At 29.2% G+C, this 65,275-nt stretch overlaps 2 protein-coding genes across 2 annotated transcripts in view; both read left to right on the top strand.

The window, feature by feature from the left end:
* Positions 1–5,043: 5,043 nt before the first annotated feature.
* Positions 5,044–36,793, top strand: LOC113369697. Its single transcript, XM_026610269.1, has 3 exons — positions 5,044–5,202; positions 11,073–11,241; positions 36,061–36,793. The coding sequence occupies exons 1-3, from the start codon at positions 5,044–5,046 to the stop codon at positions 36,681–36,683; spliced, it is 951 nt and encodes a 316-aa protein (XP_026466054.1). The 3' UTR covers positions 36,684–36,793.
* Positions 36,794–51,258: 14,465 nt separating this feature from the next.
* Positions 51,259–65,275, top strand: part of LOC113369699 (dmX-like protein 2) — a 21,732-nt gene continuing 7,715 nt past the window's right edge. Inside the window, 40 exon segments of the mRNA XM_026610271.1 lie at positions 51,259–51,473; positions 52,887–53,084; positions 53,471–53,643; positions 53,983–54,049; positions 54,102–54,155; positions 54,157–54,462; positions 54,465–54,744; positions 54,842–55,073; positions 55,426–55,728; positions 55,977–56,172; positions 56,300–56,426; positions 56,485–56,663; positions 56,800–56,914; positions 57,064–57,316; positions 57,763–57,907; positions 58,005–58,206; positions 58,287–58,508; positions 58,620–58,783; positions 58,947–59,208; positions 59,320–59,556; positions 59,559–59,602; positions 59,682–59,727; positions 59,776–59,805; positions 59,896–60,107; positions 60,185–60,439; positions 60,593–60,796; positions 60,876–61,030; positions 61,430–61,493; positions 61,890–61,976; positions 62,085–62,198; positions 62,271–62,421; positions 62,766–62,966; positions 63,091–63,491; positions 63,557–63,813; positions 63,891–64,161; positions 64,233–64,464; positions 64,580–64,666; positions 64,738–64,882; positions 64,950–65,134; positions 65,236–65,275. The exon segment at positions 65,236–65,275 is cut by the window's right edge and continues 257 nt beyond it. Of these exon segments, the coding sequence (XP_026466056.1) occupies positions 51,387–51,473; positions 52,887–53,084; positions 53,471–53,643; positions 53,983–54,049; positions 54,102–54,155; positions 54,157–54,462; positions 54,465–54,744; positions 54,842–55,073; positions 55,426–55,728; positions 55,977–56,172; positions 56,300–56,426; positions 56,485–56,663; positions 56,800–56,914; positions 57,064–57,316; positions 57,763–57,907; positions 58,005–58,206; positions 58,287–58,508; positions 58,620–58,783; positions 58,947–59,208; positions 59,320–59,556; positions 59,559–59,602; positions 59,682–59,727; positions 59,776–59,805; positions 59,896–60,107; positions 60,185–60,439; positions 60,593–60,796; positions 60,876–61,030; positions 61,430–61,493; positions 61,890–61,976; positions 62,085–62,198; positions 62,271–62,421; positions 62,766–62,966; positions 63,091–63,491; positions 63,557–63,813; positions 63,891–64,161; positions 64,233–64,464; positions 64,580–64,666; positions 64,738–64,882; positions 64,950–65,134; positions 65,236–65,275 (6,983 nt within the window). The 5' untranslated portion in view covers positions 51,259–51,386.

Here is a 65,275-nt window from a genome sequence, read left to right as displayed (position 1 = left end):
TATATAAAACTTCGTTGTCGACTCAGGCATAATTTATGTACGGAAAGTGTTCGCAATTTCTCACTTATTCCCGTTATCGCATCGCTTCTTTCATACTTTTTTCACCGTGTACTCAGTCCGCCCGGAACATGCCTCAATGTCATAATATAAGGATGGAGTCCGTGAGATCAATCCGAGAGTTCGGAGAAATATTTGTTAGAACATTAGTTTTTTCATATTTTATAATTAAGAAAATCAGAAACACAATAATTACACTTTTAATATTTAAGATCACGTATCTCTGATGTTATTAAATTGTAATGTTTAAAATTACTTTAAATTAAAAATACGAATATTTTGGGATTCTTAAATGAATAACATTATTAGCTAATTTTGAATTACAATTTTAACCAGTTAACTGTGGCGACCATAGCAAGCAGTGCTCAAAGTTTCGTGCCGTCCAAATCAAGCTCTTGATGAGTAAATTCGTTAATCACAAAATAAGTTAATTAAGCTCCGGAAGGATGAAAAGGATATATGATGAAAAATATGGGCCATTTCACAAAATTTATGAATGTTATTACTACATGATAACATAAGCATATACTACTCATAATAATCGTAATAATTCATTAAAATTTTATACATGTAAATGTAAAAAGTAAGAATAGTTTACGAAGATAAGCATATACTATTTTTAAACTCAACAGTAGAGTAGAGAATGTTATTTAGACAAAGTTGTATCACACTCCATGACAATTAGATAGAGCAGGGCTTGAAGTTCCTCGGATAAAAAGAATCAACAACGATATCTCAAAAACCAGTGAAGTTAAGAATTTTTTAACAATAATATTTGAAAGAAAAGGAATAAAAATGTAAAACCAGCCATGACATTTGATTCTTACGACATTGATATCGAAAAAATATACAACAATGCTTGAAATCCATAAAAAAAATTATTTTCGTCTGCTGTTAGATTTTTAGACTTCAAAATAATTTTCAAGTTTTCATAATTTAATTGTTTTATAAGGTGTATTGTTAATTCTAAATTAGATTCAATTGGTTTTTATATAATCTATATAAAAGCTTACACTTAGGTGGGGTAAAAAAGACCAACTAAACCCTCACCATAGCAATGGTGTAAAAAATTAAAAATAACAAACAAAAAAGTAAATTAAGTTAAAAAAAAACTAATTAGCAAGAGATAAATTGCATAAATACTTATTTCACCTCTGCTGATGAATATTTTTGACAAAATACCAGATCAAGATTATATACAGTATTATCTCTGTAAAAATGTACCGATAAACTTTATATTTTGCATTCGTTGAATGATAATGTTTAAAACTGGATCATTTTGTCCCTGGCCGTCCCATTTGACCCTGACTATGGGGTACAAAGAACCAAGTTCAAATTTTTGTAAAACTAAATTTGAAAACAAAAAGACACATTTCTTCATTGGTATGTTAGCTCGGAGTTTTGCTGAACATAGTCAGATAGCTTGCTTGATATGTGTTATTTGTTGTTATGTAAAGAATTTGGCTTCACATTATAATTGCACAAAGTCGAATTGGATCTTTGTGCCCCGTTTTATTGTATATATATATATATGTTAACTCTAATCGTCTCTGTCAAAACACAATGTTCTCTTAATTATTTATTTACTCTAATTACACTAAGTTCTATATTATACGTATTATGTTCTCCATTATATATATTATGTTCTCTTGTTTTGCTACACTACACATTGTCACTGTACTAGATTCACGCTGTCATTAGTACCAACATTTATACATCCCAACAGCGCCACCTATTCATATTCATAGTTAACATATATATTAGAGTAAATACTTTTCAAATCATCTTCATTCTTCTTTACCATCTATTCATTTCATATTCTGAACTCCTCTTTCTTCTTTTGCCACTTTAATTCAGTTTTATTTCTAATTCCACAATTTCTATACATGAAGCTGATAACTTTTACATACATATTCGTTATTACTATTTATAATTCAATTATAATTTCAAATTAACTACTTAATATTATTTCAATTTCTTTGCCGGGGATTTGAACTCAGAACTTCCAGCGTGGAAGTCGGGAACGCTACTCTGTGAGCTAAGCTTGCTGGATAAAATTATTTTACTAAATTTTATATATGTAATGCAATAGGAATTTTATAATTCAAATATCGCGCCCTTACTGTCAGTGTTGCTTTCTCCCTCTATAACTATGTATCCGACATTCTAAAATCTTGTTAATGTAAAAATATATAAAATAATCTCTCTTGCCTCTAGATCGCGAATCGAGCAACATTACAATAAATTTAGTGTATTTGAAGAAAGCATTTTTATTTTTACCACTCGCCATTAATTAAAAGTTAATTATAAAATTTCTTCAGCCTGCATTAGAAATTTTCCCTAAGACTTTTACCGGCTCCATTGCTACGTGCAAAGATTCCCCAACCCCAAAACTCCGTCAGCCGATGACCGGATTGCGATATGAGTTTATTTATCGTCGCTCGCGCCACTGCGAGACTCCGATAACTACGCTACAATAGCCCCGCGAAATGTTTCCGATGGTCGATGGTCTCCTCTTTTGCAACGATCACTCAGTCATTCGCCTCAACAATACTATCAGATCATTTTAGTTCCTACAACTCCGGAATCTCATCCCTAATGCCCTACAAGAAGATATTTGCTTTCCATAAATAGAAACATCTAAGGACAAAGTTCAGCGGAAACCTAAACAAACAATTTATAAAGTCGCATATCAAAGGGATTTAATTTGTAATCAGATACGGAAACAAAATATAAATAGATTATCGATTTGCATATATATGGAGCTCGAGTCGTGTCAATAAATAGTGAAATGGAATGACAATTTCTGTAGCTTTTCAATGAAAAATATAACAACGTGCATTAATTATATATATGTACATAGACACTAGACAGCAGGCACACGTGTCAAACGTCCTTGAATTTCCATGACCATCAATAATTTTCAAGATATTTTTAGTATAACCACTTGTCACTTTTATTAAAAATCATTGAAGTCAATCCAATTACGTTATTTCAACATGGCTGTTCTTTTAAAATTCTTTTTATAATACTTCATAAACCAGTTATGGATTTTTGCATCTAGTGTTTTAATGTTATTTTTTTGTTATGCTTTTAATCACAATCCGTCATAATAAGACAGTCAGTAATTGTTTTGACATTATTATATTGCCTTTAGAATGGATGACAACCCAGTAGTTGTCCAATCCAGTTGTGACTAATTAACTTTACTCGGAGTATTCTATGGAATTTTATTAATTATATATATACAGCCACACCCGCGAAAGTCAATTTTTACTTGAGGCTATATTTAAAATGTATGACCTCAAGTGGGAATTTGACATCAAAGCTGCTTGAAGTCGGGCTTGGCTTTGGCTGGGATCAAACCCAGGACTAGTTTGGTCTAGTCCCATAGACCTTATACTATATACATGTAGTATTAGGATTATGGCTAGCTCATGTCCGAATCGATTTTGCCACCGCTGGTCACAATAGCAATTAATTAATATAAATTACGACTATATTTTATTTTTCAATCATTTTTTTATTCAACAATATATTTACAACTGTCCTACATAGACATTAAGTAAATCTTTTGGCAATTATATATAAAAATTGACATCGATATATAAATAGTGAAAAATACACAGTTGCTTTTTCCTTTATAAGAAGTAATGTAATATGACACGAGTAATTAAAAATTCAATAATTACTCAAGTAATTATCAACAAAACAACAGCATTTTCGGAATATAATTTAGGATTTATATTGATTATTTTATTTGCAGTTTAGCAATTGAAATTTTATTTTAGACGGTACATTTTAAATATAACATTTTGTACAAATATAAAATATTCATATTTGAGAAACGTGATATTTATGAAACTTTCATGACAAAAAAGTAAGTCATAAAACTTTTTTCATCATTAACAACACCGAGTTTAATCAAAGTTGATGCATTTCAATGGATCTCCAACAGTATTAATTCTTTTTATTGATATGAAAATAAATAAGAAGCGTTATTTGTGCTTATTTTTTATGTATTAATTTTATTTAGCTTAAACATGACCTAAATATAGTGTATTTAGGTTATAAATTCATATTATATGTATAGCAATTTATGTGATAATAATTAATTACAATATTGCATGAAGATAAAAAAGACATGTTGCATTGTAAAGAACTATTTGAATCTAACTAGATTCTAGCTAGATGTGATGATACTTACATTTTTATTGTAATAAAATTAACATTCACTACAAAACGAGTGATATCAATATTTTCGTTTGGTTCGCCAAATGTATCCTTAAAAATAATAATTATTAGGAAGAAATTGTTATTTTTGCAGATAACTTCTACAAAAAGATCAGGATAATACCTTGTTTCAATACGCAAAAATACATTATAAAATATATATTGAGCCACCAAGATTATATAATTATCAATAAAATATTTTGAATATTATATCGAATGGAAAAACAAATATTGAGTTTTTTTTTCAACATACCCCTTTAGTATACAATGTCCCTTTACGGCCGAGAATTGTAAATTACATTGAATGTCCTTAACTGGACAGTTGTAAATAAAAGAAAGAATAAAAATACTGTTGATTAACTATTGAAAACTCAATATCATTCAACTTATTGTATTTCCCAGCTGTATCAAAACCATCTAAATATTTTATCTACATTAATAAAACATAACACATTCCTACATTTTTTTGCAAAATATGCCACTTTGATTAAGTCACAAACTCATGGCACACTCTAGCTATTAAAATAATATTAATGAAAATTATAATAAGTACTCAAATACAATATACGTACTCAAATACATTCTGCTAACAAAAGTACCATATAGTCACTTGAATTTTTATTGACCTTGTTATGGAATTATGAATTAAAGCACAAATCATAAAGCACTTGCTTTATAATGAATATAATAATTGCGTATGATTCAAATATATTGATTAAGATTAATTAATTGATTTATTGTTGCATTATTTTTATGTATTTTCATAATTGCTTTTCTATTTCAGAGCCCACAACGAATATAATCGGCGAGCCCGACCTGTACATAGACCGAGGCTCCACCATCAACCTGACCTGCGTGGTGCTGTTTTCTCCGGAGCCTCCGGCTTACATCTTTTGGAACCACAACGATGCGGTAAGCGACACGTCGACTTCTCATTCTCATTTAGCAGCAGCTTTGTGTTACGTCATATTTTCTCTCCAACTTTTAATTGGGCTCGCAAACGAAACAAGCGACCGAGTTTGCGTCTTTTAACTAAAGATATTTAAACGACATTTAGCACATGTGCTGACAGTTTGCTCAACTGATTATATTAATAGAAGACAGTAATTGAACTTTAGACAATTCATTATTTTTGGACGTCATTCATAATATTTGTGTGAAATTTATGTTACATTTGTGTGATTATCAAAACACTTCGCGACCACAAGGTTAAAATTTATTTAATGTGGTCAATTTTTTAATTTAGGATTATATGTTCCTGGTCATTTTTGTTGTAATTTGACGACAAGAATGTTTTTCATGTAGTTGTATTTATGTAGTTGTAGATATCATTACTTTATATATTTTGGCTGATGTTTAGCGTGCAAGCCATATCAGAACTTTTTTTTAATTTATGTTATAGAGCAAAAATATCTGTTGATTTGAATTAGGTTGAAAGAGATGGGTACAAATGTGTTATTTTACCAATTCTCACTATTATATCATAAACAAAATCAAGCCCGCCATTGCATAACATTTAACGTCATAGGCTAGCGTAAACTATAAACTATCCCATTTGATTTCAACCTCGGCCAGCTAAATATCAGGCAGCAAGATATCGAATTCTACTTTAACTTATAGATCTTAAGTGTAGTTGTGTATATGAAATATGAAGTCAGATACTGTTAAGCACAAATAGTTATGTCACAGCTAGAACAAAACAACTGTTGGGCTGCCTTCCAAGACAAGCCACCTAATATGTCAAAAAAAATCTGAATTAAAAAAAAAGTTTCTAGATCTGCTTGACATGGTGAATTCAATTTTGCTTTTATCACAACCTACGTCAATAATTCAGTTCATATTTATTGATTATTAAAAAGCAATAACCACGGCAATTGCCATTCACGGTAAAGCAGTCATAAGTCTAAAGTATTCTCAAGAGAAAAATTTATTTGAAATTTCATATTAAATTGAATGTCTTCAATAGAACTCTTTAGCAATTCTGTATTTGCATATGTATAAAAACTGAATCATAAATTACATTCATATTTGTCTTTGTTTTTGTAATAAATAAATAATAAAATGATAGATCTGGGAATTTTTACTCAAGTAATTTATAGACATTTGTACCAATAATTTATAACAATTTGTAACAATAATTTATAACAAGTTGTACTATATTTCTTACATTAGATATCATGAATTTATTTTTGTTGATAATAATTGGAAAATCTTAAAATATTTTGTGTATCTTGGGCGGTTCGCCAGCTCGTACAGGAGTTTCACTTCTTGTAGCGAAAAATTCAAGTGAGATTTATTTGGAAGACTAAAATCAATGTTTAAAAACTATATTATCTGCATTGCAATAATAACATTTGCTGACCACGTAAACAGATTTCCATACTACAATAAACAGCTATTATCAACAAGAGTCATTATTTTTTAGCTTTTCAAAAGAAGTAGGAAACTAATTAAATCTTTGTTTTCCGCTCCTGGGCGTGGTTGTACACGTTGCGTAAACACTGCAAAACGACCACATTTTAAAAATATATTGCAGCAGTTAAAGTGAGTTATAACTTCTATGTCCGCAATATTAAAAATAATGTAACTATCGTTTTAATTAAAACAAAATATTGTAGTAAGTTTTCTGCTTGCTGAAGCATAAAGTTACCTTAATTAGTTTCATTTTAGCACGTCAAGCAAAAAATGTGTGAAACCTTGGAAAATGAGTTTTATTTATGGAAAATAATAATATTTACACTGAACGACGATTAATAATAGCTTATTTGATAATATGATTTTATGAGTTACTAGTATAAGAATTTTTCATTAATTTCGAACAATGACAAATTATGCACTACGTACGATTATTCAAAATAATGACCCTATATTTATATGTTATTTTGGAAAAATAATTTTATGTTTTTATTTCGTTTTTTTCAATTACGCATGCGAGCCTTTTCTAAATAAAACGCCCAGTTTTATACTAAAATAGAGAGGTATTTATCTATAACTATAAAACTTTTATCGAATTCTAAATTAAAATGTAATAAGTAAATTATTTATAAGTATTATGAAGTACTCTTAATTAGTTCCGTGAAATATTATCATTGCAATGCAGATAATATAGTTTTTACATATTGATTTTATTTTTTTTTTTTGCTACAAGAAGTGACACTCCTGTACGAGCTAACAAGCCTTGGGCGGTTACACAAAATATTTTAAGATTAACGTAAATATATTTGAAATTTGAAAATTACATTTTTAAAATTGCAGTAACAAATTAGATTTCTCAATAATTTAGCTCACAGTGATCAATATTGAAGCAAAAAACGACATGCTTGATGTCGTCCATAGACGACACTTGTGCACACCGGTAGTCAAGCGGATGTCACCTATAGGTGACGCTCGTGGCGGAAGGGTCAATTTTCTTTTTTGGACAGACGATATTTTTGTAAAGTTCTTAAATTTATTGGGTTTTATACTTATGAATATAGATTTTATGAACTTTAGAGTAGCTACTCTAATTCTCTAACAAAGAGTTGGTTCATTTTTAACTTCATTTTAATATTGTGTTTGTCTGTGCTATATTTCACAAAATACTATTTTATGGTAGCCTGAAAAAAATCGCGTTTTTACGATGATATTAGATTACTCACTGGATTTGGTTATGGTGGATGAAAAGAAGAGTAGAATGAAATAAGCTTTACTTGTAATAGTTCGCTTATAATATGTATACATCATATTTGATTATAAGTAATAGCAGGATGAGCGTTTAAAGTAAAATACTTAAACCTATTACAATTTGTTCAAGTTTTATGAAAAATGATGCCCTAAATTAGCAAAATCACTTTCTTCCTCCGAGTCTGATTGTTCGCAACCTTTATTACGGTCGTAACACACGTATGCGTTGGAAATAAAGACCGAATGAGTAATTACAGACGCATTTATAAACGCAAACGCATAATAAGATGTTATTTCTCAAGTTGAGCCTGTCATAAGTATCACATAAACCGCACACCAACGCAACGCCCGATACTGGAAATGTTGATCATTAAACTTCTGTCATCATCATTAGTCTGCCACAATTTGAGTGTGATACATCCCTTTGTATACGTTTTCGTGAAATTGCACATATACCCACAACTGCACAGATTAGTCACACTTTATATAATTAAAATGCCTTGATTTCAAGATTCGGGCTTTTAAGAGAGCTTATTTGAAATTAGAACGTTTTTGTATATGGTACATTTAACCTGAGACCCGTAGTTGATTGCTGGATATAACTGTTTGGAATTTTGTTAAACTACCATAATGACAACTATGGTTTTTTAATCTTTGGCTGTTTCTGTATACAGTCAGAATGGTCAAAACAAAGTTTACTTTTTTTTTTAATTTTATATTCAATAGCAATCATAATACATGACAATTTTATGAGCTATTTGGCTTATGTCATTCACTCGCACACATACACACACACTTTCAAACACACATATAAATTAATATGATAAAAATTATATTGTTAGAGAATCACTTCAATAAGTGATTTTACTACTCTGTTTATATAAGGTTGTTGTAGTTCTAAGGTTCCTCAATATTATCTTTGGGCAGCTTCTTCTTCAGTCTTCTTGAAGTTGGTGTCTCAAGAAGCTGAGTGACTATATAATTTGTATGATGTTCTAGTTTTTGAAAATGTTTGACACTGTTGATTTGTATTACTTTGTTTGCGTATGTGTTGCTATTTCTTATTACGTCATCGTCCATTAATTATACATATCACAATGTTATTGAGAGATTTATTTCTATTAATTTCTATCTTTGTTGAAACATTTTTGTAAGTATAATTGCAAGCACTTGTTTGAATCAAAAGAATTCATGAATATTACATAATCAATTTAAACTGTTCGCTACTAAGATATAGGATAGAGCAGGGCTTAAAAATTCGGGGGTAAAACAAATTACTCAAAACGGATTTGCTAGTGAAACCTATCATTGAAAAACAAGTAAAGTTAGAAATTTTTTAACAACAATATTAGAAAGTAGAGGGCAAAAAAGAACAGCCATCCTAATTCTTACAACGTCGCCTTCAGAAGATATACGGCAATGTTTGAAAATCGATAAAAGAAAGTATTTTCTTTCGTTGTAAGATTTTTTTGTTTGTGAGCACTATTGTTAAGTTTAGGTGACTTTAATTCAAGTTACGTTATTTATTTTATAAGATTTATTGTTATTTTTTAGTTAGATTTAACAGTTTTTTTGCGTACCTTTTACAAAAGCTCGCAAGTGAGAAAAATCAATTGAAACTTTACCCTGGCAAATAAAAATAATAAATAAAAAAGTTAAGTTAAAAACATACTACTTAGTGATAATTTATATTAATAGTTCAATGAATCTTTCTGACAAAACAGATGGATATTTTTGAAACGAAACACCAGATCAAGGTTATATACAGTGTTATTTATAGTGAAACTTATATCTTGCATTGAGTGAATAATGTAGCTATTATTTTGCAAAATCTTTTTGAAATTAAAAAGAAGACATTGGACCTGTTTGTTCTGCCTATGGGGTAAAAAAGACAAGATGACAAATTTTTGAAAAACAGCAAAAAAAACATATTCTAACAATGATTTATTAGCTGAGAGTTTTATTGAACATAGTCAGATAGCTGTTTGTTTGACGTGTTGTTTGTTGTTATATAATTTGTTTGGTTTTTACAATATAATTGCTCAAAGTCAAATTGAACCTTTGTGCCTCACCCTACCCTACTACAAATTCAAAAATTAGTAAATTTCAACAATTATGGTTAGATGAGTATATTATACAAATAACCCCCGTACAACACGGTAGTTACGTTCCAGAAAACTAGCGTGTTATGCGAATCCGTGTTATAAAGGACAAAGAGGGGATAGTACAGAAAGAGGAGCTACGTTCCTAGAATTCAAAAAAACATGCTACATATCATGATTTTATAATAAATATTATTACATTTGTTCGTTTTGTATAAAGTAATATACATTACATGAATTACATGATTTATTGCCATAATTAACAATTAGTGATATTTAACATGATCCTTTATTGTGCAAGATATCCTCATTTTCTGAGCAGTTTTCTATACTATCTTCAAATCTGTGCATTATTTTTTGCAAAAAAATATATTTGCGATTACATGCTTTTATCAAAATGATATTTATATATTTAACACATGTAAAGTAATCTTCATTATATTGTTATGCTCATTTTATTGAAAGAGTTCCTTAAGAATTATTTAATATATTGTTCAGATAATCCTAGAATTTTTTCGATAGAACGTACGCGCTCTAACAATATATATCAAATTAGTTATCTTTTGCACTAGTTCCATCACATTTATTCAGCTGTTGTACGGCAATTTTACTTATTTTAGATTAAATTCTTAAACCGTCTTATGCGATCCTATGAGGTGGATGGTCTCAATTCTTAAACCGTTTTAGAGCGAATCCGTGTTATAGAAGTACCGTGTTATGCGGGGGTTACCTGTATATTGATATTGTACGAGCTTGCTTTATGATTTAGCCAAATTCAACACAGTATTATTCCTCAAACTAATAACAAATAAATGTTTGATAAATGTTTGAAAAACATTTATCGCGGCTTTAAAATATCATGTACAAATATTTTAACAACGAATATTCCGTTCGCGTTGCATGAGCATGAAATCGTTCACAAAAATAAAGTTGCAAGTTGCCAAAGCCGTACAATATGTCGATGCTTGTCTCCATCGATACTATTCTCGAAACGTGAATATGTTTTTTTATTTCCAGATAATCTCGTACGACTCGCCGCGCGGCGGCGTCTCGGTCATAACCGAGAAAGGGGAGACCACGACGTCGTTCCTACTCATACAACAAGCGAGGCCTGCGGACTCCGGACAATATCAATGCAATCCTTCGAACGCCCAAAGCCGCAGCGTCACCGTGCACGTACTAAACGGTAAGAGATCGCTAGCATAAAATCCGCTTTAGGGGTGGACAGTATTGGCAATGTATCGAAATGATCGTATTTGATTCATAAAAGCAATTGTTGGTAATTCAAATTTTATAGAGATCGATAACTGTCAATAATGTCCTAAGGTCATCCTCATATTTGCCATATGCATGTTAGTAACTACTTACATATTTAATTTAGTTTTCTAAACTCAGCAACACATCAACAAACCGATTCTGCCGCTAAATAGACCAATGTTATGGCAAGGTTACGTTATGTAGTATTTTGCATATAAAATGGTACTAAAAACCGTCAAAATGATATGTATTTGCTAGACATCAAGCGTTTTGCACATAAAATGTATCTTCACTTATATGTTATTATGCCACATCACAAAGATGCGCTTTTGATAAAATTCTTTTTATGCGTTTTCTAGGTTAGGTTTTCTATCTAAAAAGCCTTACTGCACAGCAACCATATAGCATTTTGACAGTTTTTAGTACGACTTTATATGGAAGAAGTACGTAATATTGCGTTGCCATAACATTGGTCTTTTTTACTGCAGAATCTACCCATAAATGCATGTTACTGTTCTAATATTTGCCAGACATAGATAGTTGATATCATTTAAATTTATTTACAATGTTTGAATTCGTGAAATTAATATAATTTATACTTTTAAAATCTATATCCGCCATGAACTTATTATTTAGTTTAATTAGTATCCGTTCACTTTGGCATAGTTATATAGTCTAAGAGACCAATTCCCCGATGAAGTAGAAAAAATGTGGTAATGCTATGTTAGGGGTCTATATTTGTATCAGTTGGTAGTAACAAACTGACAAAAAACTATGTAATTTGTCGTGTGATTATAACTTTACACATACATAATAACTAAAACGCAAAAATGCCAAATAGCATTAGTGCATCTTTCTGATGTCTCTTTGATACCAAATATGTGAAGTTAGGTTTTATGTGTAAAACGCCTGACGCACAGCAAATACATAGTTTTTTGACAGTTCTTCAACACAACCTTACACGAATATATACATGTAACTTAGTATTACCACAACATATATATTTTATCGAAAAATTGGCTCTTTGAGTTTTCAAAACTGTGCTCATTTCGACATAATTCCGAAAGAATCTAAGTGCATGTTATTTGCTATAATATATTGCACCAGACAACGATATGGTGCAATATGATTCTTACTAAGCAATAATTAACTTGACTTAATTTGAAATAATTTGAAATATTTAAATTCATAATATTCATATAATTCAAATTCAGAAAATCTATATCAAACATTTATGACCATATTTGAATCATAAAAGCAATAGTTGATATTTCAATTTTGATAGAAAGCTATACCTGTAAATAATGGTTTTATTTCGTCCTCATATTTGTCTTATGCATGTTTCTTACTACAAATTTAATATAGTTTTCAAAAATTTGTTAATTTTGACATAATTCCGAAAGAATCTAAGTGCATGTTGTCGCTTTAATATTTAACAGACATCGGTATATGCAAATTTAATCCTAAAGCAATAGTTGATATGGTTTAAATACTTTTGAAATATTTGAATTCATTAAATCCATATCCGCCATCAATGTAAGTACATAATACTTGCCATATGCATGAATTTGAATTATTTTCAATTGATAATCTAAGTGTATCTGAATCTACTATAGAGACAAAAAAATATTTGGAAGTTATTGATTTAATGTAATTTGATTGATAAACATTATTAAGTACTTAATACTATTGACCGCAGGCTTATTAATAACTTATTTAATAACCAATGATTTGACCACCAGGCTGTTAATCGGCTTTTAAATTACTATTGCTAGCATATTAATTGGGAACTAAGCTGGTATTAATTATAAGTAAAAGCTATCTGAACCATTAGTGTTAAAATCTATTAGTAATCCAAATGCGGTTTATGCAATCCCTTGGCAATTTGTTTATTTTGATCTGATAATCAGCTACTATTTACAGTAATTAGTAATTGAAATACTGTGAATATTAGGAAATATTGAGAGTTTCTGCGATAAGTTTTACATTTGGATTTTGATGAATACATCTGCTTTATATTTGAGTAATAGTGTAACTAGTAATTGTTTAGCATAACAATTCGGATACTGTTTGGGGCATATATGACTTATTTTATTATTTATTTATTTATTATTATTGATTATTATTAATAATTTATATATTAGAAATTTCTGCTGTTAATTTCATGATTTTTATATTATTTCTACTATATTTTACTGCGTTTCAAGGATGTTGAAAGTGTAATTAGATTGTAAAAGAGAATATTTTCAATAATTATATTTATAACTGATAACAATAATATCGCAAATACTCTACTTTCTTAATATGATTATATTTTTATCATCTGATAAACATAGTAAAATTTAGTAGAGAAAATATGAAAATCATGAAAACACTGTTTTACGTTATCTGTGAAATAACAATATTGCTAGGTAAATAAATAGTTCATGTTTTTCTATATTCGAATGTTTGGAGTTTTTAGCTATAACTCATTATAATGAGTACGTATTTGATCAATTGTAGTAAAAAGAATAAACTTAGATGACTTTATATGATGCTAATATGCAAGACTGCTATTCATTCATTTCTTCATGTTTCATTTTTATTTTTTAGCTATTTTCAGTTGAATTTAACCTTTTTTGTTTTATTATACATAAAAATGAAACATAAAGAAATGGAAAGAATAGCATTCTTGCAGACTTGTGCCATGTAAAGTAATTTAAGATCATACGTTTTATTATAAATTTAACTTAACGCTAATTTTAATAACTTAAAATGTAACTTTTGCTAATTTATCACTCAATAATGTTTATACTTATAATAAAAATGTTCTTATTATCTATGTTATTACAAAAATTTCTTAACGATTTTTTGTAAAATTTTTGATTTCATTACTTATTACAAATCCTATTGATTTTATATTACTTATACATATTTGAAATTACTGATACTAGTATAAAGCCTCTTAAAACTATTATGTTGCTCTATATTTATTACATTAAATTGTAATAATCCATTGAAAAATTATACAAGCACCAATTTAATTGGTTAATGATATTGAATATCATTTTTACAAATCTGTTAAAATTTCTGATTAATTTAATAAGTGACTCATAAATTCGAGCAACGTTAAATTTGCAACTTGTCGATTAAAGATTAATTTGTCACATAGTGCCCAAATAACATTTACTGAAATAAACATGAATTTCGATAAAACAATGTGAACAATCGATATATGTATATATAGCCATACACGTTCGATACATATTTTTATACATTTTATTTCGCTTCAAACGCGTTTGAAAAATTCTTCAATAAATTGTTCCGCAATGTGCATGAAATGTCAGTAATCCCCAATTGCATTCAGAATGATATAGTTTTCAGCATGTCGACATATTGTATGAATGGTATTGACATTTCGATAATATTGATAAATATCGCCCATCTCTATTTCTGCGATGCGGTATATCCGAATGTTTTCGCAACCCGATCGGACTTTAACACAACATAGCTCATCCGCTCAGGTCGTCGCTGCAGCAGCAACGATGTTTGGGATTTGTTCTCGAGTGAATGCTTGCGATGAAAGCGTTCGTGCATAGATTTTGGAGCCACTATTCCCGAATTTGTTACAAATCGAATTAATTCGAGAAACTAGCTGTAAGTGGAATTCTGTCTTAAGGCAATTAGGGCATATTGCCTTAAGGCAAATTGCTGGAACTTTCCGTACCAAATATTATCATTTTTTTAAAAACGATTAACATTTTTGAAAAAATTTTACATCAAAAAAATTAGATTTTTGAGAAAATGGGAATTTGACAAAAAATTACTTTCTTGAAAAAAAAAAAATTTTAAAAAAAATATTTTCTTTATTTTGACATATTTTGGAAATTCTGAACTTTTTTCAAGCAACCGTACTGTTTTAACTGCATAGAGACAAATGTCAAAGCGCGTAAGCCGTCTAACGAATAAACATTGGTACGGAACCCATAGGAATGCAAACAAAATTTATATTGATTGTTAAAATCTCTATAAAATATCTGATAATTTGATGTGCATATGTCTAATGATCATTTTTGACCGCCATTTTTTTTTACATTAGATCTCCGAAACCGCTAAACCTGCCTTTATGAAAATTTGATCAGTTTTTCATCTTGTCAATACAAGTAAAATGCCTTTGAATTATTAAAATCGGACGCTCCGTTCTCTTAAAAACTGAGTTACCGTTTTTGGCACTTTTGGCCCCGTATCTTCGGAACGGCTAGACCTGCCTTCGCCAAAAACTAATCAGCACGTCTCTTTATCAATATGAATCGAATGTTTTTTGAATTATTTAAATCGGTTGATCGGTATTCCCGAAATCGTCGACGAAAATTTGTATCCGCACACACACACGCCCACACACACACACACACATACATCCATTTTTATAAGGTATGCCAAAATGTTCAGAAACCTTTAAAACGTAAAGATATATAAAAATTTTCATTTTTGATTTTTTTGCGATTACTATAACTTGCCCCACGGGAAGTTAATAATAATTGAGTTACTTCATGGTTACTTCATTAGAAACTATATAGTCAGAGTTTAATAAAAGTTTAATAAAATTTAATAAAAATTTATCCACGTATTGTTTGATAGTATTAATCAATTTCCCTTATATTAACGTATTAAAGTTTAGTTTTAAGAATTTTTATACATTATTCAAAGTTTTCTTAATAAAATTCTTAATGCACTGTTAATAGTATATATATATATATATATATATATATATATATATATATATAATGTTTAAATCAATTTGTACTCAGAAAAGGTGTTCGTAAACAAAGTACATAGTAGTAAAAACTAAAAATATTTTGGTACATCTTTCTTTTCTAAAGAAATTTAGCTTAATTACAAAAAACTAGAATGAAAAACTACAGTAGCATATATGTTACTATTTTGTTAACTTATAATTTTTTTTAATAACAAATACATTCAGCTTGAGCAATACAAAACTTTATATCCTAAAATAAGCAATTGATGTTTCATTTAATAATAGGATCAATATAGTTGAGATAAGCTTGTAAAACTCGACATTTGATATGAAATTGTCACATTGATTATAATTGACCTCACATTATTTCGGTAGTAGACATTTGTGTGTCTATACTTAATCAAAATCATAGATAAATTTAAATAAGGATAGGGGGCGGCGGGGCTTAAAAGTCCTAGAGTAAAAAGGTTTAAAACCGTATCTCAAAAACAAGTTAACTATGATATCTTTCTACTATTTCAAACTAGCAGGACAAAGATGTGTAACTATGATTATATATTTTAATAATACTATTTTGAACAAAGATGTGTAACCAACCTTCGTCTTAAATCGGGAGACGTTGCTATCACGAGATAAACGATACTTCTAGTTGTATGCTTTTTTATTTGAGCACTGTTGTTTAATTTACGATATCTGAATATAATTTTAAGTACGTTAATTAATTGTATGTAATTATTTTTGTGTTTTTGATTTTATTACTTTAAATACCATTTTTGATCACATTTTAGTTAGACAATGATACCTGTAACGTTTTTGTTAGAATCCTTAGGCAGAGAAATAATTGTCTTTTATAACAGCTTCACGGTTTTAAGTAAGATGTATTTAATTAAATCACTTCCAAGTCATCAAGCTTCTAAGCAGATAAACACGTGTATGCAAATTAACGTTTTGAATTAGAATGAATAGAATAAAAATTATATGATGAATATTTCAGTTTTTTATTATTAAATAGTTATTGACACAATAGTTAAATAAAAAATAGGAAAGAAATAATGTAAATTTCATTTTAACTGAATGAACGATTAACATAATATCTTGCTTAATCACTTCACTTGTTTAGAAATAGGTAAAATAGAAATATAATAGTCAAATATAGATAGACAAATATAATATGATAATAGTAATCAAAGTATTTAAATAGAAGAATGACATAAATACAAACTTGAATAATTATGAATAATTATATAAAACAGATGATTCAAAAAATCTGTTTTAGCTGTAGAACAAAAAATACGAGAAATTTGTCTATACATGTGTATGCTATTTGGCTCTAACATGGATCTACAATTACAAGAATTTTGTTTTTGTTTAAAACATCAAACCTTATTTTTTGTATCTATGCTTTAAAGTAATGTTCATGATAACTTTTGTATAATTTACCTATTATTGCATCAAATAATTATCTAATATTAACGCATAACGTTTAAATCGTCTAAAAATGAATACATAATTTCTTTTGCTAGATACATTTTATTTTTATTTAGATATTTTTATCGGTTTTTACAACTACCTACTTCAGATAAATTTACTATTTAAATTGCCACTATTGTAATTAATGTTGGTTACGCGTATACCAATTCACTAAATACCGCAGTATAGTATTTTAAAATTGCATAGAGACATTTCGTTTTTATTTGCTCGATCATTACCGTGTCTAATGAAATATTCACCTGAATGACCATGGAATTAGAATCTCATTAACATGGCTTTGTGCGCAGTTGCACATTCTGCACGAGCAAATTGGCAATCAACGCCGCGAACACAACACCAGCTTACTGGTGGAGATGATAATAAAACATTGATTATGTGCCTTGGTATCGGTAAAATTGCCATAAAGCGTTAAGTGATGGATATTACTAATGCAGGCGAGCACTTAACTCCTGGAAAACCTTTGAAGTAGAAACCTGTCTTTCCGAGCTTTTTATATTGTTCATGCTAAGACGCCTACTGGGAAAATATGATATAAAATTGACACATTTTGAAATTGAAAATTTCAGTTGAACTGAAATGTAAAATATGCATTGTTTATGATGAATTCTAGCAAGGTTTTAGGCAAGTGATATTTTTAATTAGAGTATTTATTACTTTTCAATCTTTTGTCTGGTACCAATATGATCACACTATACTTTTGGGGTATTTAAGGATAAATGTATTGGTTGTCTATGGCTCTAAGAAAAGATCTTGGCTTAGCAGTCAGTGGTTCCATGTTCCTATTTCACTTTGGCGAGAGTGGTATCAAATAGTAGTGATATCAGAATTATAGATCTCAAATATAATGTCATGTGAAAATATTCTTTTATAAGTAAAATAATCTGGTCAGAAGGAGAATATCAACTATTAGGGGTTGCCCTCTAGCGACACTAATTAAAAGTTAAGGAATGTATATCACAACAACTTGTAGAACACTACGTTTATGTACAGGGTGTCCCAGAACTAAACGCAAATCAGAAATGAGGTGAAAGGATTGTAACAATTAAAATGAGTTGCACTCATCATTAACTTTTTAGTTTAACCTAGAGCTTCGGTAAAACTTTATTAATTTTTTAGTTATTGTGGTTAATTTTCATTAATTTTGTTCGTGTAAACTTTGGATCGGTAACATTAGATAAAATTGTTAGGACCGCAGAAATAATCATTACAAAATATTTACTCAATTGCTCGAAATCTTCAAGAATTAAGACTTTTTGTTAAACTGCGAATTTGAATCTTACAATTTCCGTGTGCTTTGAAAGGTTCTTTTTTAAAAAAAATATAATAAAGTGTGTTGGCAACTTTTATCAAACATTAGTGCATGTAATCAGGATTTCTGAAATGTACAATACTTAAGTTTTATAGTAAGAAATTCGAGTAATTTGTACATTTGTGTTTGTTTTGGAAGCATAAAAGTTTATATATTATTTCCAAAGCAATGTATAGCATTACATTAGCTCCTCTTCTGTATTTTTTTCCTTTTTATATATTTATACCTATTTTACAAAATTTCACTATGAAGTATCATAACATTTCTTAGGAGTATCCAGAACGTCCAAATCAAATGACCTATTATATATTTGTTAATATATTTGTTTTCAGTTCTGAACAAATAATTTTCTAATCAAAATATACAGTATGAAGCACTATAAAAAATATTTAATTTATAATGAATAAACCACACAAATTGATAATAAGTCCAAACTCGTCGATCAAGTTCCATACAATTCTATAGCTTTCATTACATTTCAATTAAATTAACATCAACTACTTTAAAATTACTAAATTTAATTAATGATTTTTATTAATAAATTAATAATTAATGATTTGCAGTTTATCATATATTTAATGAGTACATATAACACATAATGCAAATTATATTGCTTTAAGTTAATAGATATAAAATTTTTTTTTTAAGTTAATAGATTTCAGCGTGATAAAAAAACTCACTAGTGATCTCTTGACAAAACATTAGAGAGAGTGTAATGTACAGAGCATTACTATTTAATGATTTGTATAAATAAACTAACCTGAGCTTTCAAGAAAACCTTTCTATCAACAATATCAAAGAAAACCCACAACGTCGAATCGTAGAAATACACCTGTTTGACAAAAGCCATCATAAAACATGGCGCAAAACAATATCGTATATCTGAGAACCTTTGATGATAAATATAATGAGAGTAATCCAATATCGTCTGTATGGAGACTTTCGCTCATGAAGAGACAAATTCATTTTGTTCATGTCTAACTCGTATGGGATTTTAGGATGGGGATAAGATTTAGATAACAGATCCATTATTAAAATAATATGTTGAAGTAATGAATGGAAATTTATATAAAAAAAAGAAAAATGGCTTTATGTTAAGTACTAGAAATAAAATTCCTTTTAATAAAATCAGACAAAATTACATGTCTTGACTTTCGCGTAGCAATATAAAATATATATTGGTACATAATATGAATTTATTTTTAATATACGTATGGAATATTTTCATATTATGAATTTATATTGAAGTTAGATTACAACTATACTAACCCAAAAAACAACTATTTGAACTACTAATTTTATGCTTTTTTAAATGCTGGAACACATATATATATCAAGTAATTTCAAGTAAATACAGAGCTAAATTTTTGATAGAAAAATGTTAACATAATAAACTGCTCTCATTATAATTTATAGATATCATTTTAAAGTTTTGAGCCAAGAATGCTAATTGGATTTTTGTTTTGACATTATATTGTAAGATATCACTTGATTAATAATATCGATAAATATATCTTTTCCAATTATTAATAATACAGAAAAAAATATTAAATTTTTACCTAATAGTTATTATACTTCCAATTATAAATCTGCAAGTTAATTAATAATGGATATAAAATAGAAACTGGAATTCCATAATATAATTACTAAATCTGTAGCTTCTATCTACTATGTATTAAACTTATACATTTATTTCATGTATAATATTTAAAAAATTATATACGTTACAAAGAAAAGGTGATGCTAATAAAAAGAATTATATTTTCAAATAACAATGACCAACAGAATAAGTAACTTATTGAAAAATTTGATTTCTTTTTTTTTAATTTATCGTATGTCCTTTTTGCCCCATACGAGTAGAAAGGGGACAAATTTCATGTGCACATGTTTTATAAAAGATTTAATCTTATTCTGCGTCTTATTTAATCTTAATCTAGTATTACGTCAGAAATAAATATGAAATAAATCTTATATAATTTATCTCTTGTAAAATTTTTGTTAATTGTTATCTGTCAGTTTACTTTTTTATTTACTATTTTTTTATTGTTTATACATTTGCAAAGGATTAGTTGGTCTTTTTCACCCCACTCACATGTATGTTTTTATAAAAAATGTTAAATTTAACTTAAAAATAGCATTACATTTTATAAAACAATGAATAAATGTATTATTTCTACGTCAGTATTAAATGTGACTTGGTAAATAATTTTGCAAGCTACAATCTACAAAAGCGTTAAAGTAAGTTATGGGATTAAATTGAGTTATGTTAAAATTTGTTTTTAGCCGGTTTGAAAAATATAATTTGTCCTACATTTTGGTATAAAATACCATTGAAATTCTTGGTTGTACAAACAAGCCCTTTATTAAGGTTTTAAAGTATTTATTAATCTATATTATGTATGATATCTCCTGATAGCGTTATTGTGGGAATTAAGGCAAGAACTGATAACACATCCTTTGTCTTATACTTAAATATAGTATCATTAGAAAATTGTATATTCTACTTGTTATTGAGGTAGTGGTGGTGGACCTTTTTACCCCCGGCCCCGCTCTACTCTATCGCAGGAACAAAGTGAAGCAACTAAACAAATCATTTGTTCGTCTGATTATTATCGTGACCAATAAAACAACACATTGCAAGTATTATGTGTCCATAATATGCAAATATTTTTTATTTGATGTTATAACAATGAACGCAGTTGTTTTAGCCAAATTTCTGTCAATACAATGTCCAGCACTGCACGCACGCACGATCCTGATCCCCGTGGGGCTCGGAGTCGTTTTTCTTTGTTTATATTTTCCGCAGAACGGCGCTTTCATAAAGCGGTTAGGAAAACAAAATGGCAGCGCGGTGTATGTTTTAGTGTCCTTTAAAAGTTATCTCTGGCAGATGATGGCCGCGAGCATCTGCGTCTGCTATATTACTCCGACGAAAGTGCTCGGCAGAACCTCTACCGCTCGGCTTCGACCTGGAACAGACGGAGGAGCGGCGGTCTATTTGGAAAAGCCTAAAACCGACTCGTTACGATATGCTTCATATTTTATTTAGCGCGTAAATTTGTTAGCGATACCGATTAGCAAAAGCGTGACAAGAAACATGTCGTTATTACGGCCTGTGTTTGGCCAGCAAACACATTAGCCGAGGTTCCCCTGCCGTTATAAGTTTATCTTCATGCGGGGGAATAAAATAAACTACTTACATAAGACGGTGTTTCATTATGACACTTTTATTTAGTTTTTATTGCGTAAGCTATAATATGAGATGAGATAATGTAATATATTAAGATCTGAAATAAAAAGGAATGAAAACGTTAGATGATAGTTTATTTTATGGATAATGAAATTATTACGACATACGTCGCTGAATTATTAGTTTGTCATTTATGGATTGTAGATTAAGGATTCGACTGACTTTTGTTATGAAAACATGTTTTTGAACAGCGAATAGAACTTAAGGACAGCTTTTATAAGCCGTTGGTTTTTAAAGATGGCAACTCAAACAGTTGTCCCATCTCTATGTGACCAACTTGTTTATTACAATATCCGTAGTGATTATTAATGAACCGAGTGGGAGCTATTTTAACTCGGCAACATATTAACTATCTATATTTCCAAGTGAAATTTGATGTCACTACTGCCCGACATCAGTCTACTCGAAGTGGGATCAAATACATGACTTTTGATTCAGTTCTAGTCGTTATGAAAACGTTTGTTTGAAAGTAACAAATTTAATAAACTATATCTAGTCTAGGATGGTTGAGAAATTATTCTTATTACGCCGATGCATTATGCGAGCAGATAGTGCAACTTGTCTTTAAAAAAATATCAGAATCATACTAACAAGTTAACTTATTTGAAAAAAAATACTCGCACTCAAAAAGTCAACAATTAATTTATTTGTCCAAACATTTAAAAAAGCAGGAATTTTAATAGATATATTATATGCATGGTGTAAAATATGAAATAAACATACAAAATATTACTAACAAATTTGATACGAACGGATGTAATGGCTAATTTCACCAATTCACTGTTAAAAAATAACTGATCATATAGTTGACAATATACTTAAGGATTTAGACATTATGTATTCTGGAATACATTACATGCTATATACTACATATAGAAAATAATAAATAATAGGAAATAGGAAATAAGACATAGCGTCTTATAACTAAAATGTTTTTCCCTAGAACAATCTACCATTTTTAGAATGCAAAATAATGTGTATTTATATTATTGTTCAAGGTTTTTTATATTCAATGCTATTTTTATTGCAATGAACACTTCAATCACGCATCTTTTAGAAACAAAAACAAACTTAATTGATCGATTCTTTTCTATGATTGTTTTTAATAAATTTTCATACTTTATTAGAATATTTTAATGCAATAAAAATAAAACAAGTACGATGTGATAACGAGTTTTCATAGTTGTATTTATAACAAAAGATTTCAATTTAAAAATCTAGACAGCAGCTTTAGTTACAGATCAATATTATTACTTCAATAATGATATTAATTTGTTCTGCTACTTATTGCTCCTTTCAACTCCAAGAAATGTAATTTTCAATATTTGTTCAACGCGTGTGTATTTTCAATTTAATCATATATATTCTACTTTATATACTATATATACTATGTTTCAAATTCAAGACTGAAATATCACAACTAGAACTAATACTTTAGACAATTAAAGTAGATGGCTTTTATATATTTATTAGTAATAAATATAATAATATTAGTAATAAATAATAAATATAATAATATTAGTAATAAATTATTACTGTGCATATTCAATTAATCTCATGTTGTATTTATATCAAAAGATCAAGAGTTTTAATTTAAAAATCTGGACTGCAGCTACTCAAGTAATATTATTACTTGAGTAATAAGTAATAATAAATTAGGTAATTTGTTCTGCTACATAATTACTTATTTCAAACCAAGAAACTCCTTAGCAAGTTCAACTTATGTATTATATTTTCAATCCAATCATGCCAGTACCTTCTAAGTTTGAAAACCAAGACGAAAATATCCAAACCAACGTTATTTACAAAGTACATTGAACTCCAATTTTTCCCAATTAAAGAAGATGACGCGTGAAGGATTACTATCCATTGATAGCTTCTTCTATTATATACAGTGAATTAATTTTATTTGTATTTATAACAATGGATTTTAATTTAAAAATTCAGACTGCCGCTTTATTAATTACTAATAGATCGATTAATATTACTACTTGAGTAATGAGTGATAATTATTTAGTAATTTGTTCTGCTACATATTTACTTCTTTCCAACCAAGATTTTCCTTGACATGTTCGACATCAACATTCACTCATGTCAGTACCTTCTAAGTTTGAAAACCGAGACTGAAATATCAAAACCAACGTAATTTCAAATTGATATCATAAATAAACGTTCCTCTATATCTATCCTCCGGTTTTACGATTTATAGAACCTTTTCACTGTTGATATTATTTTATATTCCGAAGCCAAGATATCGCTTCGTTAAATTTTGATAAAGCAAAAAATCAATCTCGAAGTTCACATTAAAACATTGAACGAACGTATCTGAAACGTTTTTAATATTCGTTCATCTCATTTTATGATTCGCCTATCGACCTGTTTCTCCGACATGGCCCCGATGTTTTTCGTTCGACGGGAGAAGTCAAACACACAAATGAAATTTGATGCGAACGTTATTGATAGCCGACGGCTGCAAAATATACTGAACAATGCAAAAAAAATAATACCTATATGTCGCGACAGGATCATTCTATACCGAAAGTTAACCTGGATGATATGTTTAATTGAATCACATTCGTCTTCGTGATATATTGTAATGGAAAATAATATCGCGGTCTGGTGGAAGGGAGATAAATATCATTTGCGGTGATGTTGCCTTATATGTATTATTCTTACCCACATGCGAGTAAAATATTATTTATCCATAAATATATGCATATATATATATATATATATATATATATATATATATATATACTAGCTGGCCCGGCATACGTCACAAAAATATTTCTATATTTAGTATAAAAATGTGTGGTATTTCACAAAAATATTTCTATATTTAGTATAAAGTATGTGGTATATAAGTGAAAGAGGCAGCAACAAATTAAACGGATAGTTTACTCACTGCAAGGCATGTCTCATATAAAAATTGCCAATTGCCAATAGTGATTACAAATGCCAACTTAATCTGACATTGATTTTATTTATCTATATTATTACCGCGCTTTTTATTAATTCATTTAAATTATTTATTTTTAAATTATACTCTGGAATGTTTAGCAAATCGAGTGAGATTACATAAACTCTATTGAACGATTTACAGCTTTGCCATAGATTTGTAAGGTACCTAGTCCCCTCTCAAAAACTGTTTTATATTCAGATTATAATATTTTTGCTCTTGCTGCAACTTTCTGTACTCACTGGGAAATATTTGTACAATAAGATTTTCCTGCGTATCAGTTTATGCAAGAAATGATTGAAAATTTGACACATTTATTTATTTATTTATTTATTTATCGATATATAGTTTTATCGATGATAACTTTTCCGTCGCCAATATCTAAAAATTGTTCTTAAAATGTTTCAGTGAATAAAAGGGATAAATTTTAAGATTTTCAATAAGGTCCGAAAAATCTTGATCAAAACTCAATAAAAGACGTTCACAAAAAAGGCAAAAAAGAGCTATATAAAACATTATTGGACTGCTAAAATGACTATTATAAAATAGAGATTTGTTGTAGGACGTTTTTCAATTTGGGACCAAAAAAATTAAAATAAAGAAAATTGATCCCAAGATTAGAAAGAAGTGTTAGAACAACTCTTGATTCAAATAATTGTTTACTTAAGTCAAATTTAAGCTTCTGTTAAAATCAAACATTTTGCACGCGGGATGAAAATTATTTGATTACTAATATGACTATTACGAAATAGATGTTTGTGGAAAGAAGGTAAAAATTCGGGCCGTATGTGCTTTTCCAATACAAATTACAAAAAAATAGATCGTAAAAAAATAATCCTGTGGGCGTCTAATCCTCACGACTAAGGATTAATAGATATTATAATAGATGTTGTCCGATCCTCCGCTATACTGAAGGAGATCGTAAAATTTCATAAAGATCGGTCAAGCAGTTTTCGAGGAGTATTGTCACAAAATCCTCATCATCATCATTGAGACATTCTATGTGGTTTCGCAATATTTATCTCTTCTTTAATGAATGTGAACGTTATGATAAAACCAATTATTTTGAATGGGTGTTATGCTAGATTTTAAAATTTGTAAATGTAATATTTTCATTACTTGATATATGAGTATATACGAGTATATTTGCTCATATATTTTATTCACTTCCTTAATAACACCCTACAAATCTTCGAAATACACATTGTACAAAAGATATACATACACACACACACGCATATATATATATATATATATACACAAAAGTGCTACGTTTTTTAATCAAATTCTTATTGAAAAATCTTCCGAGCACAGAATTTCTCAGAAAGAGGATTATAGAGACATTGAAAGCTTTTGACGCTCCAGTATTTTCGCTATATAACAAATTCATTGAATTGGTTTTCAAAGGTTAAAATGTTTTTAAAACAGTTTCTTGATCTGATTGCATCAAACGTTCACTACGCATTAAAAGTATATGAACCCAGATGGTAATATTAGTGTATTTTAAAGAGGTTCATTCTAGTTTACCTATGATTTCATCTTCAGTATTTCGATATTATTCAAAACAGGGCTTCTATGAATTTTGTTTACAAATTATTCACACTTTAAAAGGGTAAGATTTTAACTATCACAATTAATTTATGGTTTCCTTATAGTTATACAGCTTTAGTAAATTCAATTTCGGAGGAGCATTGTCACAGCTTCAATTAATAAAGGTTAAAAAATAGTTATAGATGGCACAGATTTCATATAAATCAAATATAACATAATTATAATATTATTTATTAACATTTTAATTTAAAACTATATAGACAATATATAATAAAAATGTAAGCGCAAAATAATATAATTACAGTGAAACAACTATGTAACTTCTAAAAAATTGATAACTCTCATTGTACATAATGTTAATAAGGTTCATAACTTGTTTTTATCAAAGCGATACAGTAAAAAAGAATTTACTGCTACTAACTAATTAACAGGAGTATGGAGTGACATTGAAAACAAAATATTTAAATAATAGTATTGCTTTTATCTGAATTACAAACGGCTTTCGAAAAATAGATGACATTGAACTTAATATTTGTTTTTTATGATAGAGATACAGAAGAAAAATACTTTTGGCAAATATACGGATTAACAGGTGGACGGATAAGTGCACAGACTGGCACAGATCAACAATTCGACAAGCTGATAGACATGATTTGACGTTTAGTCGAATAGGTCAATAGTGGGTCTGCAGAGAATCTATAGATGATAGATGGATAGACAAAAAGTGAATGAATAAAAAGATGGATGGTCAAAAAACTTAAACGCATAATCGAGTAGATTTATTTGAATTCTGATGGAAATACAGAAAAACAACAAGCAAACAAAGTGTGTACCTATTTCGAAAAAAGTTTCTTCATCCTGAATGTAAAATTTTCCGTACTTCCTTAACAAATGAATGCCATCATACTCGCAATGTTGTAATTATTCTATAATAATCGAAATAACAAAACGATATTAATTATGCAAATTTTTTCGCTTTGGAAATGATGCACTTAATTTTTTGAAAATCCGTCGACCTACTGGACATAGTTTTAGGTAATGCGCTGGTTTGTTAAAGGTTAAGAATGAAGTAATAAAATTTATTCAAAATTTACTGCACTTCATACATGAAAATTAAATTTATTACAATATACTATTATTTTATATTTTCAGATTTAACGTAATCTAATATTCTATAAATGTTTTGTATTAGCACAAATAAGAAAGCTAAAACCAAGATATAGAAAATACTAAGTCTAATGTCTACAAGTCTAAGTCTAAGTCTAATTTTAAGTCTTGATATTATTTCAAAAAAATAGTATTTTACACAAATATTATATGGTAAAATGTGGTCCTTTAAAATGATATTTGATACTATGTTAAGTTAATGGTTGTATATATACATATATACGAGTATTCTTCCTTGTTTTATATGGCCTTGCGTTCAAGTATAAGCTTATATATTTTTGTTTTGCTAATGTAACATTAGTCAGAATTTTCAAAGTTATCTACATATATATAACTCCAGAGTCGGGTTTTCCTTCCTGACGATATAACTCCAGAACGCCGAACCGATTTCGACAATTTTGCATTCGCTGGAAAGGTCTCGGGCTCCGCAAGGTTTATAGTAAATTAGTGGTGCATGGCATCGTGCCTTAAAAATTCGAGTAATGGCATCAGTGAGAATTAACAGAATTATGCTTGGTTAAGTCAACAAGCAATTCTTGCCGCAAAGATGTGATGTACACGCACTGAATTTTACCATTCAATCAAAAATTGCTGGCGATTTGGTGACATACCAATGACGAATACAATTTCCAGTTCGCCTTGCGTTTGCAATGCAAGGCCAATCGCGTAGTGTTTGCGGGATAAATTTCAAATAGATCATTTAGAAAATCATTGTTTTTCACATGTGCAGTTATACGTTGCCTTCTCACATATTGGAAAACCATCCGCTTCGTTTGTGTTAACGTCAGACCAAAAAACAAAAAATGTGGTTTACCAAAGAGCACTTCAATGAAATGGATAATTTGCGGATTCACTTTTATTTACTTAGAGAAGTTCAACTAAAAAATAATTCATTTTTGTAATAGAAATAAATTTATTACTGTTGTGCAATAAAATCAAATTTTTCCTTTTCAAATATATAAAACAAACAATAAATTTCTTCTCACGATCTTTCTCACGAAACCATCTAGTGGCGAAACGGAGTTCGTCGGGTGTGCTAGTTTATTGATGAAAATAATACAGGAATAATGTTCTTGTTACACGATAAATAAAGAAAGATTCTGGACTACACGATAAATTGTTATAAAATCAATAACATATGCAGAACAACTAAATAATCATTGATTTTCATAGATGAAATCTGTTAAGCAATTGTGTGCAATACATACAGTAACATGGGCCTTGCATTTAAAAATAACTTGAGAAACTAGAGCTACAGAACTTTAGAGCTTATAAGATAAATGAAACAAATCAAATTTATCTCTTTGAAGTAAATAGCTTATCTATAAAATTATAATAACGGACTTATGGTATTGAAGTATGGGGTTTAGCAAATTAGCAATTGCTACACATGTCAGTACTTGAAAATTAAATTATGAATTCAAAAAAAACTATAAATTAATCAATACAATGCTTGCTAACAAATTTACAATTTAATTTATACATCTATGGACGAGTGTATTTAATTAAAATTACCCATAGAGATAATTCTAATGGTGGTTTATGAAAAAATTGAAAAAAAAAGATCGATTTGAAGTTGCTGTTATGCATATAATCACATTACTTAAGTTATTGGAATGAATTGGAACTGACAAAACACTACATAAGTGTAATAATAATAACTCTCTCACCGAAAAAATATAGCTCGTAAAAAGCGACATAACCGTGCCAAGGCTTCCGTTTACTGTCATATATATTACACGCTTCCAGTGGAAACTTATCTGCGTGTCGCTGGCAATACATCTTGGAGACAACACTCAACTGTGCTGAGTTAGTTGAGGTACTACGTCATCAGTACCTCTTCTGTTATCTAGGCTTTTGAGAAATGAATACTAATCAAGAGTTCTCTCTCAATGCTGCAGAATCCATGCACAGAAGTATATTTGCACTAGCCGCCGACAGCCACGCTGATCAGATTATGTCAGAGGGAAAAATTGCAGATCTCTTTTGTGAGATCCGGTTTGATTACTAACTTGTTATATAAGCAGCGTTTCAGAGGAGTAGTCGGAAAGAAAGGAAGTCGCTATGAACAGTTTATCAATATGCTGAAAAATTGTGGGACGGAAATTCGAATAAAATCCTGAGATGGATTCAAATGATATAACTATATGATACGATATATTTACCGGTAATTCAGGCTTTCAACTATTAATTTATACATTTTAATATTTATTTAATATAATTCATAAATGTATACAAATAAGATGACCAAATTTTTTCAAGTAAAAACCCGGACTGTAATTTTTAACTTCCATTAGGGTAAGTTATTGTAATCGTCCAAAAATCGAAATTGAAATTTTTTTCATTTCTTTACGTTTTGAAGGTTTCTGAACATATTGGCATACCTAAGAAAAAATGGATGTGTGTGTATGCATGTATGGATACAATTTTTCGTTCACGTTTTCGGGCGCACGGATGGTTAAAAAAAAAACATTCCATTTCTATAGATAGGGAGATGTGCTGATTAGTTTTAGGTAAAGGCAGGTCCAGCGGTTTTGAAGATACAGAGCTAAAGGTGCAAAAAATGGCAGTTTTTGAGAGAACTAAGCGTCCGATTTGAATGATTCAAAGAACTTTTTGCTTATTTTAATAAAATAATTTTTGTTACAATTTTTTTTTCAAATTTTTTTTTTCAAAAATTTTTTTTTGTGTATAACGAAAATAATTCAGATTTTAATTGTAATTCTGACTTAAATTCAAATATACTTTAAACAAATATTTTAAACTTTGCAATTCAGTTTATATAATTCTTATATAAATATTAGACAATGTTACAGTATTGATTTATAATAATCTATTTGAAAACATTTATTATTCCTCGAACATTTCGTTCCGGTACTAGAAGTTCCAGAAATTTGCCTTGAGGCACGATGCTTTACACGTCACTAGTTAGTTATACTGATAGTCCGAGACTGAGGAGGGAGGAGTGTATGGTGAAAAATTTATTATTATTTTAAAATAACAATAACAAATTTTTTTTTAAATGATTTTTTTTAATCAGAACAACTGACTAAGGACTTCAGCTTTTCAAACTTTTTATAAAATTTTGTTTAATTTTCTTCATAATTATTTAAAAATAATAAGCAGTTATTTCAAGCAGTCAAGCAAATTATTCTTCTTATTTTTTGTTAAATTTCGTAAAATTGAAAATAAAATTCAAAATTATTAATGTGAGAAGCTATTTGATCCAGTCTTGGAAATGTTTTCATTCATAACGTATTGTTTCATATAAGCACACTATTTGTACGTATCATTTTCAGATACTTAATAGTAGTTATAATTATATTATCAAGTAAGAACAAAGATTTAATTTTTATTCTATACTTTTCGAAAACTCGGAACAATCCAGGACAAAAGATCTAAATCCAGGACAAATTTTGCTTTTAGAAAAACTCGGAACACATGGTAGAAATCCGGGATTGTCCCGGCCAAACCGGGACTTATGGTCACCTTAATAAAAAGCATTAAAGAAATTAAACGGATGCATATTAAATTATGAATCAGTTTTTTGCACAACGTTTACTTGATTTTCTGATAACCAAGTGTTGATACAATTTTACGTAAATTATATGAATCTCCTCACTAATGATACTAATAATTACGGGAATGAGAAACTATCTTGGGATAAGAACGTTTTGTTATTTAATTCTTTTAGCTAATTAAAGATGATGAAGTACAAAATAATGCTTTTTTTTTCCTGATATCTTTCAGACCTTGAGGTCATGCCAAAACGGGTATTGTTCCGAAAAAAATTAGAAAAAAATAATTATGTCACATTGTTTGGAAATTGAGCTTTTAAGTGCAACCCAGAGCTTTGAAGAAACTATGACTATTTTTTGATTATTGTGGTTAACTTTTATTAATTTTGTTCATTTATACTATGAAACCGTAACCGTGAATAACATTTCTAAGACCACAGTAAAACAATATCACAATTGCTCCAAGTTTTCAAGATTTAATTTTTGTTGAACTATGAATTCAAAATTTTTAAAATCGATTGACCTAAAAAAATGTACTAAAGTGTGTCGGCATGTTTCATAAAAAATTGGCTCAATTATTTGGAATTGTCAAATGATAGAATACTTGATAATTTTATTATTGAAAAATTTCGAGTAAAGATAACAACAAAAATGTCATGATTTTTGTTAGTACATTTTACTCACATTTAGTTCAAATACTTGTTGCAATCTACAACTGCAACGTGCCTTAAGAAAAATACTACCTACACCTAATTTCAAGTGCTTGTCGTACCCGCAACTTTCAAATGCAACTTGCCTAAATGAAAATACTACCTATAACTATTTTTCTCTGTGACGCTTATATGAGTTTATTTGACTACACATAACAAAATATTTTAAATTATTATATTATTTATTCATTCCTTTATTCAAGCATTTCAAATAAACAATAGATTTGTGAAGTAGATATTAAAAAACTATGAAGACAAAAAACAAATTTCTATATGTATATCGAGTGCCTAACTTTCTAAGCCCATAACTTCACACTTTGGTCAAGTCAAAGGTTACGCTATAGGTCACGAAATGTCAATAATACATTATTGAAAAATATTTGACACTTACAAATGGCCCACGTGAACTTTATCTCCACAAAATAGTTAATTTTATATTGAAACATTTATTAACGTACGTCCATTGTGCTTTTGCGTTATGAGTTCATTGTGTCAGAATTAATCGCGTCTTTAACAAAATATATTTTATGAGAGCAAGCGGTTGGTCTTCCATAAACAATGAAAAACCCACACGCGAAAAATAAATACAAAGATAATAACAATGTTCGGGAAAGAAAATTATCTACCTCATACAGCGAGCTTTGGCTGGTCGATACTGCGACGTTGGAAAAGAGACTGGTGGGCGGGATAAGTACACAATTAAATAATGCAAGAGCTCCTGTTAAATAGAGCACACGGTGTTGCAGCTATTTACTTCGATGTTCTTTTCGTGCAAGTAAATTCGATACAAATGTGCTGCATTTGAAAATAAGACACATGGAGATTGAACGACGATGGTGCAGGGAAATACGGAAAATATATATATATATATATATATATATATATATATATATATATGTACAAACATGACACAGTGGCCTTAAATTGTGATAAAAATTGGCTAGTATGTATTATTAACTTTTCGCGAATGTACAACTTGAAAAAATCCATAATCACAATTCTGTCAGGTGTTGAGCGTCATTGTCACAGAGTTGCAGCATTAATCAGTTCAAACGTGTTTCGCGCCTTGAAAAGTTTATTTTGACGGTGGTTTGCTCATGTTTTTTGCAGACCTATGCATTCACATTTCTTATACAATTAAAAAAATGATTTAATACTATTTCGCAAGCATCACAGGAAAAAGACTGTGAAAGGTAATTGAATTTTAAATTCTATTCCAAGTAAGCGAGAAATAATTGCTAAAACCGGTAAAAAGAAGAGAATTGCATAAATATTAGCAATATATTAACCCTTTCTACTCGCGAATTCCAAAATTTATATGTATTTTGCGGCACCCGAGTCGAAAGTATTAATATATATTTAGAAAGCATTGTTATATCCAGAGATCTTTATTAATTTCGCAATTTACAAATCATTCTAAATCCTTGCTTTACAATTAGCAGACAGGTCAAAATAGGTATATTGTCCACGTTTTCCCAAAAAATCCTCAACCGACTAGAGAAATTTAAAAACCGTTAGAAAAGATATTAAGAGTAATTGGTGATGATTTGTTTTTGGTAAAGATCGGCTGGACCTTTTCTTTGTTGTTGAAATTGTTCATGATTTTTGTATGATTTTGATGAGGTACATACTCGCATTTTGATGAGGTACATAATCCCGATTTACAAATCTTTAGCTTTCTCAACATTTGAAATCATTCTGAATCCTTGTTTTACAATTAGCAAATAGGTGAAGATATATATTTCGTTCATGTTTTTGCAAAAAATCCTGAACCGACTAGAGAAATTTAAAAACAGTTCGAAATATATTGATAGTAATTCATGATGATTAGATTTTGGTAAAGATCAACTGGACTTTTTCTTTGTTGTTGAAATTTTTTATGATTTTGATGAAACTTTGTATGATTTTGATGAGGTAAATACTTGCATTTTGATGAGGTACATAATACCGATTTACAAATTTTATGCCATTTTGACGTTTCCAATCATTCTGAATCCTTGCTTCATAATTAGCATATAGGTGAAAATATGTGTTTTGTCCACGTTTTGCAAAAAAATCCTGAACCGACTACAGAAATTTAATAACCGTTCGTAAGATATTGACAGTAATTCGTGATGATTAGATTTTGGTAAAGATCAACTGGGCTTTAGATTTAAAATTTTATTGATTATTGTATATAACTCATTGAATATATTTTTTTATATATTTTCAGGATACTTTCATAGATGAATAATTGAAATGAATATAATGACATAATTGCATTACGTACTGCAACTACAATTAAGTATCCAATTATTATTATCTGATACCTAATAATAGTTCGATTTGTAGTATTTTATATGAATTTAATTCATTTTTATTGCAACATCGTTTTTCTTAAATTTCATTATCTAAATTTTCCAAGTTTATAACGATAATAAAACCAACAATTGGAATCTAGATCAGATATATAATCAAAAAAGAGTTAGTTGTATACTCAAACTCTATCTATATAGGCGAAATAAATATTTCGTTTCTGTTTTTTTGTTTGCGAAAGAGGGAGTTGTGATCGACGTGGAACATCAAGATAAGATATTTTGTTGTTCTGTCGAGAATCTAGTAAACTCACTCAACTCAATCGTTTTTTGGGCGGGCCTCGCCGACTTCATCCTTCTGGCCGTCAGGCGTCGTTGGCCGATGCCTATCTTTTCGATTTATCGTCGCTTCCTGATTTAGCGGCGGAAAAATACGCGCAAAAAACTGTTTTCCGGATCAATTCAAATGAGTCCCGTGCTAGACTTTTCTAACTAAATGGTTAAAAATACATTTCGAGTGGTTTTAACAGTTTTACGAACTACCTGATTGGTAAATAGTGGCTTCAGAATTAGTGATGTTCAGAATTTCGGAATATATAAATACTTATGAATAGTATTGTAATGAATGTAGGCTGTGCGCTGTATATAGGATGTCTCAGCAACCAAAGCCTAAGTAATATTGATCGTAACTACTAACTACTATGAAAAAAAAAATTAATTTATTTACTGAATATACACTGTTAATTTTGAACTTTTAAGTCCAATTTGGAGCTTTGGTGAAACTGTGACTCTTTTTGAAGTTATTGTGGTTAATTGTTACTAATTTTGTTCAAATAAACTTTGTATCTGTAACCGTAAATACCATTTTTATCTGTACAGCCAAAAGTAATCACACAAATGCTCTGAGTTTTCAAGAATAAAGACTTTTTTTGAACCATTAATTTAACATTTATACAAGATACTAAAATCGTCAAACACTTGATAGATTTATTTTAAGAAATATCGTATAAACAAATAAAAAAACCTAAATGACGTCTAACGTATTTTGCTTATATTCAAATTTGAAAATTTTAAATTTTTAGTTCAACAAAAACACTTATGTCTTGTAAACGTGGAGCGACTGTCTATATTTTTACTGTGGTCTTAGAAATGTTATTTATGGTTATGGATCCAAAGTATAATTGTACAAAATTGGTAATAAATATCCACAATAACCAAAAAATTATCACAGTTTTACTAAAGCTCTTAGGTTGGACTTAAAAGGTCATAATTTTCAAACTACATGGAATAAGTTTTCGTTTCTAATATTTTTCATGATATGATGAGTTTTGGAACACCCTGTATATTGCAAGGTAGCAATTATTGTCTATTGCTTTATTTTGCATGGTATATTTGATAAATATGCACGCTATGTGTATCATCTATCATTAGATAAAATATCACCTTTCACATTTTTATGTTTAAATATAATTCGTTGTGAATTGGGGATTGCAATGTATATTCAAATATTTTATTTATTCAAAAAAAGTTGTTTATATCAGCATTTTGAATGAAAATAAAATAATAAAACTTATTAAAAACGCTATAGTTCAAATAATAATGTTATACATCAAATTATTCATTGCACAAATTTGTGAAGCTTCTCTTTGCAACAATTCCCAAGTTTAGAATATGTCTGGAATAGTTGCACAGGGCACATAATCTATTCGAAACCCCAATTCGAAACATTTGCTGTGATTGACACTATGCTGTAACTTTGACCAGGCGCATCGGGTTCGGTTTCCAGGGGAGTATCCGGCGGCCATGCAGCGAGGGGGTCAGCCTCACCGCGAGCTCTCCCCGCGTCTACGTTTGCTGCTACTCTGCACGCTCTGCCTGCTGTCGTGTTGGGCATAGCCGCGTTAATGGACAACGGCCCATTTGCGCGTCTGCTGCACGCCGGCAGCGAGCAGGCAGCAACGCCGATTTTGACGCTCACGCGCTGGTTGAGGTCAGCAGTCGTAGCCGTCATATGCCTAGAGGTCTGCGCCGTGCTCCGGAATCTCCGAGGACTCATCGTCAGCAAGTTCCTCTGCCCGATATTACTAAGCGTCTTCGTCGTCTTTGCATGCTCCTCTTTTGTAGGTAAAATTTATATAATCGCGATATCATGCTGGGTGGCGCAGTATATTATACTGGCTTTATGGAGGTTAATAACACAAGTAAGTACAAAATCAAACTTTGCGCTCTGTCCTCTGGAACTTCCAGAACCGCGGCACGAACATTCGTTCAAATTATTTTCATTTATCACATCTAACAATCTATTGATTGCTTTGATAAGGAGAATTGTTTCAACGAGTTACTCAATATTTTCGAGAAAACCGTTAAGGCAAGCAGAAATGAGGTGATAATGCATTCGCATAAATTGTACGTAATACTGTATTTCCGATTGTAGTCCATTAGGTAACAAACGAAACGAGAATGTAAGGATGGTATTCAATTGGTGATATTTAATAGAGAGATAAGATAATTTAAATTATTTAACTAGAATGTAAATTTGCATATGCTACTTAAAATTAAGACATCAATTCACATATACAGATATATAAATATATATCTGTATTTGAAGAATTATGTTTGTAAATATGTACTTGTATGTGTGTTGATCTATTATCGGCTTTATAATTTGAATTTTCTACTTTCTTGAATCACGGTATGGTATAAATCTACATTTAGAATAATTTTTTACTTTGTACCAACCAAAATAATTTGCAAAATTACTGAAAGTATGAAAATGGCATTTACATAGAAACGCAATTTCTCTAGTTACTAAATATTGAATTCTAAGGACTCGGTGTTACGAAATATGTTGATAGCGTGTACATACTAGATTTAATATACTAATGTAAAAATATTTATTATATTGACTGTACAGATATTTTCATATAGGTATATAATTATATTTATCATTCCGTTTAAATTTATATCGGCATTTATATGCATTATATTTTCTAGTGGCAAATAAAATATTTTATATGATAATGTTAAGTATCAATTTAATATATTTATCAGAGTTTTATATATGCATTTATTTATCGAGGAAAATTATGATGCATTAGCTAAATGATTACTAATTGAAAAATGTAACTGTTAGTGTAATTATGTTACATAAATATGAAGGATGTTTATTTTTTAAACGTGAATTGAAGCATTTAAAATATATGTAAAATATTATTTTAATAAATTTAAGAAATATATGAATATAATCGTTACACATGATATATATGTTATGTAATAAGCATATATTAATTGTGAACCTATATATATAATACTTTTTGAAGTTAAAATATTGTTGCCATATTTATGTTATGATTGCAATTAAAGCAATCATTTTCAGAGATTACTACCTACTTTGGTGCTAAGTAGTCGTAGCTTGTTAAGTTTGTTTTAACTTTCATTACTTTTTAATGTAATTTTAGTTAGTTTATGCATTTCTTACGATTTAAGATAATAAAATAATCATAAATTTCAAAATAAATTACTCCCAAGAGTAAAATATTTTAGAGTGACATTATCATTATTTCTTTATCTTCATGGAAATATTCTACAAATTAATTTACACCACTGACTATTTTATCAATTCTACGTTGTGACTACTATAATAGATATCAAATTAAATATACATTTTGTCAAAAAATATGAAAACAGAAATATTAAGAGAAGTTTACTGACTATTGATTATATATTGTACAATAATTAAAAGAGATTGTGAAAAGAGTGCGATTTAAAATTATAGCATATAATGTGCAAATTGTAAATATAAATAATTAAACCTAAATGTATAAATATTTAGATGTAATATAAATTCAGCTCAATGAATTTAGGATATAGGACAAAAATATGAAACTATGCATACATAAAATATAAATTATATAAACATTAATGCGATGCAAGTGAATATATTCATGAACTAAAAAAGTTATGATTTTATCATTTGTTTTATAGTTGAGACAGAAATTTTAATATTTTGATCGTTTTGAAGAAACCATGGAGAATACAACTGATTATTATTTATTTATTTTTTCAATCATTTCAATTCCTTTTCAGAAACTAAGAATAACAAATTAAAAAGAAATTTCAGTCTACATTTATACACTTACTTAATTATTTAAAAATGCAAGAATTCACTTTTTAACACAATAACTAATCATTTTTCAAACATCAATCCTGTGTTTGAAAATACATGTGAAAAAACATTCTCACTCTACTAAGTACCTTTTAATAATAAAATTCTCAATGTAAGTTCTTAACCGATTTTTGTTTGATGTTTATCATCTGTATAAAAAATCCATTTAAGCAGACTTAAACTAATAACATTACAGATAATAAACATACATAAAAATAGCGAAAATTGCTTGAGAGAATAAATTTGAAATGTTAATATTAATATGTACTCACAGAAGACATATTTTCACGAGATCAAAATATATATATTTAAAATATATGTAATTATAATTTATAATACCAAATATTTAAATTAAAATTTCTAATGTTCATGAAAATAAATTTAGGAAATGAGCTAACAACAAAAAATAATGTTTTTGTATATAATCCTTAAAATTATTTAAAAAATGTGAGGTAAATAAATTGAAGTGACTATAGAATTCACTTATACACCTCCGTTTATGTATTGCAAGCATCTCTCATAAAAACAACTAACGCATTATCATGGTAATGCAAAATATAATGCTGAAAACTATACAAGTCTCATAAAACAAACTCCTCTATAATACCTTTCCAGGTCGTAAAATAAAATTTCATTACATTTGTTCATGAGTATATTTACGATGGGAATCATTGAGTAAAGTTAAAGTTTCAAAACTCGTATACAGTTAAGTCACACACAACATAACGCAGAACCGTATCATCGTTTTCACTTAAGCTTCACGCCGTTTCGTAAAAACTCTTGTTCAGAAGTTTAAACATGGCGCTTTTTCAGATTGTTCCGCACTTTTCTATGCATAAATAAACATTTCGTTATTTAAATGTAAAAACAACGTTTATACATCAAGGGATAATAGTCTCTAATCCACTGCCATCTTTAACCAACAAAATAGTTAATTCGCGTTATTTGCAAAAACATTCAAGATATCGACATTTATATTTATAATTTGTGCAGTTAAGTTCAGAAATATGCAAATATTTATTTTCTGTACAACTTTTTATGTTAGTTATGTACGTTATAAAAAAAAACCTCATGATTTCAGTTGCAGTTCTTATTTTATTTACAGGTAAATTCCTTATTTAAGGTGTTATTCATGATTCTCTGCTTATTTTGAATGATTTCATTAACAAAAACAAACACATTTTGAAATATTAACCCATGGTCTTTGAATTAAATTACATGAATTTTATGATTTTTGAATATATTCTATGCAAAATTATATTCATAACTTCTGCTTCACTCCTATACTTGATCAAAATATTGATGAATTGATGAAAAATAATTCTGTATTTTATTAGAGTTTATGACTTCTGTTATTTTTAGTAACACTGAGTTAAATTTCTGTTAATCTTAGAACTAAATTACACATTTATTCTGTTATTTTATTGAATCTTTGATTCTTTGATTTTATTAAATATAATTTCTAATCTTCTAAAAATAGTTGCATGTTTGGAAAACAGTTTATAATTTACTTACATTAAGAAAATTAAAAATTTCATATTCAACAACCTCAATTTTTATACTTTATACCTCATTATCCATTTTGAGTAAACTACATGTATGAGGAATGAACATTAAAATTCTAACTCAACACTTCAAATTAAATTACTTCACTGAAAACTTTATTTTCAGTAAAATCTCTTATATTTTAAGTTAATTCCTTGTTTACGATATTTTACTACATTTTCCTAATTGTTTTTAGATCTTTAGTTTTTTCGCTATTTTTGAAACTTCTTCACATAATTGTAAGGTTGGACATTTTTTATGCTGAAAATATTTTGCTGATTTAAAACTAATAAAAAAACTTTCAAAACTTTAAAAATTTTAAAATTTTCATAAATGACAATATTTATTTTGAATTATGTATCTATATATGATTTCATTATATTCATTTACATAATATTAAATCACGTTTATGAATCATTTATTATGTACAGAACAATTTTCAAAACTATTTATAACGAAATGCTGAAACACTAGATTTTACGAAACAGCGCTAAAACAATATTATTCTGCCAAACACAAAATATCACGTAATAAATAATAATAAAACATTGTTATTTAATATATAAATATTTCTATATATTAAATAACAAATATCATATAACTTTTGCTAAATTGTCTATCCACATTCATGTGAAAAATTTGACCAAACCAGCTTTTCGCTTTTGGAATGATTTTTCTTTAATGTCAATACAGAAAGTACTTTTACCGTATTTCAAAATTTAACCATGTAATCTATAATGCGAAAAGGCGATTTCGATGACCGAATATCAAGATCATGTTTCTTAATATTAAATAAAGGATAAGAATATTAGGATGAACTATCTGTAATTATTCATATGTAAATGTACAATAAAAATGAGAAACAAACAAACAAATAAAAAATATTACAATCAAATATTTAGCGTTTGTAATCAATTTTATTTTGTTAGTATTTCTTATACTTGGTGGTTAATTAAGTTATTTGATTAATTAATACAATATAATCGTGTTCTTTTGTAGAAATACCACTCCAGGCAAACAAATAGCAAACGTTTTGGCTTCCATAACATCATGTTCCGATAAATTGACATGACAACTTAGTGTATACTAGTGGAATACCCAAAGCACATGTCTTGCTGAAGAACATATAGTGACAAAATAATTTGAAACAAAATGGTTTCTTATTCCAGGGGGATATCACAGTTATGGAAAAAGTTTTGAAGGATTTTTGTTAGGTAATTCTAGATATTAGTGGAACTCTGGACTGGCTTTCGCAAGATCAAGATCAAGAGAACATTACACATGTATTTGAATTTATCTAATTTAGACATATGTGGAAATATATATAAAATTGCTGAATCGCGTATATATATATATATATATATATATATATATAATATATATATATATATATATATATATATATATTATATACAAATAAGTCGGGTTTTCCTTCCTGACGATTTAACTACAGAACGCACGAACCGATTTCGACGATTTTGCATTCGTTGGAAAGGTCTCGGGCACCATGAGGTTTACAGCAAAGAAAATTGAAGAAAAAGAATCCAGAAAAGCGGAAATATCGTTTTTTACATGCAGCGTCATCTCCGATACTTAGCATGTACTACAAACTAATATTTTTTGTTTGACTGCTACTCATTTGTTTGACAGCTACTCATTGTTCTTGCTCAGTTAATTTCATGTGACAAACCGACACTGTGTTCACTATGAAATTGTGCAAAAAAGGTAAAAATAATAAGTTATTCGTTTCTTAACATTTCAATTGGAAACCATCAAATCAATCATGTGTATTGTACAATTTTTTTCTTCATTTTTTAATCACCAAACGAGATGTTACAAAAAATGAAACCATCTGATGGTGAAACGGAGTTCGCCCCGTTTGCTAGTATACATGGTCTGTTCAAAAAGTACCCGGAATTACTAATAATTAAATTTCGCGGGTCTGGAGTGTCTGATTGTCAAATTTTTTTTTATTGTGTTGGTATACATGCCCCTAAAGTATGATGAAATTTTCAGCTATATTCACTGTTTACTTTGTCTGTGGTAGTCGCTAAGGTTCGACGTGTATTTCTGAGCTCGGCGATTTTTACAATGGAAGAATTGAAAAAGTCAAAGAATTTGTATTAAATTTTGCGTAAAAAATGAAATAAAGTGTTGCAAAGTGCAAAAATTCACCAGATATGGCTCCGTGTGACTTTTTCCTATTCCCAAAGTTGAAGAGACCCATGAAAGGACGGCGGTTTTCCTCGATTGAAGAAAATCGCCGAGAGTGCTCAAGGACATATCAAAAAGTGAATATCAAGGGTGCTTCGAAAATTGGAAAAAACGCTGGCATAAGTGTATTATATCTGGGGGGGACTACTTTGAAGGGGACCACATTAAATAAGACGAATAATCAACATGTGTGTGTATGTGTGTGTGTTATGTATGTATTTACATATAACAAAAGTGTCCTGCTCAAGCGATAATGGTATATGATAGTTTTCTTTTTTCTTTTTCTTTACAATCAAATTTTTTATGTAAGTTTTTTACAGGGTCTAAATTTTATGTATTTTCAATTATTTTTCTACAATTTTATCAGTTTTTTTATATTATCTACTAAGAAAATTCACATGCAACCTCCATCGTTAGTAATAACCTCTCATTTCTTCTAATTGTCAGTGCCATGCAGCAGTTACTCTCTCCTAAATATATATCTAATTTTTCTTTTTTTTTTCTTTTTCTTAGAAGATTTTCCATCTATTCTAATTAACTTCCAATTGCTAATTTTCTCAATTTAAGAGCAGTCTCCTCAATATCAATCTATTATAGACTCATATACAATGCTGTTAATGAGGCGAATATTAGAATGACAGGAACATGTGCTGGATGAATACAATATTCTATAAAACAACAAAATACAAAAAAACGTAAGATTTCAATTTCCTATATTTCTATTTTTATCTACAACTCTTTTTTTGATCCATTTATTCTAATTGAATATACACTTGAATAACAACTTGAAATGCATATTTTCATCTCCATTCATTCTCAATCCATTTTGGAATCATATTTCATACAGTTGCATTTCTTTCACTAACCATACTTTGTAGATGCATTTTATATCATTTATGATTCCTTTGCAAGAACTTTCTGAACTATCTAATCTAATCTAATTTAATCTAATTTCTGAACTATCGAACTAATCTTTTTCAGTTCCTCATGTAGTATAGCTTTCTGACCTATACAAAGGTAATTGAGGCGAATATTAGAACAATAGCACATGCAGGATGAATACAATATTATATCGAAAGACAAAATAAGAAGTCCTCAAGAAAAAGCATCTAAGGAGCATATCAAAGACGGGAAGTCGTACATTTTCTAGAGCAAACTTGCACAACAAACAGAGGAAAGTTCCTTGGCGTGAAACAAAGTAATAAATCTTATTCAAACTGTCTAAAAAGGTAAAGCCAAAATAATAATAATAATTGTGCAAGCAAAGTTGAGGTGTGACACATTTTTTTGCATATTTTAATGTATAGGTGAATTTTTATTATTTTTTCAACTACAATACTCTAATTCAACAGTGCACAAAACTGGCATGAAAACAATCGCTTGTTTATTAAAATTTGAATTTTGTAAATTATAATTTATATTTAATTAAAATATTTGCAAACCATAAATATTTTAATTAATTTGTTTAATTTTATTATATAATTGCAATTCATTCGATTAATAGGGTAATATAAATAGGGTAATTCGCAAATATGTATAGAATTTAATTATAATATGTTTATATTAAATTATTTTGCGATTACTTATGAATTAAACTTTCAAATTGTAGCGGCTATGTATTATATTTTACACAGTATAGTCTATTTCAGATGACAATTTTTTACTGTGATTAAAAATTTTTGTGCAAAACCTCCATATAAATCTGTTCGGTATATAATGATAACGATAACGATGATGTAATAGTAAAAATAATTAGTTCAATAGTTTTTGGTTTGTTTTATTTTTGGATTGTTCAGATAATTACAGAAAATTTGTCTCATGAGCCATGGTAACTTTATTAGACTTTTTTGCGACAAGTGGACTTTTACTAAATTGCAATATGTCAGACATACATGTTTGACATGACTCTCTTAGAACATATTATCGTCAGACACGTATGACTGACATGGCTATTAACGTGTTAAATATCGTTCGTAATCAAAAATCTTAACGTTAAAAATGTTTTTCAACCTTAGAAAAAATGGATGTGTGTATGCGGATACAACGTTTCGTCGTCGATTTCGAGAACACCGATCAATCGATTTGAATAATTCAAAAAACATTCGATTCGTATTGATAAGGAGACGTGCTGATTAGTTTTGACAAAACGGTATTTCAGTTTTAAAGAGAAGGAGAATACGATTTTGAAAATTAGAAAAACGGTTTACTTGTATTGACAAGATAAAAAACTGATTAAATTGTTGGGATGGCAGGTCTAGCGGTTATGGACTCTCAATAAAAATAAGTTAAAAAAATGTCATTTGGTGTACACATTTTGTGTAATTTCTCTTGAGTTTTTAATTGCGGTACGGAAAGATCCAGCAACTTGCCTTAAGGCTCAAACTGGTTGACTAATAGCTTTATTAATCAACATTTGTGCATATACTAAGAGCGTAGTTAATTATTCCAAACTTTAATGAATTTTATGAAAGCACTTTAAATGAAATTTGATTTATATATATATATATATATATATATATTGAATATTTTATTGAAATTATTACTTTTATTGTTTTATATATATATATATATATATATATATATATATATATATATAATATGTGATCATGTCTGCCAAAGATGTAAAATATAGCAAAACTAGTACGGCACATAGCATTGTGCCTTAAGGCAAATTGCTGGAACTTCCCGTACCAAAAATGATTATTTTTTTAAAACGATTAACATTTTTGATAAAAAATAACTTCGAAAAAAGTAGATTTTTGTGAAACTAGGAATTTGACAAAAAATTACTTTTTGAAACAAAAATTTTTTTTTGAAAGAAAAATGTTTTCTTTATTTTGACATATTTTGGAAATTCGCCAAAAACTAAAGAGCACGTTTCCTTATCAATACGAATCGAATGTTTTTTAAATTATTCAAATCGGTTGATCGGTGTTCCTGAAATCATCGACAAAAAATTTGTATTCGCACACACACACACACATGCATCAATTTTTTTTAAGGTATGCCAAAATATTTAGAAACCTTTGAAGCGTAAAGATATATAAAAATTTTCATTTTCGATTTTTTTCGGTTACTATAACTTACCCTACGGAAAGTTAAAAATCCAATTAGAGCTAACAGTATCAATAATCATAACTATCAAAATACGTTGCGCAATTGAGTGAATAATTCATGTGTTAATTTCGTACCGATTTCATTTCTCCGAACGGTCAATAAAGATAAAAATAAACTGTTAGGAAATCTAAAACTCGTTTTCTCTTATGACTGTTCCGTGGATGCTTATAATCCAGGATCAACATAGGGATCATCTCTCTATATTGATGTATCATGTTTGCTATAGCCCACAGTGAGCCAGCGCGAGATACTTTCTACTTTAGACTCGGACCCGACTACTCGTCGAATCTGATTGAAAGTAAATAACACAGGAAAACACTCCTGGGAATAAATCTATCGATGTTACACACTGGGTAGGTATACGCAGGTATTGAATTTTTATGTACTCAAACACATTTCATACCCATACCATGATTTTAACTCTCTTTTACTAGTGGAAGAGCTTGAAAATCTTTTAGTGTTTTACAACAAGCTTGAAAAAAAAAAAAACTGTTGGTGGAAGTTTTGCTTTTAGAGTGATTGGATTAGTTGATGTTGATTTTTTGAACTATTGCAATACCAATATATATCACGTCTATTAAATTAGGTGAGAAATTTAATTTATTTGTCACTACTATTTTCTATGTTGGTATTTAATAATATACTCTTTTAACTTCCCGTAGGGTAAGTTATAGGTAATTGTGCAAAAATGGAAAATATATTTTTTTTGCATATCTTTACGTTTTAGAGGTTTCTGAACATTCTGGCATACCTTTCAGAAAAAGTGGATGTATGTGTGTGTATCTACGTGTGTATATAATTTTGCGGCGACCTTTTTAGGAGCTCAACCGATTTGAATTATTTAAAAAGCATTCGATTCCTATTGATAAGGAGATGTGCTGATTAGTTTTTGTCAAAAGTTGGTCCAGCCGTTTCGGAGATACGGGGCGGAGAGTGTCGAAAATGGCAATTAAGTTTGAGAGAGAACGGAGCGTCTGATTTGAATGACTCAAAAATCATTCTACTTGTATTGATGTAATGAAGAATTGAATTAATTTTAGCAAAGGCAGGTCGAGCGGCTTTGGAGATCCAAAAGAAAAAAATGTTTAAAAACGCATTTGGCGGTTAAAATTCAGATATCTTCTTCGACATTATGGATCAACCGACATGAATTGGTATCAAAAACTCTTAAGAAATTTCAAAACTAAAAAAAAATTAGAAAATTAAAGTTTTCAAAAAAAATAAGAATTTTTAAAAATGGCATTTTTTCAATATTAAAATTTTCCAAAGGTTTTCAAAATATTCAAAAATGTTCAAAAAATATTCGAAATTCTCAAAAAAAATCTATTTTTTCTCTTTTCTGACCTTAAAAAATTAAATTACGGTACAGAAAGTTCTAGCAATTTGCTTTAAGGCACGCGATGCATTTTAAAATTTCACTCTAATATGACTTTTGCTGTTAAAATTACTATATATTCTATGCATTCAAATTTATTATATTTCATATTTGTTGAACTTAACGTATGTTCAGTATAAATTAGGCTGACCTTTATGCAAATGATTTGAAATAACATCTTACCTTAATATGTTTTATGGTAATGCTCTTAATAGAATAATTTGTACTACCTAATATAAATGTATGCTATTGTAACATTTGTGACATTTGTAAAAAAATCGAGTCGTAATCAAAGAATGATATGAGAAGGGTTATTTTTCTCATTAATTTGGAATACAGTATAGTAGAAACTATAAAATGGCTAAAATAATTTATTTTCTACCTTTTTTTCATAATTTACCGGCGATCAGTTAAAATATATACTGAAAGTTAATGAAGATTTCTGAAATATCTATATTTGAGAACACGCAAAGCTTTCCCTGTACAAGTAATTTTTTTATCTGTACTTAATTTTTTTTATTTTTGGTTTTAATAACTACTTATTTGTATTTCATATTAAGGATTTGTCAAGTTTTTCTGGATATACTCCTTGGGCTATGTAATAGTAAAATAAATAAAATAAAATCGCGCACTTCTACTATGGATATATATGCACTATAACTATTTCTATACACTACTCCGTAGGCTATGATTTATAGGCATACAGATATAAATCGAAATCTGAATTTGATTTGTGAAATGAATGGACGTACTCGCCTACTTTATTAATATGGCGTGGTTCCAGAAAACTGATTTATATTCTTATTATACTTGACATTATGCCGGGCCGGATTTTCGTAGAAATGCAGCGTGTTAAATGTTTATACTATATAGAAACAGTATTTTTAAGAAAATGGATTATTTAAATTATTTAGTAACGTTTGAAACTATCAAAGCCTCTAGAGTTTTTATTTATTGAAAAATGTTTTATTAATTAATCAAAAATCTCATTCAATTTAATCTATTATTCACTTCCTGAGAATGTATAAGTATGTGCAACACAAAATTTTAACTTTCGTGAGCATTTCTAATCATAAATCTTAATTTTTTTTGTCATTAATAAATAATTTATTAATGAAAACGTTATTTATGAAGATATAGATATAGTTAGCTTTATTTATTCAATGAATATTCATTCTTTCCCTTTACATAAGTATTGGTACCAATTATGGTAACGATAAAACTCTCAGGAAATTTTGATGTCAAATTGAGGACACTCCACTAAAAATTCTTTTAAAATTATATGAATTATCATGAATAAGTTTTTTGTTGGAGTTATTTTATATATATTTTTTAAAAATAATTTTTTATTTCAGATTACTCTTCTAATAGTTTTCACTTCAAATCCTGCTTCTGGACCTGGATGATAGACCATGCTGATCTAAGTAGTTTATCATGTTGCTCAGAAGACGCAGACTAAACCTCAATGTTGCAATTCCAGTGCTTATATATTTTTTTAAATAAATAATGAGATAAAACCCAAATTGTTATTTCAAACAGCTAATAAAAATAAATAATGAGATAAACTTTTTAACCATTAATGAATTTGAATTTGTGTTGTATTTAAATTTCCTTGGCATCCACCTGCGCACAAACATAAACTGAGATAATTATATTCATTCCACACTATAGTATAGTACCTAAATTACCAACACTTATTTCATATTAAGATTATATAAATCAAGAGCCAGTTTCAATTTTTGTTTCAATTTAATGTTCCAATTTTTATTCAATTTATAATTAATATATTTAATAAATATTTATCAAAAAAAAAGATGAGATTTTTTACACTGTTAATATATATAATTCTACCTGTATGTTTAATTTTTATGTTATCACATTATCTTAAGGTATATAAACAGTTTCTTATTCACAAATAACAATATTTACTATTAAAATATGGCGTATTAAATGTCTGTGGTATTGTGCATAATTATTGTAACAAAATCGATATTTGTTTATTACATGCAGACAGTTATATATATTTTTTTTTTAAATTTACATTTACGAGAATGTTCAATTCAATGGTTGAATAGATTCTGTTACAAGTGAATATATTGGTAGTGTAATGTATTTCAGTATATCTAATAGGACATTACATTCTGTAATGGTGAAGGTTTATTGTGCAGGTATACATTACAATAATTTTGATATAACAATTATTTCAGATGTATAATACATCGACTATGGAACAATGAGTTATATAACTAAACTTCATTTAATTGATTTTTTTATAGATTCCATAAACATTCCTGAAAAAAATGTCATGATTCTTGATTGCCTTGAAAGAAATAACATCTAAGAGATATAAACAATCTTTTGGCTTGTGATTTGACTAACATTTAAACTTTTATCATTGTGAATTGTAAATTGCATTAGCTCGACTGGTTATCTGCTGGGCCATTCTTCAAAGTTATTTCAAGTTCTAATTGTTTCTGGTGTTGTTATACTGCTCTTCAGAATAATACTGTAATTATTTTGAGTTGTAAATTATTTATGTATCAGACAGGGACGATGAAATATGATTTCATTATTGATCTCCAAGCAGTTGTTGAACACAGAATTGCAAATTAATGTAATATATTTAAGATAAACATCCCAGTAAACACTATGTGTTGCCGTAATGTAACTGAGTAACAAATTTATATTATAAATGTTGACTAAATGTAATGATTCGTTCTTATATAATTCCATGAGGCCAATATATGTATTTTGTTATTAAAAAACTTCATATTAAATGAATAATTTGTGTATGAATACTTCAAGCAGAAACTATCAAAGCTCATGAAAAAATACGTATAAATTTGTGTAAAAAAAAATCTACACTCTGGCACAAATATGTAAAATATTCAATGAAAATATAGAACATTATTTGCAAATATGAGTTCTCTTACAACATGTTCAATTTCATTTATTTATTTAATAATAATATTAAATTTATATATATTTTTGTTATAATACTTGTTTAATAATATGTGGTAATTGTGCCAGTTTTGTATTCAAACTTTTCAATATAATCTTATTATTTTATATTGTCAATATAATCATCTCCGTATTTTTTTTATTAGCAAAGATATATAAAGAAACCTAAACATTTTTTGACTTCTTAAATATTTCTGAACTACATTAATTCAGATATTTCTGTGTGTAATTTGATTGAATTCATATTGTAATTGAATTTAAAGCTAAGTGTAAGTGGCATTTTGTTTCAGGGATAGTTGCATGAACTTGTCGATATAGGAAAATAATCAACAGGACAATCAATATGAATTGAGATTTAACAATTTATAATTTTGTGTCAATAGAATTTTCAGTTCGAATACTTTTGAGGAAAGTATTCAGTTCAGAAGTGAAAATATAACATATATAATATTTAATAGCATTCTAATCATTTTTAAATACCATACCATACTTTATATACCATTTATATATGGTCTGTCTGTGAGTAATAAAAATAATCAAACGAGGAAAATTATCCTCTGACTGTTTTATGTAGTGATTTATAGTATATTGAATGTTTTATATTATTAGTCTATATTATTCGTATTGATAAGGAGACGTGCTGATTAGTTTTGGCAAAGGCAGGTCTAGTCGTTCCGAAGATATGGGGCAAAAAGTCCGATTTGAATAATTCAAAAAACGTTTTACTTGTATTAACAAGATAAACAACTGATCAAATTTTCATGAAGGCAGGCCTAGCAGTTTCGGAGATCTAGTAATAAAAGTAAAAAAAAATACCATCTGGCGGTCAAAAATGATCATTACACATATGCACATCAAATTATCAGATATTTTATTGAGATTTTAACAATAAATATAAATTTTGTTTTAAATTCCTATGGGTTCCGTACGAATGCTTATCCGTTAGACGGCGGCGTGGCGCTTACGCGCTTCGATATTTCGTCTCTATGCAGTTAAAGCAGTACGATTGCTTTGAATAGAAGTTTAGAATTTCCAAAATATTTCTAAATGCACTTTTCTTCGAAAAGTCTTTTTTTCAAAAAAAAGTAAATTTTTGTCAAAAATTTATAGTTTCTCAAAAATCTAGTTTTTCAGAGTAATTTTTTTTCGAAAATGTTAATCTTTTGAAAAAAAATAATGTCTGGTACGGGAAGTTCCAGCAATTTGCCTTAAGGCACGTTGCAATGCGCCCCACTAGTTTTCATTTCAAATTTTGCGCCATTAATTTGAATGCCGAAAACAGCGCCTTCACGTCTGAGCGGAGGACCCTTTAAGTATCCCTTCTGAACGTAAAAATCGGGAGAGAGAAACGGCTTTTATTTATATGAATAAATCATATTCTAGGGTACAAATTACTGTGACGCAGATTAAGTTAAAAATTAAGTATTTAAATTTCAAAATAACCTCTAAAATAATTGACACCGCACTTGTGTCAGCTGAAGTTGTGTTGTGTTATCTACAGATGGCAACACTGTTCGTACGTCAATATGACGTTTACGTCAGATCTATTGGTCAAATACTAATGTTGAATTAGAAGTGAATCGATATGGAGTCGTAACACGAATATTTTAAATTTATGAATATGTGAAATGTGCATTGTACGAAATAGTGTATGTAAATATTATGTGTAGGATAGTAAAGATATTTTCCGTGTGGTAATTTGTAGCAGTCACGATGAACTGTCATCAAATATTAAGTGGTGCCTGTAATGCAGGAGATCGATGTTTTGCTGTTGGTTCTGTCGAAGGAATCCCATTCACGGTATTGCACAATTAATAATAACACTCATAAATGTTTTATAAATATTTTCAAATGTTGTAAGTTTTTGCTACGTTGCCATCGTTTCCTATGCCTATCCATATAGAGCAAAAAAATTAATCAGCTGACTACACAACACATTCATAGATTAATATTGTCTTAAACAAACACAGATATATTTACATATTGTATTGTAGTTAATTAATATCGCGGCGATATAGTTTTCCTATTGTCTGAACAAACTATTTAGAATATTGTTTCTTGAAACTTCTTTTTTAAAGTATTAATATGCTTAATTATATTGTTGATATAAATATATTATGTTTATAATAGTTCTTCAAGACTATAGTCTTGCTTCTTGAAAGTTGTTTTTTAAACTAATTGAAAATAAATTAACGATTAACATTGGAAAATTTTAAACAAAAAAAATGCAAGGAAATTACTAAAATAAACATTAGAATAAATAATACAGACATAGAAGAAGTGGAATACATAAAATACTTGGGCCTTATAATATACAAAACATATAAATGAAATTAAAAACAAGATATCGGTAATAACGGGAGCTTTGAAACAGATCCACAAATAGGATACTAATTTTGAAAGCGCATATAATACCCATAATTTTATATGGGATAACTACTTGGAGACAAACAACTAAAGCTAACTTAAATGACATACATATAATAGTAAGTAAAGCCATAAAAATATCATATAATTTTCCACATTTTACACCCACTAAATACTTACAGACAGACTCATTCACTAAACAACATAATTAAAATAGAGAAATGCAAATTAATACACAAAATGAAATATAACAGAATTAAAACACAAGCACAACAATAGACATAATTCAAGATATACACGAACACTCCACTAGACAACACGAACATTTTCACATCGAACATAATAGAAAGAAGAAATTAAGAGTAAATGTCATATGGAGCGCAAGTAAAATAATATGAATATAATGAACTGCGAATCGATATTAAAAATACCAGTGATGACAAAAATTTCAAAAGAAAAATAAAGTAATATTATAAAGAAATTGAAGATTGAATGGATATTTAATATATAATAAATATTATATTATTGTAGAATGAAATAGACAAATGATATGTATATATAAAATATGAAAATTGATTTATAATCTCTCATACCAGACACCCCTGTCTAACTGAGATATGAAAATAATATATAAATAAATAAAAAAAATATAATAAATAAAAAAAAGAAAAAAATAAGAAGAAAAGAATCTCGCTTTCTTTAAGTTTTTTCAAGCATTTATTATGAATCATTGTTAAAATAAATATAGTCTATTCACAACATTTTCTTAAGTGCAATAGCTATGTCATAAAATTTATAAAAATTGTATACATTACAATTTTAAAATATTCTATTATATTATTCTAGGCATATGCAGCAGGTTGTAACATTGTTATTTTGGCCAGCACTTTTGAACGTGTCCAAATTATTCCTGGAGCTGTTCACAATTATATTCGAATATCATCTCTCGACTGTAGCACAGACACTGGCAAAATAGCAGCAGCCTATGAAGATCAAGTGTGCATTTTTGAGCCAACGCCATTAATACACAATGATAGTTCACACGTATGTAATTTTTATTCAAAACATTAATAAATAGAATGAAAGCTTTTTCAAAATTATTTAGTTTTACATTAATTTTGATGTACGTTTTTGAATAACTATTTTTTATGTAAGCAAAAAATTGAGTTAGGCTAAGATTCAGAACTGGTCAGAAAAAGTTTCATTTTTTTCTAAATACTTTTTTTGTATTTATTATATGTATTCAATTATTTAATCATTGTATGTGTTTGTGCTGGCATTGCATAATTTGTTTCCCAGTGTAGCATTTGTATACCATTCATATGACATTATTTGGTAAATCTTAAAGTATTAAGTATAAATATGCATTAATATTTTCACTGATGTCACAATCCTCAATTTTTACTCTATATTAATGTTTCTCAATTCAGGGATTAGAGTATCGTTGGGTCCAGACAGGACGCTTACAGGCAGATTCCCATATCGCTGCTTTATCATGGAATTTAGAAGGAACTCGTCTCTTAACTGGAGGAGCAGTACTTCAAATGTGGCACCAAAAATTGGTACCACTAGATCACGATCTTGCAGAACCTTCTCAAGGTAATTGAGCGATATAAAGTAATGTTATTGCTCAAGTTTACTATCAATAAAGTCTAATTTGTCTATATGTTTAATGTAATTTTTAATCAAATACTTACTTTAGGCGTTATTTACTCATGATGTGTACATATTAAATAGCATAAGTTAGATAATTATATTTGTGCTAATATTTCAAAGACTTTTTATAATAATGTATACTATCATCTAATAGTTTAGATAAATTTATTAAAATTATAAAAATATTTGTTTCTGAAGCCCATATTGTAATTAATCATTAATATTATTAAAATTAACATACTATTTAATTGAACTAAATTTTTATATTTATATTTTAGGTGTGGACATTCCAAATTGGAGGTGACAGAGATAGTAAAGTTTTACCTGAACCAGAGGAAGGAAAAGATGATCAGGTAAATTTCATATTGAAATATTTGTAATATAATACTAATCTTATTGTAGTAGAATATTATAATAATTACTTATTATGAAGGGTGGTGGGACTGCGTTTGGAAATGCAAAAACTGCTACTCCTGTGTATCATATGGAGTTTAGCCCTGATGGTACACTATTTGCAACATCTGGTAAAAATGATAGACTTGTCAAGATTTGGTATGAAAATAAACATTTATTGTTTCCGTCAAAGAGCATGGACAATAATCCAATATGCAAGTCATAATCAGGAACAAATTATGGCTTTGTCTATATAGCTCATCCAAGAGCATTAACACATCTCTCTTGGCGTAAAACAAGCAAATATATGCCCAAAGGTTCAGTATCAAATATGCTGGTAACTTCTTGTCTGGATAATATCTGTCGAATTTGGTGGTGGAAACTGTTTTACCTGATGATGGTTTAGTTAATATGAATCAGTTTGATCCATTGGCTTCACAGAATCCTAAATTTAGAACTCACAGACATAAGCATCGGTTTATGCAGAGATTGAAACATATGAAAACGTGTTTTCATATAAGAAGGCATGCCAAACATCATGGTAATTTACCCAATGGCGGGTTAGGTGGGCAATCTCCTATACCAACTTTGCCCTCGACAATAGTGTGCATGATTTCCATTTCATATGGATATCATGGAACTGGCGTTACACCAGGTATAATATAAATAACTTTGAAAACTTTATCAGTGTGATGATGCAAAGATTTTAAAGTATTGTTCAAATAAATAATTCAATACAATTTTTCTTGCAGGATTACATTTTCATCTTGCTGCATCTATTAATGCAGAAACTGATATTCCTTTAGTTCCTTCGATGAAATCTTCTCATCCTTCACAACAAGATCCCTCATTCATACTTCATTGGTTAAATAATAAAGAAATGCATTTTAGTTTGCAAGCTGAAGCAATTTTACAGGAACTCACTAGAAAAGTTGTCGAAAAGGAAGAAGCAGCAGCTAATATCACACATGTACAAAATCCAAGGTATTTATACTGACAACTTAGCTTGTTATATACCATTTAAATATATTTTATGTCCTCAAATATAATGAAACATGCCGTTTTCTATTGTTAACATATTATTTTTCTTGATTTAGCTGTCTATCATTAATAACATATATATTCAAATAGAGTTTTTTTTGTGTATAAGCTCTTATAATTCAGTAGAAATAGAGCTTTTAGTCTTTAGAATCTTATAAGTTTTCAGAATATTTTCTTAATTTCTATCGATATGTACATGAAAGTAATAACCAGTTTATACAGAGCATTAATTATTCAATAATGTGCATTAAATTTCATAAAATGATTTATAATATATTTTTATATATCTAACAAGTATTGTGGAACCCAATGATGAAGAAAGTAAAAAAATGGGTCGTGTAAATAAATCATATTCGCAAGATGAAAGCGGTAGTGATGAGCATGTCATGAGCAACATCAACAAAACACACGATCCCTCTTTATCAAATACAACATCCATCAATTCCTTTGCAACTGACGTAACTGGAGGAGGTGGTGGCATAGGAATGCATATTACTGATTCGCTTGATATGAAAATAGATTGCTTATTGCGAGATTGGCATCATAGTCCCGACCTACTATTTTCAGTACATCCAATTGATGGCAGTTTTCTTATATGGTAAGTGAAAATATTAAAGCATAATTTCACATTATATATATATTGAAATTCTACTTAATACATTTCAAAGTATACAAGTATAGAAGCAATTTTTTATTATGAATGTGACACAATTTATATTATGATTTATTACTGGAATTACTTAGAACATCATATGTAAACGTTGTTCTAATTATAAAATATTTATTTTAAAACATGATGTTTTATTACTTATTAGTGATATATAAAGATTATTTTAATTTTAAAAGGGTTGTGGAATGGTTGGATGAATATCATCCTGGCTCATTTCGCCAAGCCCAAGTATCTTTCAGCACTAGAATTCCTGGAGCTTTTCCTCTTGGCGATGCTATGAGTATGGCTACTACTTTATCTTTGTACAATACAACAGGATCACATCAATTCAGAGATATGGTGCGAGCAGCAAAACCAACTTCACAAAAGACGGTAAATAGATTATACTTCATATTCATCAATTTTTTTTGTAAATGGCCAATAATATTTATTATGAAGAATATCAAGAGTCAATTATTTTAACTCTAGTATTTATTTTGAATCAATAATTATATTTTAGGGTGTTGAGATTGGCATAGAAGCATCAGCCAGTCCACTTCCTAGCGTTGTGGAAGAGGATCAGACTGCACCGGAATGGCCAAAAAATGCAGATGACCAACATGAGAAACCATCTACTGATCCACCAAGTGAGATTTAAAAATTTTAACATAAATTTTATACAAATAACAATTACTTAATTTATAGGTCCTGCACCATCAGGCGAAAATCATACACCACATTCTGCAAGTATGATACTTAATTCAACCACAAGCGATATGCTTTCAGCACCTCCATCGCCTGTTATATCTATGGTTTCAAAACATTCAAATGGCACTTTGAATCTTTGGCAGTTAACTTTTGCAGATAAATCAAAGTTTTCTCAGGTAAGCTTTATATAATCTTTATCTTTATATTATCTATTCTATACTATATGCAATAACACTTTTATTAAATAAAATAACATAAAGCTGCATCGTGATAAAAATCATTAACAGTTTTATAAATATATATTTTGCACAGGTACTTAGCATTGGTCATGCATCAAGGGCTTCTGGGCACAGATTTCGAGTCAATGATATCACATGTCATCCTGTTCTACCTCTTCTTTTAACGACTTCTCATCATAATATTCCAGGTAATGTGTAATATTTTTCATAATAATTTTAATAATTTCTATTTATATTTTTAATTATATGTTTATTTACTTTCCTATTTAATAAATGTAATGTAGTAACAAAAATTACAAACTTTATAATTGTTCTAAATATAATATTAATTTATCAGATTTTCCAACTGTTCCTGGAGCCCCGCGTCCAACACAAACTGAAAAATCGGCAAGTTCTACTCCGACTTACGAGCATTTTGTTAACAAGGACGTTTTTTCTCCAACCGGTTTTTGTTCTGAATTGATTTTGTGGCGTGTTGATGCAGTCGGTCCGTTGTCGAAGTCGGGTGGAGTTAGTGAACTTGCTAGAATAAATAGTCCAGAAATATCTGCATTCAGTAATGTTGCTTGGATTCCCACTCTGTTACCAAGGTAAATTTTTATATGATTTATACGATTTTCAAATTGTGTGAAATGTGTAAACTTTATCCGAGATAATAGCAAGACTTACTACTTGGTTTAAATTTTCTAGTATCCCAAAGTCTAAACGCACCTTTGTTTATTAAATATTCATTATATTTTCTGTAATTTTTATGAAGGAAAAAAATATATATCATCTTAGTTTGCTCAATATAATGATTAATAATTACTTTATGATCTTGGATGCTGCAGGAAAATGAACATTATACAATTGAATAATTTGTGTAACAGCAACTAACTGGAAAACTGGAATATATTTTTCCTGCTGTAATACTAAATATATTTATTTATCAGAGAGTTGTTCGATATACATATACAATAATGATCGAATTTTTATTAATCCGTCAATTTCTGATCTATCCATATGAAAATAATCTATCAGTATATTCTTGTTTCAGTACTACTTTGGGAAACTTGAGCAATTCGCCATCAGCATGTTTTGTAGCCAGTGATGGGGAATGCTTGCGAGTATATCAAGCTGTTATTGATGCTCGAACTTTGTTAGCTGAAATTAGTTTGTCTGAAAGAAGATCCAAGATGAAGGTATGTAATAAATTGTTAATAAATACATTTTAATTCATGTATCCAAAGTTTGCTTTCAGTTATATGTCTTCTTCTATATATCTACTTTTTATTAAAGGATTCTATGATGTCTCTATCTTCTGCTTGCTCATCGGAAGTAGCGGGTCCAGCTTTTCCTTTACAAGAGAGAATTAAAATAGTTTCACAACAGTCGACTGCGCGGCCTGGTTGTGTGATACAATTAGATGCTATTGAAGATGCAACGCACGATTGGCAAAATACGCAGTTTCTTCATGTGTTTCAAGAGCAGTTGATTACAGGTTAACAATAGTTAAAATCTTGGCATAATATTAATCTAAATAATGGATAAACTTCAAAAATGTTTATTTTTTTATTCTAGGTGAACGTACTGAAGACAAAACAACTCCATTATTTCAAAGTTCTGCTGATCTAAGAGAAGGAACTCCGAACTTAATGGAGTCTCAACTAGGAGCTATGGTTGATTTACAACAAAACGCTGTGTTTGAAGAACCATTTTACATTGTTGTCCTAGAACGTACTGCTAAAGGCACTACTGTCCATATGTGGAGATTAGTCATAGCATCCCAGCCTGACCCTGAAGGTTAGATATTCGTGTGCATTCAGATAAAATATTTGAATTTGATATCGATGATAAGTTTAGTAATGCTTCTTAATTTGCCCATTTAGAGTTATTTTTTAATGTCTATTTCAGAAAGTTTATCAGCAAGTATGATGTATGTACCAGATTCAAATTTAGTTCAGGATTTAGATGAGTCTGAATTGGCTGCTCCAAAACATTCCACAACCAAACTTAATCCACAACCAGAACCTGTAGTTGAACCGCCAGGGCCTCACGTTTCTATTAGTACAACAAAGGTAACTGATTTTAATAGTTTTGACTATTTGATCATTTCGTATTTTTAGTACATTTTTCAATATTATGAATGTCTGCAATAATAACAGGGTTAAATACATATGAGAATTTTATAATGCTGTATTGCAATATTTTTATTTACTTTATTTTGTATTTATTTTCCAGGTATGTCAACAAGAATTACCTTTGCCTGAGGGGGTGGAAGTTGTGCATGCCTCACCAGCTGCAGGACATTTGAGTTCATCATCAATTTACCCAGCATGTTTCGCACCTTATATTATAGTTACTGCTTGCTCTGACAGCACTGTTAGGTTTTGGAAATGCCAGGTTACTAAAACGAACGAAAAGGAAAAAGGTTCAAGAGAATACAATTGGTGTGAATGGGAAATGATTAGAAAGGATCAGGAATCAACAATAGATATTTCGGGTATGTTTTAGACGTAGATATACAGATATTTACATATATTACTGAAAGCACATCAATATTATTTGAATAGTTTATGTAAATATTCATATCAAATTATTTTTATTTTTCAAGGTCAACCACTTAATATAAGTGCCGCATACTCGGGAAGAATAGCTTGTGCTTATAAATATGGAAAATCATTCACTCGTCCACATAAATCTGATCCCGAATCCAGATTCGTTAATTTGTGTGTTGCTATTTATGAATGTGAAAGTACTGGTGGCTCTGAATGGGTTTTAGAAGACACAATCCACTTGAAAAACATTCACTTACCTAGAATTCAAGTTGATCCTCATCTTGATTTGAGCTATTGTATGACAGCAGATTTTTACAGAAAAAACAAAGGTTGACACAGGTAACACACATTCATTTTGAGAATTCTTTGTTATCATTTTACTACATTATATAGAATGTTAACAGTTGTTTGGTTTCAGGTATTACAAACATTGTCGCATGATGAAATTCGAAATAATCGCACCAGTACGGAATCTGTCCATGGTAATACACTATCTCCTACGTCAGCAGAAGCACCGAATGGGTTAACCAAAGCCAATGCTGGTCAGTAAAATTGTTTGTTAATATGTTTTAAATATATTATTATTGCTTTATTTGGAACTGTAATTTATTTTGAAAATAAACATTTTTTAGGATTATTAGCAGTTCCAAGTTTTTCTACTCTTCAATCACTTAGAAAGTCCATAACCGAGAATGGAAATACTTGTCCTTTGACACAAAAACATCTTGTACAGTTAGATTGGATATCTAAAGAGGACGGTTCACACATTTTAACTGTTGCTGTTGGAAGTAAAGTCATGTTGTTTACATCAGTTTCAACAGATTTGGCACAAGCTAATATGAAGGTATGGAGTATATAGGAATTTGACATTTTTAGTATCTACTTCATTTAAAGAATATTCTTTTCTTCTTATGGTTCTAGGCAATGAAAGAATCCGCTTCCACTAATCGACCGATATTGCGTAAAGCGAGTTCCTTGGCCGCGCCTCATTTCAATGATGAAATCCGATGGATGAAATTACGTCGAATTGACTTAACAACGGCAGATGGTCTTCCTCCATTGCCGATGCAGATCTCTTGGGTTCGTGATGGAATTTTAGTTGTCGGTATGGACAGCGAAATGCATGTTTATTCTCAATGGAAAGCAAATGCAGATCAAGGACAAACACCACCACAGGTAATTCATCGCCGGTTGAAACGGTTCATAAATATTCATATATTTTATCTAGAGAAAATATTTAAAAAAAAAATAATAAAACAGCAAACAGCAAAGTCCTCTTATATTTAAAAAGTTATTGATTATTAATTAATTTAAATAATTGTTTATTAGGAATCAGATGAATTATATGATACTAGAAATTTGAGAGATGAAGATCTTCGTACAATTGCTCATGAGAGTTCTCAAAGACGGTTAAATAATGTTAGTTCGATGCCTCACTTGTCTAGAGTCAGTTCTATTAATCTCCAAATGTTCCAAGGCGGTGGCACTATAGACAGAAGAAAGAAAAGCAATACAAATCTACAATCAGAACAGGTGAAAAACTTGTAACAATGATTTATAATTCTTTTTATCACTTCAGTAGAAAAAAGTGAATATTGTTTTTGTTTGATAGGCGCCTGCTTTAGATTACATGCCTGACTATGGTTTATTTGAGGCTTCAAGAATAGCGTGTCCTGTATTGCCACAATATCATCCTAAACAACTTATGGAATTATTGAACAGCGGGAAAATTCGTTGGGTTAAAGCTATATTAGCACATTTAGTAAGGTAATTGTATTACATATGTGTGTACAGTTGAATATTTTTATAGTTACATCCAAGGCTCTTATCGAACAAGTCATAATAAGCGGACGCCATATAAAGCGTTCTGTGGAAGAAAACCTTTTTATGTAAACATGTATGTACTTAATTTTTTTAATAGAGATACATAGTATCTATATTCAAAAGACATTGTAATGGTCAAATTATTATTTTCGATATTGCTATGAATTAATTTGTAAAGAATTTTCAAATAAAAATCATACTTGGTAGTATACGTCATTATAAACGGCTAGTCAATATAAGCGGTGTCATCATCAACAGATTCTAAATACACAGCTTTACAAATGTAGCTACTTGAAGAAAGTTAGCGAACATAAATATATGATATTTGATTTCTTTATACAGATGTATCAGCGGAACTTATTCCTTGAATACTGCAGGGGGCGATGAAGACAGTTTAACCAGACAGGTATAGAAATCCTAATTCACTTATTTTGCAATGCACATTGTTTTTAACTGTACCCATTCTTCAATATATACTAACCATTCACTGTTAGTTTGAAAGTGTATGTGGTTGTTTATTCTGTACGATATATTACTTCACTCAATAAGTCCATAAGGTAACTAAGGAAAACTCTTTTTTTTTTTTTTTGTCAAAATCATTATTAGTTATCCTACGGACTTATTGAGTGGCATTATACAACTTTGTATATTATATTATAATGTATTTTATTATTTGTATAAATTAGTTCTTCACCACATTATTTTGCTTTTATTAATTTGGCATGCTAAAAGCTGTGATATACTACTAATCACTATGCTTTTGATGTTTTTATTTTCCATTATTTCTGGCATTGTTTTTCAGCGCGGGTGGTCTCGCTCGCGAACCTTGTCGGTCAGTTGTGTACCTGGCACTGCCAGTCCTCTAGAACCAAGAAATTCTACTACTCAAGTAAGTCCCGACACTCCAATATTATGATATTTTGAATAAGCACATATGTGATATCTGAAATTTTTTATATTGCTGAAATTTATATTAAAACAATATATTTTTTTACAGTTTCCTGAAGAGTTAACATTAGACTATGCAGAAATCACCTCTATACCACCCTTGCCGTTGTGGACATTGCTTGCTGCTGAGAAAGAGACAGCTGCTACAAATGAGGATGGACAAGTAAGTAACCATTTAATTAATATTATTAAAATTATTAATTAAACAGCGTTCAATAATAAACAATGTTTATAGGAATATAATAACTTGTTTGATGCAAACACAACTAATTGCGAGGAAACTTTGGATGATTTACTGGAATGTGATACAGATTCACCTAGAAGATTTGATAGAAGAGCTTCAGTGCCGGAAAGACAAGGTTTATCTTACTTTGGGCCTAGACAAGGTAAATTAAAGTACATCATAGGTCAACTAATAGTTTTATTAGCAGTTATTGTAAAAATTATAAAAAATTATTGAATATCAATAACAATGTCAAAAAAATATAATTTAGTATATGAAATACACTAGGCAGCAGCATGCATGCAGCATGATTGAAAGAATACAATTCCTATTACTTGGTGAATATATTTCACTAGAAATATAAATTTTTGTAGCTTGTAGATTTATATTTACTCATTATATTTTTTGTGAAAATTTAGAACATTTCATTATTAACGTACCTGGTATAGTTTATTAATAATTTATAAACTTATAGCATTTATTGAAATAGCATTTTTCACTTTTTAGGTCGTTTACTCTCACGACTCTTGACACATACCCACATGCCTGGTTTGTCCAGCTTAGATCAGATGCATTTACTGGCCTTGGCTGACACAGTATCTTCATGTAACACTGATTTTGCTGAAAGATTTGCAAATGATGCTGCACGAAATGCAATTGCTAAAGAAAATCTAAGCGGAGTACCGGACACTGAAGTTATTTCAACAGGTATTTACCGATATTTATATTATATTTTTAATCTTGTAATAGATTAGATAATATAGTAATAGCTTTTTTAATAAAATAATTATATCCGATCACGCGTTGCTTATGATATTAAAAATTATTGTAGATTCATTGGATGATTGCGGTTTGCGGTTTCTATTAGCCATGAAACATTACACATATTTATTGCGGTGTCTACCTATTGCACAGAGAGCTCAATTCCAAAGACAAGGAGTTGGAACAAACAATTTAGTTTGGGCATTCCATTCCGAAAGCGAGGAAGAATTATTAAACGTTATACCTTCATATGCGAAAGGGCAAGCAAAATGGAACACACTTAAGGAATTGGGTGTTGGATGGTGGTTACGTAATAGTACTTTATTAAAAACTTGTGTAGAAAGGTTGGCTAAGGCTGCCTATCAAGTTAATCAAGATCCTTTAGATGCCGCTATTTATTACATTGCAATGAAGAAGAAAACGCTGGTTTGGGGATTATTTAGATCGAAACGAGATGAAAAAATGACGGCGGTATGATTACATAAATTGGTTGATAAATGTTTTTATCTATTATGTTTAAAATGTTTTTTTCACAGTTCTTCAGCAATGACTTCACAGAAGATCGTTGGCGAAAAGCAGCACTAAAGAACGCTTTCGCGTTGTTAGGAAAACAGCGATTTGAACATGCAGTTGCCTTTTTCTTATTAGCTGGTGCTTTGCGTGATGCTTTGGAAGTTTGTTTGAATAAACTAGAAGATTTGCAACTAGCAATGGTGATCGCTAGATTATATGAAAGTGATCGCGAACCAAATCCACCAAACTTAAAACGGCTTCTTTATGAAGAAATTCTTGGGTATGTAAATAATTTTATAATAATACCTCGAACTACGAAATAAATAGATAATTGACTACGTGTTCTTTATTCTGCAGCTGCGACGCTGAAGGCAACAATCAGAACACAGCAAAAATGCATCCAGATCCTTTCTTAAGATCCATGGCTTATTGGATTTTGAAAGAACATTCTACTAGTTTAAGTACATTATTACAAACAGGCGTCGGTCATTTACATTCCGCCCATGATGACGAAGCAGATACTAGAACTGACGGACATTGTACAACTGATCCGAATGTATTCAACTTTTATGTGTATTTGAGAACACATCCATTACTTATCAAACAACATATTGCATCAACAGCTCAGGTATATTTAATTATAAATTAATTATTCACATTTATATAAATCAATTTTATTTGATAATTTATGGTTGACAGGAAAGACAAAAAGTACATGTTGCCCTAGGCGGCTTTAGTTATTCTAGTGTTATTGGGGATGCTAATTCCAAAGTTGATACAGGCAGACATTTAATGCTCGAAGATTCCATTACACCTCTAGAAAGGCAATTATACTTTACAACCGCTCATGGTCATTTTAAAGCGGGCTGCCCAGCTTTGGCTTTAGAAGTCCTAAGTAAACTTCCAAATAAAGTTATTGATCCATCTCAAGGTAATCATTGAACTCCCAAATTTACTACAAATCTTCCTATTGAAGAAATTAAACATTAATATGATAATTCATGATAGTAAGTTTTGCATTCTATTATTATTTTAATAAATTGCAGGTGATTTAAATAGTCCAACCAAAGGTAAACCACAAGATCTCAGAATTGATACAGGCATGCTATCGTTCGGTGATACAACAACCAAAGGTATGAATTTTGATCAATTTCAAATCTGGTACTCTGGTATTCGTATTTATTATTAATATTTTTATATTTAGATATTACAAACACAGAAACATCAGATGATCTCTGGGGCCCGCCCGCACAAAAAACAGAAAGCTCAGATTTTGATTGGGGTGCTCCAGTTAGCAATACGAAAGAAGAGGAACTAGTTTTAGATTGGGATGATGATAAATCAGAGCAGTAAGTAAACTCTTGTTTAGCTTCTATTATTATTAAGTTCTGTGTTTTTATTGCTTTTCTATTATAGTTCTTCTGGGTCTGATGACGCACCCATGATGAAGATTGATAAGAAAGTACAATTAGAAACACCGGCGCCGCCGGAACAATCTTTAGGTACATTTGATATTATGGCACAACAATTGAAATTTGTTGCATGCTTGAAAATTCTAATGGAGGAACTGTCCACATTGGCTACTGGTTATGAAGTTGATGGTAAGATTTAGTAATTTCTTATTATACAATATTCAGTCAGTTTTATCATATTTTTCTGTATGAAAGTGAAATTTAATAATATGCTGAATGGTAATCTTCAGGAGGCCAACTTCGATATCAACTGTATATATGGTTGGAACA

This window comes from Ctenocephalides felis, unplaced genomic scaffold (assembly GCF_003426905.1).
Source record: "Ctenocephalides felis isolate EL2017-DRISC unplaced genomic scaffold, ASM342690v1 CF-g0.4_SCAFFOLD_01447, whole genome shotgun sequence".
Lineage (NCBI taxonomy): Eukaryota > Metazoa > Arthropoda > Insecta > Siphonaptera > Pulicidae > Ctenocephalides > Ctenocephalides felis.
The sequence above is the reverse complement of the archived record's forward strand: the minus strand, read 5'-3'. Positions and strand labels throughout refer to the sequence as shown.

Bases quoted from the DNA above. Each gene is read 5' to 3' on its own strand.
- LOC113369697 (XM_026610269.1), top strand. From the start codon at position 5,044: ATGTATTTTCATAATTGCTTTTCTATTTCAGAGCCCACAACGAATATA. The intron at 5,203-11,072 runs GTAAGCGACACG...TTTTATTTCCAG, and splicing joins TTTGGAACCACAACGATGCG to ATAATCTCGTACGACTCGCC. The intron at 11,242-36,060 runs GTAAGAGATCGC...AACTTTGACCAG, and splicing joins CACCGTGCACGTACTAAACG to GCGCATCGGGTTCGGTTTCC.